Here is a 72,089-nt window from a genome sequence, read left to right as displayed (position 1 = left end):
AGCACGTTCCTACAGTACCCTGGGAGCGCTGACAACGTTGGAGGTGTGAAGACTGATCTGTGGACTATCACAGGGGTCAAACACAGCTGATCTGTGGCTTTCTCCGGGGCAGGACGTTCCTACAGTACCCTGGGAGCGCTGACAACGTTGGAGGTGTGAAGACTGATCTGTGGACTATCACAGGGGTCAAACACAGCTGCTCTGTGGCTTTCTCCGGGGCAGGTCGTTCCTACAGTACCCTGGGAGCGCTGACAACGTTGGAGGTATGAAGACTGATCTGTGGACTATCACAGGGGTCAAACACAGCTGATCTGTGGCTTTCTCCGGGGCAGGACGTTCCTACAGTACCCTGGGAGCGCTGACAACGTTGGAGGTGTGAAGACTGATAAAGATTTATTGACTAAATGACAGGGGTCAAAACACAGCTGTAAATCTGTGGCTTTATGACTCTGTTTTTCGACAGGGATAGTTCAGGAAACATGGTTCTATCTTTAAAGTACCCTGGGAGCGCTGACAACGTTCACCTTCAATTTGTTTCTAAAGGAGAAATTGTTTAGACTTTGAACTTGTTACAATCTCATGTATAATAAAACATGTTTTGGACTTTCACATTGGGTGAATCAAACATAACAGCTGTCCATCTTATATTGTGGCTTTGTCCTCTGGGGTTATTAGGAACAGAAATATGTTCCTTTTTTACAGTACCCTGGGAGCGCTGACAACGTTGGATTCCTGGTGTGAAGACTGATCTGTGGACTATCACAGGGGGAAGTCAAACACAGCTGATCTGTGGCTGTGTCTCATGGGGAGAGTAAAGCGGGAAGGGGTACCCATGGGAGCGCTGACAACGTTGGAGGTGTGAAGACTGATCTGTGGACTATCACAGGGGTCCATGGGAGACAGCTGATCTGTGGCTTTCCATGGGGCAGGAGTTGTCCATGGGACAGTACCCTGGGAGGCTGTGTCCATGGGGGAGTAGCGTGGGAGGGGGTGTGTCCATGGAGAGAGTAACGCGGGAGGGGTTGTGTCCATGGGTAGATTGGAGAAGACCGATAAAGATTTATTGACTAAATGAACATTAGTGTGTCCATGAAACGATGGGAGATTGTACTGTAAATGCTCTGGGTTATTATGACTAGGTTCTGTTTTTCCAGACAGAGGATAGTTCAAAGTGAAACATGGTTCTAGAGAGTCGTGTTCCATGGGAGAATACATTAGGTTAGAAGAGTCGGGGAGTGTTCCATGTCTTGTTTTTACTAGCACAGTTCACCATCAATTTGTTTCCAAAGGACAAAGCAAATTGTTTAGACTTTGAACTTGTTAGCAATCTCATGTATAATTAAACATTTTTTGAAGACACTTTGTCTATTGAGTATGTGTCCATGGAACAGTAACTTCCTAAGAACATTTTTTTGGAATGTCCATGGGGGAGTATATTGTAAGTGCGGGAATGTGTCCTCTGGGAGTGGTTATGGGAGAATAGGAACAGAAATATGAGAGGGTTTTTTTACTGAACAGGTGTGTCCATGAAAAAAGGGGGTGTGCTCACAACTGTATCCATAAATTCCATGGGAGATTCACTGTCCATAGGGACAATTTTGAATAAATAATAGGGGAATTTTCCATGAACAATGTGTCCATGGGAAGTAGCACAAAAATGGGGGAAGTAGCGAGGGGGTGTGTCCATGGGAGAATAGCGCGGGAGAGGGTGTGTCCATGGGGAGAGTAGCCATGGGAGGGGGGGAGGGGGGTGTGTCCATGGGAGGGGGAGTAGCGCGGGAGGGGAGGGTGTGTCCAGGGGGAGTAGCGGGGAGGGGGTGTGTCCATGGGAGAGTAGAAGGGAGGGGGTGTGTCCATGGGAGGAGTAGCGCGGAGGGGGTGTGTCCATGGGGAGAGTAGAAAGGGGGTGTCCATGGAGAGAGTAAATGTGGGAGGGGGTGTGTCCATGGAGAGAGTAACGCGGGAGGGGGTGTGTCCATGGAGAGAGTAACGCGGGAGGGGGTGTGTTCATGGAGAGAGTAGCGCGGGAGGGGGTGTGTCCATGGGGGAGTAGCGTGGGAGGGGGTGTGTCCATGGGAGAATAGCACAGGGAGAGGGTGTGTCCATGGGGGAGTAGCGCGGGAGGGGGTGTGTCCATGGGAGAATAGCACAGGAGGGGGTGTGTCCATGGGAGAATAGCACAGGGAGGGGGTGTGTCCATGGGAGAATAGCACAGGGAAGGGATGTGTCCATGGGAGAATAGCACAGGGAGGCTGTGTGTCCATGGGTGTGTCCATGGGAGAATAGCACAGGGAGGGGGTGTGTCCATGGGAGAATAGCACAGGGAGGGGGTGTGTCCATGGAAGAATAGCACAGGGAGGGGGTGTGTCCATGGAAGAATAGCACAGGGAGGGGGTGTGTCCATGGGAGGGTAGCGTGGAATGGGGTGTGTCCATGGGAGAATCCATGGGATGGGAGAATAGCACAGGGAGGGGGTGTGTCCACGGGAGAATAGCAGAGGAAGGGGGTGTGTCCACGGGAGGGTAGTGCTGGATGGGGTCTGTCCATGGGAGAGGGGATGCAGGTAGCTGATTAGTGGCTATTTATCAGCCTAATGGTAGAAACTTTTTAACAGGTTGATAACATGGAACAACAGTCCCCCCCAACAAATGTAAAGGAAGTTTGTTCTGAGGCATCTGTCTTATGTCTGCGAGATTTCGGAAGGTTCAGAAAAAAAACATATCTATATATTTTACATATTTAATTTTTTTGCGGGGGGCACTAAGGTCTCCAGATATACTTACATACATTTGTTCTCTTGTGAGACTCTTGTGAGACCTGTGTGCGTCCAACAGCAAAACAACCAACATGTTCGTCAGATTCTCACCTTTCCACAGAGGGGTATAAAAAAAGCACAAACTATTTTCTTTCACCTTTCACCCCAGATGCGAAAGTGCAACATCGGCTGATGTGTTGGATTGAGACGCATCCAATGCGAAGGATTTAAAAAATGATAATGATAATTAGATTTCAGCGGGGGTGAGGACATCAACTCCAGTTAACACAGAGGCTTGTAGGGCCTCAGAGATACGGACCAAGAACTGATGTCCTCTAGAGAGGAAACAAATGGATTGATGTATTGCTGAGTCTCAGGAGGATAGACCTGCTGAAATGTATTTTAGTTCCGATATTGAAGTCTGTCTTTTCGGACAGATGTACAGAGCTTACAGAGCTGATGCACAGGAATGATGAAGGCCTATGGAGAATGTGTGTCTGCCTTGTGACACTGAAAATGACCATTGCTGTTGCATGCTGATACTGCTGTCTGATTCCCAGTCTGCTCCAGTCCTTGACGTAAAGCACCTGGCGTTGAGAATCGCCCGGAGGACCTCACCTCACGTACTAAACAGGTGGTATAGTTTGGCTACAGGAATTATACGTACGTTTATGTGTAAGTCCCTCATGCTACACACAGATCTCAGGACGTGACTACCTTTCTGGAACTATTGGCTGCCTTCCACTAATGGCAGGACCGCATCTACAGGTTGAATATAGAAATAGAATGAATAGAGCAAACGCAATCTCCTATACTATTCCAATCTATCTGACAGTCATTTTGGAGCTACACAATACATTTCTACGTGAACATTCTGTGTATGTCCACCCTCCTGAATGTCCATTGCCCAAGGTGTACATAATGAAGTAAAACAAAATGTATCAATTATATTTTGTACAGATAAGTATTAATAAGTTGAATGATCAACTACTGTATGACTTTGTCAACAGGCCACTGAAAAAGTTGAAAGCTGCAATTCATTCTATGATGCCTGGAAATACTGCAGAGTAATTCAAAGCCATTTGCAAACATTGCAAACAGCAGGTTGGTGCTTGGCAAAAATAACTTTGAACTGCCTTCCATCTGAGGGTAAATCTTCTTGTTTCAAACACTATACCCTCTTTAAAGGGATAGTTTACTCAGGAAAAAAACAAATATGATTTTCCACATACCTTGGCTGTAGTTGATTCAAGAAAGCAGTTTTGGGATATTTAGTTACTGTTAGCATTCTCAGTAACTCTTAACATTAAGCTGTTCTCATGCCTGTGTAATGAAATCATAATTACTTTTGGAGCAACATTTTATCACCCTGTTACATAATACTTTGATACTTGTATTTTAAATGCATAGCAATGAGCTGAGTTGTTGTAGGTATTGTACACAAGGACTAGTGACCGTTCCTTATTTCACTAATGTAATAACTCAATGCAAGTCCTACGTAACAACAACGTTAATATTGTAATACTCAGTTACTGCACACATATAATACCTTTATGCTGTGTTACTGTATTTAACTTATGTCTAACTCATTAGGAAAATATACATTAGTAATGTTGAAGCTGCAAAAGTGGTCTTCTCTTCTGTCGAGGTGATTCCATGTCCCTCGTATTTAAATATACTACTTACTACTTACTTACTATATTAAGACTGATATCATAGAGCCCTCCAAACCATGTGCTTATGGTCATACATTTAGTCATTCAACAAAAATCTTCAAATTCCTTGTCCCCCCCCCACATTTTTCTTTGTTTTGTTATTTTTAGATGGGGGGGGGGTTACATTATTCATTTAAAATGATACGTTTATAAAAACATGTACCCACAGGCTGTCCCTCAAAAGGAGAACATGGAGGGTTGGAGAATGACAGAATAGATGGACTGATAGAAGGGTAAGGGTTAGAGAATGACAGAATAGATGGACTGATAGAAGGGTAAGGGTTAGAGAATGACAGAATAGATGGACTGATAGAAGGGTTAGAGAATGACAGAATAGATGGACTGATTAAGGGTTAGAGAATGACAGAATAGATGGACTGATAGAAGGGTAAGGGTTAGAGAATGACAGAATAGATGGACAGAATAGATGGACTGATAGAAGGGTAAGGAATGACAGAATATTAGAGAATGACAGAATAGATGGACTGATAGAAGGGTAAGGGTTAGAGAATGACAGAATAGATGGACTGATAGAAGGGTAAGAATGACAGAATTAGATGAATGACAGAATAGATGGACTGATAGAAGGGTAAGGGTTAGAGAATGACAGAATAGATGGACTGATAGAAGGGTAAGGGTTAGAGAATGACAGAATAGATGGACTGATAGAAGGGTGACAGAATAGATGGACTGATAGAAGGGTAAGGGTTAGAGAATGACAGAATAGATGGACTGATAGAAGGGTAAGGGTTAGAGAATGACAGAATAGATGGACTGATAGAAGGGTAATTAGAGAATGACAGAATAGATGGACTGATAGAAGGGTAAGGGAGAATTATAGAGAATGACAGAATAGATGGACTGATAGAAGGGTAAGGGTTAGAGAATGACAGAATAGATGGACTGATAGAAGGGTAAGGGTTAGAGAATGACAGAATAGATGGACTGATAGAAGGGTAAGGGTTAGAGAATGACAGAATAGATGGACTGATAGAAGGGTAAGGGTTAGAGAATGACAGAATAGATGGACTGATAGAAGGGTAAGGGTTAGAGAATGACAGAATAGATGGACTGATAGAAGGGTAAGGGTTAGAGAATGACAGAATAATGGACTGATAGAAGGGTAGATGGACTGATAGAAGGGTAAGGGTTAGAGAATGACAGAATAGATGTGACTGATGTAAAAGGTGTACTGATAGAAGGGTGGTTTAGAGAATGACAGAATAGATGGACTGATAGAAGGGTCAGAGAATGACTTAGATGTGTCACTGTGATGTCAATGACAGAATGTGGACTGTGTGTCACTGTGTCACTGTGTGTGTGTGTCACTGTGTGTGTGTGTGTCACTGTGTCTGTGTGTGTGTCACTGTGTGTGTGTGTGTCACTGTGTGTGTGTGTGTGTGTCACTGTGTCACACTGTGTGTCACTGTGTGTCACTGTGTGTGTGTCTTTGTGTGTGCTTGTGTGTGTGTTTCACTGTGTTGGTGTGTGTGTGTCACTGTGTGTTTCACTGGGTGCGTCACTGTGTGTGTGTTTTGTGTGTGTGTGTGTTTCACTGTGTGTGTGTGTGTGTCACTTTGTGTGTGTGTGTCACTGTGTGTGTGTGTGTGTCACTGTGTCACTGTGTCTGTGTGTGTCACTGTGTGTGTGTGTTTGTGTGTCTGTGTGTGTCACTGTGTGTGTGTGTGTCACTGTGTGTTTCACTGTGTGTGTCACTGTGTGTGACACTGTGTGTGTCACTGTGTGTGTGTCACTGTGTGTGTGTCACTGTGTCTGTGTCTCTGTGTGTGTTACTGTGTTTGTGTGTGTGTGTGTCACTGTGTTTGTGTGTGTGTGTGTCACTGTGTGTGTGTGTCACTGTGTGAGTGTGTGTGTATGTGTCACTGTGTGTGTGTGCGTGTGCGTGTATGTGTCACTGTGTGTGTGTGTTGATGTGTCACTCTGTGTGTCACTGTGTGTGTGTGTCACTGTTTGTGTGTCACTGTGTCACTGTGTGTGTGTCACTGTGTGTGTCACTGTGTGTGTGTGTCTCACTGTGTGTCATTGTGTGTGTGTGTCTCTGTGTGCCACTGTGTGTGTGTGTGTGTGTGTGTGTGTGTCACTGTGTGTGTGTGTGTCACTGTGTGTGTGTGTGTGTGTCACTGTTTGTGTTTGTGTGTGTGTCACTGTGTGTGTGTCACTGTGTGTGTGTGTGTGTATGTGTCACTGTGTGTGTGTGCGTGTGTGTGTCACTGTGTGTGTGTGTTGATGTGTCACTCTGTGTGTCACTGCGTGTGTGTCACTGTGTGTGTGTGTGTGTCACTGTTTGTGTGTCACTGTGTGTGTGTGTGTCACTGCGTGTGTGTGTGTCACTGTGTGTGTCACTGTGTGTGTGTGTCCCACTGTGTGTCATTGTGTGTGTGTGTCTCTGTGTGCCACTGTGTGTGTGTGTGTGTCACTGTGTGTTTGTGTGTGTGTGTGTCACTGTGTGTGTGTGTGTGTCACTGTTTGTGTTTGTGTGTGTGTCACTGTGTGTGTGTGTCTGTGTTTGTGTTTGTTTGTGTTTGTGTGTGTGTGTGTGTCACTGTGTGTGTGTGTCACTGTGTGTGTCACCGTGTGTGTGTGTGTGTCTGTGTTTTTGTTTGTTTGTGTGTGTGTGTCACGGTGTGTGTCACTGTGTGTGTGTGTGTGTGTGTGTGTCACTGTGCGTGTAAAGGATAGACCTGTTCCTTATTTAGAGAAAACATGACCTGTACTCTACTTGGAGGCAATTACACCCTGCATTTCAAAAACCTTGTTGGCAAACAAACAAATAGATGTAATTCAGTTTGACCCAAAAGGAACAGGCTGTACCTGTATTTGAAATGCTTGATTCCCATTTGCTCTTTTCACTTATTCACTTATTAACTGCAAAATAAAAAGAGTTGTGGTTGCGCAACTCAATATTAGGAAGATGTTCTTGATGTTTTGTACCCTCAGTGTATATCCGTTGTTTAGCTGGAATGCAATATTTATATCCTGTAAAATAGACTGTGATATGTGGCTGTCTCACCTAGCTATATTAACCTCTAGGTCAGGGCTGCCCAACACTCTTCCTGGAGATCTACCTTCCTGTGGGTTTTCAGTCCAACCCTAATTTAACACACCTGATTCTACTAATTAGCTGCTCAACAAGACCTTAACTAGCTGAATCAGAAATGCTAAATTAAGGTTGGACTGAAAACGTTCAGGACAGTAGATCTCCAGGAAGAGGGTTGGGCAGCCCTGCTCTCGGGATTGGTGTCCCTTATACGGGACGGTTGCTGCTCAACATGCGGTATGTGACTAGAATGGTGTTGTTAACAACAGCCAACTTTCCGGGACATAGACATGTCATATGGGCAGAAAGCTTAATTTATTTTTAATCTAACAGCAATGTCCAATTTACAGTAGCTATTACAGATAAGGAAGGCCACCAAAAATTCTGAAATTTCAATCTCCAATTTCACATATTTTCCATCAAGATAGAACTGCCGGAGTTGCAATCTACTGTAGAGAGCCTGTGGAGATCTGTCGTACTATCCAGGTCTGTGCCCAAACAGTTTGAGCTTCTACTTTTAAAAATCCACCTTTCCAGAAATAAGTCTCTCACTGTTGCCGCTCGTTACAGACCCCCCTCAGCCCCCGGCTGTGTCCTGGACACCATATGTAAATTGATTGCCGCCCGGTTAAACTGGAGGGCACGTAATTCAAACAAATTCTAATAGTTTTTAAAGATTTTAAACATTTAGGTACATATTTCTATTGTGTCTTATATTAGCTGAAAGCTTAGATTTTGTTTCAACAAGTCAAAATACATTTGTATTTACTCCTCAGACACCCTAAAATGTAATCAAACTATAATATGTCTTTCAGAAAGAAGTATGTTCAATAGGAAACCTACCAGGTACAACCCCAAATCTGTAAACATGGGCATCCTCATAGATATCATCCTGACCAACCTGCCCTCTAAATATACCTCTGCTGTCTTCAACCAGGATCTCAGCGATCAGTCTCTCATTGCCTGCATCCGTAATGGGTCCGCAGTCAAACGACCACCCCTCATCACTGTCAAACGCTCTCTAAAACACTTCAGCGAGAAGGCCTTTCTAATCGACCTGGCTCGGGTATCCTGGAAGGATGTTGACCTCATCCCATCAGTATAGGACTCCTGGTTGTTCTTTAAAAGTGCTTTCCTCACCATGTTAAATAAGCATGCCTCATTCAAAAAATGTAGAACGAAGAACAGAGCCCTTGGTTCACTCCAGACTTGACTCCCCTTGATCAGAACAAAAACATCATGTGGCGTACTGCATTAACTTCGAATAGCCCCCGTGACATGCAACTTTCAGCGAAGTTGTTGGTTCCACCTTTCTTGGCTCTGTTACAGTGGGAAAAAAAGTATTTAGTCAGCCATCAATTGTGCATGCTCTCCCACCTAAAAAGATAAGAGAGGCCTGTAATTTTCATCATAGGTACACTTCAACTATGACAGACAAAATGCGGAAAAAAATCCAGAAAATCACATTGTAGGATTTTTTATGAATTTATTTGCAAATTATGGTGGAAAATAAGTATTTGGTCAATAACAAAAGTTTATCTCAATACTTTGGTATATACAGTGCCTTGTGAAAGTATTCGGCCCCCTTGAACTTTGCGACATTTTGCCACATTTCAGGCTTCAAACATAAAGATATAAAACTGTATTTTTTTGTGAAGAATCAACAACAAGTGGGACACAATCTTGAAGTGGAATGACATTTATTGGATATTTCAAACTTTTTTAACAAAACAAAAACTGAAAAATTGGGCGTTCCCAACTGGGAACCCCCCCCTCCCCCTTCAGCCCACAACGGTGGCGCAGGGAAAGCAAAATATTCTTAAAAATATTAATACTATTAATACTTAATACTTTGTAGCGCCACCTTTTGCTGCGATTACAGCTGTAAGTTGCTTGGGGTATGTCTCTATCAGTTTTGCACATCGAGAGACTGAAAATATTTCCCATTCCTCCTTGCAAAACAGCTCGAGCTCAGTGAGGTTGGATGGAGAGCATTTGTGAACAGCAGTTTTCAGTTCTTTCCACAGATTCTCGATTGGATTCTGGTCTGGACTTTGACTTGGCCATTCTAACACCTGGATATGTTTATTTTTGAACCATTCCATTGTAGATTTTGCTTTATGTTTTGGATCATTGTCTTGTTGGAAGATAAATCTCCGTCCCAGTCTCAGGTCTTTTGCAGACTCCATCAGGTTTTCTTCCAGAATGGTCCTGTATTTGGCTCCATCTATCTTCCCATCAATTTTAACCATCTTCCCTGTCCCTGCTGAAGAAAAGCAGGCCCAAACCATGATGCTGCCACCGCCATGTTTGACAGTGGAGATGGTGTGTTCAGGGTGATGAGCTGTGCTTTTACGCCAAACATAACATTTTGCATTGTTGCCAAAAAGTTCAATTTTGGTTTCATCTGACCAGAGCACCTTCTTCCACATGTTTGGTGTGTCTCCCAGGTGGCTTGTGGCAAACTTTAAATGACACTTTTTATGGATATCTTTAAGAAATGGCTTTCTTCTTGCCACTCTTCCATAAAGGCCAGATTTGTGCAATATACGACTGATTGTTGTCCTATGGACAGAGTCTCCCACCTCAGCTGTAGATCTCTGCAATTCATCCAGAGTGATCATGGGCCTCTTGGCTGCATCTCTGATCAGTCTTCTCCTTGTATGAGCTGAAAGTTTAGAGGGACGGCCAGGTCTTGGTAGATTTGCAGTGGTCTGATACTCCTTCCATTTCAATATTATCGCTTGCACAGTGCTCCTTGGGATGTTTAAAGCTTGGGAAATCTTTTTGTATCCAAATCCGGCTTTAAACTTCTTCACAACAGTATCTCGGACCTGCCTGGTGTGTTCCTTGTTCTTCATGATGCTCTCTGCGCTTTTAACGGACCTCTGAGACTATCACAGTGCAGGTTCATTTATACGGAGACTTGATTACACACAGGTGGATTGTATTTATCATCATTAGTCATTTAGGTCAACATTGGATCATTCAGAGATCCTCACTGAACTTCTGGAGAGAGTTTGCTGCACTGAAAGTTAAGGGGCTGAATAATTTTGCATGCCCAATTTTTCAGTTTTTGATTTGTTAAAAAAGTTTGAAATATCCAATAAATGTCGTTCCACTTCATGATTGTGTCCCACTTGTTGTTGATTCTTCACAAAAAAAATACAGTTATATATCTTTATGTTTGAAGCCTGAAATGTGGTAAAAGGTCGCAAAGTTCAAGGGGGCCGAATACTTTCGCAAGGCACTGTATATCCTACCCTGCCTTTCTATGGTCTTTGAAAGCCAAGTTAACAAACAGATCACCGACCATTTCGAATCCCACCATACCTTCTCTGCTATGCAATCTGGTTTCCGAGCTGGTCATGGGTGCACCTCAGCCATGCTCAAGGTCCTAAACAATATCATAACTGCCATCGATAAGAGACAATACTGTGCAGCTGTATTCATCGACCTGGCCAAGGCTTTCGACTCTGTCAATCACATTCTTATTGGCAGACTCAACAGCCTTGGTTTCTCAAATGACTGTTTTGCCTGGTTCAAGTACTTCTCAGACAGAGTTCAGTGTGTCAAATCGGAGGGCCTGTTGTCCGGACCTCTGGCAGTCTCTATGGGGGTGCCACAGGGTTCAATTTTCTCTGTCTATATCAATGACGTCGCTCTTGCTGCTGGTGATTATCTGATCCACATCAACGCAGACACCATTCTGTATACATCTGTCCCTTCTTTGGACACTGCATTAACAAACCTCCAAACAAGCTTCAATGGCATACAACACTCCTTCTGTGGCCTCCGACTGCTCTTAAATGCTAGTAAAACTAAATGCATGCTCTTCAACCGATTGCTACCCACCTGCCCGACTAGCATCAATACTCTGGACAGTTCTGACTTAGAATATGTGGACAACTACAAATACCTAGGTGTCTGGTCAAGGTCCTACTGATCCTTTACTTTGGCGATGTCATTTACAAAATATCCTCCAACAATCTACTCAGCAAATTGGATGTAGTCTATCTCAGTACCATCTGTTTTGTCACCACAGCCCCATATACATTCCCACCACTGTGACATGTATGCTCTGATTGGCTGGCCCTCGCTACATATTCGTCGACCAAACCCACTGGCTCCAGGTCATCTATAAGTCTCTGCTTGGTAAAGCCCTACCTTATCTCAGCTCACTTTGTCACCAAAGCAACACCCACCCGTATCACGTGCTCCAGCAGGTATATTTCACTGGTCATCCCCAAAGCCAACACCTCCTTTGGCCGCCTTTCCATCCAGTTCTCTGCTGCCAATGACTGGAACGAATTGTAAAAATCACTGAAGCTGGAGACTTATATCTCCCTCACTAACTTTAAGCATCAGCTGTCAGAGCAGCTTACCGATCACTGTACCTGTACATAGCCCATCTATAATAGCCCACCCAATTCCCTCATCCCCATATTGTTATTTATTTTTCTTGCTCTTTTGCACCCCAGTATCTCCACTTGCAAATCATCATCTGCACATCTATCACTCCAGTATTAATGCTAAATTGTAATTATTTCACCACTATGGCCTATTTATTGCCTTACCTCCCTAATCCAACTACATTTGCACACACTGTACATAGATTTTTCTATTGTTTTATTGACTGTACGTTTGTTTATCCCATGTGTAACTCTGTTGTTGTTTGTGTCGCACTGCTTTGCTTTGTCTTGGTTAGGTTGTAGTTGTAGATGAGAACTTGTTCTCAACTGGCCTACATGGTTGAATAAAAGTGAAAAAAACATGTTTTACTTAGACTGACTCCTCACTGAAACAACAACATTACAAATAGCAAAACTACATATTGTTTTAGGAAAGTTGGTCCAAGAGATCCAAATCTAGTAGCGCATTGGTGTTATAGTTGCCACCTGTAATAGTCTGTGTAGTGATGCTGTAATAGTCTGTATAGCGATGCTGTAATAGACTGTGTAGTGATACTGTAATAGTCTGTATTGCGATACTGCAATAGTCTGTGTAGTGATGCTGTAATAGTCTGTATTGCGATACTGTAATAGTCTGTATAGTGATACTGTAGTAGTCTGTGTAGTAATGCTGTAATAGTCTGTATAGTGACACTGTAATAGTTTGTGTAGCGATGCTGTAATAATCTGTATAGGGACGCTGTAATAGTCTGTATAGCATTACTGTAATAGTCTGTATAGACATGCTGTAATAGTCTGTATAGCTTTACTGTAATAGTCTGTATAGCACTGCTGTAATAGTCTGTATAGCGATGCTGTAATAGTCTGTATAGTGCTACTGTAATAGTCTGTATAGTGATGCTGTAATAGTCTGTATAGCGTTACTGTAATAGTCTGTATATTGATACTGTAATAGTCTGTGTAGTGATACTGTAATAGTCTGAATTGCGATACTGTAATAGTCTCTATTGCGATACTGCAATAGTCTGTGTTGTGATACTGTAATAGTCTGTATTGCGATACTGTAATAGTCTGTGTTGTGTTACTGTAATAGTCTGTATAGCGATACTGTAATAGTCTGTATAGCGTTGCTGTAATAGTCTGTATAGCGTTGCTGTAATAGTCTGTGTTGTGATACTCAACATGCTAAGATTAAAGGTGTGCTCTGTCATTTGATGAGTTGTCCCAGGAAGTTAACGCAGAGATTTAGTTCAACAAAAATGATCTGAAAATGATTATTGGTGATTTATCCAGCATCATGCGTTTAAAATGATTCTCTCTAACATTCAAACTTATTAAGTTATTTAATGAAATGTTACCTAATCATTTTGTCGACATTAATTGGTTGACAAATCGGTGATCTTCACTTGAATGGGTCCTTATTACAGTGTAATTACATGTATAATTACACTGTAACAAGCATTTTAGTTCATTTGAATAACTGAAAGTTACACTGTAATAATAACATGTAATTACTGTCTGTAATTACAGAGGTGTAACGATGAATGTTTGTTAGCATACCTGTTACATATGTGCAAGTCTGTCTTCTCCGCTGCATCCAATTCAGTAACAACCGTCACAAGGCTGTCATCTCTCGTAGACCGATGTCCTGGGTGTCCGAGTGACGAAGGTTGGAGGTCTAATTACCTACCCTTGAATGCACTCTTCAAAATCTACACTCGATGTCGTTGCTAACACTTGCCGGGGTTAACTTGGTTGAGTTGACAGAAACAGATCAGATTATGGTCAACCTCACTGACTGGGGTCTGGCATATGGGTGTCATCCCTGATTAAAATAAAACATGTAGTTTATAACTAATGTCTACGTTACCCATTGTGACAACCAAGTGGGGGGATAAACCCACCAGTACACCACAGAGTACATGTAGTATCTGCATAAGTACAATGTAATTACTAGGTGTAACACAGGGTATAGATAGTTAAAATTAACTGTATCTTGAGGGGAACTTACTTGTACCTAATGGGCACTTATACATTGCAAATAGACTACTCTCAGTGTTGCTATCCTCAGAGGGAGGGTATTGGAGTATTTTTAAATAGACCAGTCTCAGTGTTGCTATCCTCAGAGGGAGGGTGCTGGAGTATTTTTAAACAGACTAGTCTCAGTGTTGTTATCCTCTCAGAGGGAGGGTTCTGGAGTATTTTTTAAATAGACTAGTCTCAGTGTTGTTATCCTCACAGAGGGAGGGTGCTGGAGTATTTTTAAACAGACTAGTCTCAGTGTTGTTATCCTCAGAGGGAGGGTGCTGGAGTATTTTTAAACAGACTAGTCTCAGTGTTGTTATCCTCAGAGGGAGGGTGCTGGAGTATTTTTAAACAAAGGTGACAATAATGTTGACCCTTTTATCTTCTTGCAATTTTTATTTATTTAGAAGTTTTATTTTTTTCAAAGTATATAGTAAAATTTGGACGTGACTGTATATACCTCTTGGTAAAGGTAGGCTCAGAGTGATGATATGGCTCAGACCATGTGGGGGTGAAGTACAGTAATTGTGTCTGTGACTAGACCTACCTTCTGTATGCTTAGTACCAGATCAACACGTTTGAAAGCCTAAATGGTAATTCACTGAGTTCACATGTTAAAAAATACATATTTTTAATCAAAGTATATTTCTTTAAGTATTTTTTTCTATGTTAAAAAACATACAACCACATTTTGTCAATAATTTTACAAATACTTCCTGGAGAGATACCCTCCAGTAAGTTTTAACGCCAACCATGTTCTTGGAGACCTACCCTCCAGTAGGATTTATCTCCAACCCTGTTCCTGGAGAGATACCCCTTTAGGTTTTAACTCCAACCCTGTTCCTGGAGAGATACCCCTTTAGGTTTTAACTCCAACCCTGTTCCTGGAGAGATACCCCTGTAGGTTTTAACTCCAACCCTGTTCCTGGAGAGATACCCCTTTAGGTTTTAACTCCAACCCTGTTCCTGGAGAGATACCCCTTTAGGTTTTAACTCCAACCCTGTTCCTGGAGAGATACCCCTTTAGGTTTTAACTCCAACCCTGTTCCTGGAGAGATACCCCTTTAGGTTTTAACTCCAACCCTGTTCCTGGAGAGATACCCTCCTGTAGGTTTTAACTCCAACCCTGTTCCTGGAGAGATACCCCTTTAGGTTTTAGGTTTTAACTCCAACCCTGTTCCTGGAGAGATACCCCTTTAGGTTTTAACTCCAACCCTGTTCCTGGAGAGATACCCCTGTAGGTTTTAACTCCAACCCTGTTCCTGGAGAGATACCGCTGTAGGTTTTAACTCCAACCCTGTTCCTGGAGAGATACCCCTGTAGGTTTTAACTCCAACCCTGTTCCTGGAGAGATACCCCTTTAGGTTTTAACTCCAACCCTGTTCCTGGAGAGATACCCCTTTAGGTTTTAACTCCAACCCTGTTCCTGGAGAGATACCCTCCTGTAGGTTTTAACTCCAACCCTGTTCCTGGAGAGATACCCTCCTGTAGGGTTTAACTCCAACCCTGTTCCTGGAGAGAACTACCCTTTCCTGGAGGTTTTAACTCCAACCCTGTTCCTGGAGAGATACCCCTTTAGGTTTTAACTCCAACCCTGTTCCTGGAGAGATACCCCTTTAGGTTTTAACTCCAACCCTGTTCCTGGAGAGATACCCTCCTGTAGGTTTTAACTCCAACCCTGTTCCTGGAGAGATACCCCTTTAGGTTTTAACTCCAACCCTGTTCCTGGAGAGATACCCCTTTAGGTTTTAACTCCAACCCTGTTCCTGGAGAGATACCCCTTTAGGTTTTAACTCCAACCCTGTTCCTGGAGAGATACCGCTGTAGGTTTTAACTCCAACCCTGTTCCTGGAGAGATACCCCTGTAGGTTTTAACTCCAACCCTGTTCCTGGAGAGATACCCCTTTAGGTTTTAACTCCAACCCTGTTCCTGGAGAGATACCCCTTTAGGTTTTAACTCCAACCCTGTTCCTGGAGAGATACCCTCCTGTAGGTTTTAACTCCAACCCTGTTCCTGGAGAGATACCCTCCTGTAGGGTTTAACTCCAACCCTGTTCCTGGAGAGATACCCCTTTAGGTTTTAACTCCAACCCTGTTCCTGGAGAGATACCCCTGTAGGTTTTAACTCCAACCCTGTTCCTGGAGAGATACCCCTTTAGGTTTTAACTCCAACCCTGTTCCTGGAGAGATACCCTCCTGTAGGTTTTAACTCCAACCCTGTTCCTGGAGAGATACCCCTTTAGGTTTTAACTCCAACCCTGTTCCTGGAGAGCAACCAGGTCTCCGCTCCAATCTCAGTTTTAATTGACCTGATTCATTTTTTCAACAGCTAATTATTGTAGTCAGGTGCTCTACATTATTAGGATTGGAGCTAAAACCTACAGGACAGTAGCTCTCCAGGAACAGGGTTGGAGTGAGAACCTACAGGACGGTAGCTCTCCAAGAACAGGGTTGGAGTGAGAACCTACAGGACAGTAGCTCTTCAGGAACAGGGTTGGAGTGTGAACCTACAGGATGGTACTTCTACAGGATTAGGGTTGGAGAGCTCTGCTCCACAGCAGGGGTATTCAATTCTTACCCTTACGAGATCTAGAGTCTGCTGGTTTTCTTTTCTACCTGATAATTAATTGCACCCACCTGGTGTGCCAGGTCTAAATCAGTCCCTAATTAGAAGGGAACAATGAAAAATTGCAGTGGAATTGGCTTCGACATCCAGAGTTGAGTTTGGAGGTTCTTCAGGAAAATGATTGGGCAACCCTGGCATAGATGCTGCTATAAAACTGAAACTTTACTGAGGTTTAATTAACAATTAATCTTCTCCTTTCCCCCTTCTGATGACCAGGTGGCGAATCGCATCTCTGCATGTCTGGCAGACATATCAGTGTGGATGACGGATCACCACCTCAAGCTGAATCTCGGCAAGACGGAGCTGCTCTTCCTCCCGGGGAAGGACTGCCCGTTCCATGATCTCGCCATCACGGTTGACAACTCCATTGTGTCCTCCTCCCAGATCGCTAAGAACCTTGGCGTGATCCTGGACAACACCCTGTCGTTCTCAACCAACATCATGGCGGTGGCCCGTTCCTGTAGGTTCATGCTCTACAACATCCGCAGAGTACGACCCTGCCTCACACAGGAAGCGGCGCAGGTCCTAATCCAGGCACTTGTCATCTCCCGTCTGGATTACTGCAACTCGCTGTTGGCTGGGCTCCCTGCCTGTGCCATTAAACCCCTACAACTCATCCAGAACGCCGCAGCCCGTCTGGTGTTCAACCTTCCCAAGTTCTCTCACGTCACCCCGCTCCTCCGCTCTCTCCACTGGCTTCCAGTTGAAGCTCGCATCCGCTACAAGACCATGGTGCTTGCCTACGGAGCTGTGAGGGGAACGGCACCGCAGTACCTCCAGGCTCTGATCAGGCCCTACACCCAAACAAGGGCACTGCGTTCATCCACCTCTGGCCTGCTCGCCTCCCTACCACTGAGGAAGTACAGTTCCCGCTCAGCCCAGTCAAAACTGTTCGCTGCTCTGGCCCCCCAATGGTGGAACAAACTCCCTCACGACGCCAGGGCAGCAGAGTCAATCACCACCTTCCGGAGACACCTGAAACCCCACCTCTTCAAGGAATACCTAGGATAGGATAAGTAATCCTTCTCACCCCCCCCCTATAAATGATTTAGATGCACTATTGTAAGTGGCTGTTCCACTGGATGTCAGAAGGTGAATTCACCAATTTGTAAGTCGCTCTGGATAAGAGCGTCTGCTAAATGACTTAAATGTAAATGTTTAAATGCGTGCGTGTCTGATTGCGTGCATGTGTTTGTCGGGCTGATTCCAGGCATAAGCAACAGAAGCGGTCTAGGGAGCGGTAGATCTGTCTTATGGTCTTTTACTTTCGGTTTTGGACACCAGATTGAAACACATGAAAATATATCTCACAGCGGAGTAGATGGTACAATACCATTTCATAGAAGTAATATGGATAAACTGTTTAGGGGGAAAAGGACAAAGCTGAAAACAATACAGTATTGTGACTGATCCAAAAGGCTGCCAATAATATATTGCCAAAATTGAATTACAGCTGAAAGACAGAAAGATAATACCATGCAAATGCATGTGCTCAGTTAGTTACACAATCTTAGGGAAAATGTTAATGTGCAACAATAAAATAAACACATTTAAACACGATGTGGATTTGACCTATATGTAGCTATTTCTGTAATTTCTCACAGATCCAGCGCAGCATGTGGTTGCAGGGTGCATCGTTCCAGTTGGCCAAAACGCTGTCCCGATGGTTAACCTCGACACAATCCTTGTTGTTGGTACCACCATGGTCCGGCTTACCACGCTTCCAGTACCTAGAAACAACACACACAAGCTGTGTTCGACTACTCATACTAACAGCACTATTATCGGTCATAGTATGGATAGAGTTAGTATGCCAAAAGTTCCCGGAAGTTGTACTAAATTCACCAAAATACGTAGTATACAATCTGTTTCTCTACTTTTAGGGCCCATAATGCAATTCTTTAGAAAATGGTCGTGGCTTCACGTCGTTTTCAGATAAGAAAAAAATGGCAGAAAATATTTAGCCAAAGTCCGAAGAGAGCAGATACTAATTCATTACTTTAACTAATTATGAAAAATGTTAAGCAATGTAATAAAGTAATGACTTTTCAAATAAGTTACGTTACACGTTATGTTGGCTGACAATTTATTTGCTACGCTATCCTTACAAATCGCATAGCAATACAGTAGTATGTACCGGTATGTTAGCTATCTACATAACGTTAGTTTGCCACTAGTACATCGAACGTACAAGTCAGTATATTCACTATCTGACTACCCAACGTTTATTGACTTGATTATTCACATAATTCTTAACTAAGTGGTATAATCGTTGTGCGTTTCAATGGACCTTGTTAATTCTAGCTATCTACTGATGAATTTACGAACGCTCAACACCCTTTGAATATGGCCGGTGTCAGTAAACGTTGGCAAAAAGCGTAATTAAATTGTTGCGATCAGCACAGTTAGTCACCAGCACTCTGGATAACATGAAAACAGCCTAACCAGTTCTGCTAGGGCGAGTAAAACGGTCAACGTGAGGTGTTTCTCATAGCTAGCCAACGTTAGCCAGTTAGCTTGGGTGCTTGACGGCCGTTGAGCGCTCGTATCAACCCTAGTCCTTGGCCAGAGCATCCAGCGTGCGCTTTGAACTCTCCAAGAGCGAAACGCTCTTGATATACAAATGCACAGAGCACACGCTACCATTCCAAATGTAATTTACAAACACACCAAAAATCGTAAAAAGTTTAGCTAGTCATTAGTTATGCTAATAAGCTAGCAAAAGGTTGCATAGCAACAGCCTCAACTTCCGATAAATAGACGACGCTCTGTCTAGTACGATCAACTGAAACGATACTGTTCGTTTACAGTATACTGAAATTAACTTCTAGTATGTAGTGTATACTCATTAAGTATGTAGTATACAGTATGTTAGTAAGGGTATTCGAACACAGTTACAGTGTCCGCTATATTGTTTTTTTCAAATATTCAGATCTGGGTTGTGTTCCAATCACCTCTCCTTTCTCCCGAAGTGTGAGCTCTTCCACAAGTTCCCACAAATCTAAAAGAATTGGGTTGGTGTGGGGATGCGCACAAGAGGGAATTTCCATGTTCCAGGTATACAGGTGTTTCAGCATAGCTCAGGACTTTCTGTGGTAGAGGGGCAGCCAGCGGAATATACCGGGCGTAGTGGTTGGTAGAGTTCTTTAATTGTGCCATGATTGGCTCAGTGTTCTGTCACTCATGGGGACACTACGTCACAGCAGAATCTACAGAGAAAGCTAGGCAGTTCAAGCCCCCTTGGGTGCTGCCGTAGATTTACATTAAAGTACCCATCCAAGAAAGCTCAAGGTCATTGGCCACAGATAAATGACAAATCACGTTATATCTACCGTAGCTTTGATTGGACATCATACATCATACATCAAATCTTATCTAGCAAGCTAGACGAGCAGTCATCATCATGAATCACGTCGACCATCCACTGGCAAATCCTTTTAAATCCTTGTCATATGAAGATAAATTGTAGATAAAATGTATCGGTGATCATCGGCCATTGGACATAAACATTACACAGCAATTCAGAAATCGCAAATTCAACAAGGAGTGGTTTGTAAGGAAACAATGGCTAACTGCAAGCATTGCAAAGCAATCCCTATTTTGCGACCGCTGCTTGCTATTCGGTGGAGAGGGGGTGAAAAAGGTCTTATATGGTGCTGCATAAATGATGTAATATGTCAAGGAGATATGTAGACTGAAGCTAAGAAAGTAATACTAAGTGGGTATTGTGTAGTAAGCTGTTCGTAGTCCATGTGTCTCATCCTAATACTTTGGTCCCTTTCCCCCTCATAATTTAGCCTATGTTTCTGACTTGGTGATGCACATGTAGCCTATAGCTTGTTTTAGAGAAATGTCATCATTGAATATTGTAAGAGCTTTCATTGTCTGCTTAAATGCTTATTTGATTATATGCCCCCGGTTCTGACTTGGTGTACAGGGAGAATACTGTCATAATGTCATTGCTGGCATTCATCCCAAAATAATTGTTGGGTTTTTCCCACCAAGATTTACATGCTAAAATCACCACTGAGAACAGGACACATAAGTGAAATTGTCAGACACTGTCAGATACTGTGGTAGAAACATCATCCTAAATGATATCCAGATGTTAGAGCCCTATTATAAAAGTAGTAATTTCTCTTACGATGTGGTCAGTGGTGTGCTGTCCACCCATATCCAGGTCCCCTCATTAACAGAATCAGTCAGACCAATCCAGACCAGGAGATCTGCATCACCATGCAGCTGGTACAACAACTTCTGTTAGGATTGAATAAAGTTATTCTAAACATCATGACACACACACTCTCTCTCAATCACTCTCTCTCTCTCTCTCTCTCTCTCTCTCTCTCAATCACTCTCTCGCTCTCTCTCTCTCTCTCAATCACTCTCTCTCTCTATCTCTCTCTCTCTCTCTCTCTCTCTCTCTCTCTCTCTCTCTCTCTCTCTCTCCTCTTCTGTCTCTAACTGAGCAAACCAGAAACCTTACAATATATACATTTAAACAATATTTTAAACCATTTAAATATAATACATAGGGTAGTTGTGCTGGACTATGGTAGATGAGGAATCAATCTGTCTTTTTAGACTGTTAGAGTATTTATCTGGTCAATATGTTAGTGTATTATGTCTGTTTGTAACAGCGTGTTATATGTGAAAATGTGATCTTAATATAAATGGTCATTTCATGTTTAAAACCTCTTGAAACTCTAGAGGCGCTATATCATTTTTGGATAAAAAGACGTGCCCGTTTTAAGCTTAATATTTTGTCACAAAAAGATGCTCGACTATGCATATAATTGGTAGCTTTGGAAAGAAAACACTCTGACGTTTCCAGAACTGCAAAGATATTTTCTGTGCGTGCCCTAGAACGTGAGCTACAGGCAAAACCAAGATGAAACAGCATCCAGGAAATGAGCAGGATTTTTGAGGCTCCGTTTTCCATTGTCTCCTTATATGGCTGTGAATGCGAGAGGAATGAGTCTGCCCTTTCTGTCGTTTCCCCAAGATGTCTGCAGCATTGTGACGTATTTGTAGGCATATCATTGGAAGATTGACCATAAGAGACCACATTTACCAGGTGTCCGCCTGGTGTCCTGCGCCGAAATTGGTGCGCAAACCTCAGCTGCAAGTATTTTTCCATGGAATTCAGAGAAGAAAGTAGGCTTCCACGAACGATATATCAATGAAGAGATATGTGAAAAAACACCTTGAGGATTGATTCCAAACAACGTTTGCCATGTTTCGGTCGATATTATGGAGTAAATTCGGAAAAAGTTTGACGTTGTTGGTGACTGAATTTTCGGTTCGTTTCGGTAGCCAAATGTGATGTACAAAACGGAGCGATTTCTCCTACACAAAGATTCTTTCAGGAAAAACTGAACATTTGCTATGTAACTGAGAGTCTCCTCATTGAAAACATCCGAAGCTCTTCAAAGGTAAATGATTTTATTTATTTGGTTATCTGGTTTTTGTGAAAATGTTGCGTGCTAAATGCTACTCAAAATGCTAAGCTAGCTTAGCATACTCTTTCACAAATTAGTGAATAGCAATGGTTCAAAAGCATATTTTGAAAATCTGAGATGACAGTGTTGTTAAGAAAAGGCTAAGCTTTAGAGCAGGCGCATTATTTTCATTTTATTTGCGATTTTCAGAAATCGTTAACGTTGCGTTATGCTAATGAGCCTGAGGCTTTATTCACGATCCCGGATCCGGGATGGGGAGTTTCAAGAGGTTTTAAGGACTCTTGGAAGATTAGTCCAAATGAAGACTAAAAGAAATCCACATCAAATCTCCCCCCTCCCCTCTCTCACCTGTTCCTGTCTGCTGTTTATGATCACCAGGTCTGCTTCTCTGTTCAGACAGTCCAGTCTGCTCTCCTGCCAGGTTTTCCTCTCAGTAGACAGGAAGTAACACCTGGATCCCAACATCTTCCATCCTGTAGGACACTTTAACACAGTCCTCATCATTTGGACTGCCATGCCACTCCCTTCCACCACTCTTTCAGTACCTAGAGACAACACACGCATTGTCCGCACTATTGGTTTTCAAATATTCAGATCTGGGTTGCGTTCCAAAAATCTCTTCTTTCCTTGAAGTGTGCACTCGTTCACTACTTCCCACAAATCTAAAAGCATTGGTGTAGACATGGGTGCTAGAGAGAATTCCCATATACCAGTGTTGGATTTGACATTTTGAACATGGAGATATTAAATACATGATAGATCAGACATATAGTGTAATAAAAGAGACTGGGTCTCTGTAGAAAGACAGATAGCTGTGGAATGTGTTGGATGGAGAAGAGGAGAGCAACATGTTGATAAGGGGGAGACAGATGGACATCTGTGGATTAGATGAAGGAGGGGTTGAGGTTAGGGGGTGAGGACAGATTCTCATAAGGGAGTAATAAAGGTTTGGTATCCTGCTACCCTCTTTACTCTCTTCCTGTTGGACCATAAAATGTAAGGATTGGAGAGAGGGAGTGTCTTAAGTGAGATATAAATATCTGGATGGAACAAATGTTGGGTTGTCTGAATACAGCTGTACAGAATCTTTGGGAAGAATTAAACTTGGTTGAAGCTTCTCTAGCATCCGTGGGTTATTTAATCTGAAAAATAAGAACCTTACACCAGTCATTTTTTTTAAATCCATGAAGGGAAGTGAACAAGTGCACACATCTGGAGAAAGGAGAGATTATTGGGACAGATTTCCTTCAAGTCAGGTTTTCCAGATTTTCTGATAAATGTTTTGCTCTGTCAGAGAAATACTGTACAGTATACTGTATGTAACAAGTATTAAACAACAAATTCTAACATTGTCATTAACTATTTGTAAATCCATAACGAGGGTGCACACAGGGGTTAAATTCATGACTGAACAAGTGTACACTTCAGGAGAAGGAAGGGTAGAGAATGGGACGCAGCCCTAGTGACTGACTTGACAACTTACCACAGATAGAGGGCACCACCTTCTCATTGGTCAGAAGACTGATACACTTTCTCAACCTGTCCCGTTCTGTTGCCAGGGCAGTGTTACGCTCCAGTAACTGTTTTTTGTCCATTTTCTCGTTGTCTCTCTCCCTCTCCAGCTGGTTTCTGTTCATCCGGCACTGGTCTCTTTCTGTACACAGATCCATGATACTACTGGTATCTGGCTGGTCTCCAACCTGCGCCAGGCCAGTGTTGTAACAGCCGTTTAACTGCTCTCTCTCTCTGTTGGAGTGGACTGAAAGACAGGGAATTGGATCCCAAATGACAACCTATTCCTCCCTTAGGGCCCTATGCACCCTGGTCAAAGAGCATAGGATGATATTTGGGACATAATGGTTGTGGTGTTGTCATTTTTTTAGTTTGCGTTTCAACAATACTGTCAAACTACGGGTCCCATAAGCTATGTAATGTCTGTAAGTCTGAATTGTGATCCTTGGTTTGTGACAACAGAACTATGTTGTGACAATGACATTCATATCTGTCCTATCAGCCCTGTTCAAATGTAGTGAATTATAAAAGAGGATAGCCTGACTCACAGAAAGCCAGTCTCAGGGAGATGTTGAGAGTGACTTGTAGAACACACAGCACTCCAAAACACCCAGCAGCCAGCCTGTAGAGTCTTAGTCTTCTATCTGCAGAGGAACACACACACAGCAACAGACACACACGCACACACACACACAAACACCATCATCATTAATGATTCAGATTTAAACAGAACACACATCATCCCACAGATCCCTTACTAATTCTGAGAACCAAACATTTCCAACGTGTCATTGGTTTTCCAGCAGCAGTTTGCTCAAGAGTGTGGTCATCTCACATCAGACAAACAGGAAGCTACTGTATGAAGAAATGACTAAAGTTACACAATATAGACGTAGCAGGATTTAAAGGGTCAATCTGCGATTTTTATATACATTTTTTATACATCAATTTATATGAATGATATTTACCTATTTGATTCTTGAAAAATGTAACATAGAAATACCTCATGATATTAGTTTAACTGTCTAACCCAATCAGAACCCAAATATAAACTTGTTTTACCATGGAATTATAAACTATGGATTTGTAAACAAACACGGTGTATGTAGCCTCATGGTTCAAACTATCATTTTGATCATGAATGGTCACTCCTTGCAGACGTACTGTAGCTCTCTCTATGAATTTGAGAGTGATTACATTTCTCCAGCTTTTCAGGCGTGGTGTCCACTGTGTTGTTGCTAATTTTTTAATATTTTCAATTAATCTTATTTAAATAGTTCCAATACCTGAAGTAAAAAAAATACATTGAATTGATACATTTTCGTGTACGTGACCTCAGCAGGTTTTGAACACCCTGCTCCATTCTCACTGAACCACCCAGAAGACAGAACAATACAAATGTACAAGTGTTTTTCTAGTGTGTGATATTAGTGTGTGAATGCATTCAGTTTGTACATGCAGACCTGCCTGCGTGCCTCAGCTCCTGTGTGAGACACTAAGAAACTTAGAATACTTAGTTCTTACCTGAGAGATGGGTCTCAGTCTTCACGCTCCTCGTTAATCTATTCCGGTTTTCTTCATTAACTTCATTCAATTCAATCACCTGTTTGTTGACGTACTTGGCCATCTTAACTAACCGTACTGACTATCAATGATTACGCCAATCAATCAATGAATGAACTAATTAAGTCTGTCTGACTTCTATTGTAATATCTATGATTCTAAGTTACTTTTACTTACAGTATTTACTTACTAATGATTAACCTTTCTAACTGACTCCTAATGATAATATCTACTGTATGATTACCTTTCTAACTGTCTCCTAATGGTAATATCTACTGTATGATTACCTTTCTAACTGTCTCCTAATGGTAATATCTACTGTATGATTACCTTTCTAACTGTCTCCTAATGGTAATATCTACTGTATGATTACCTTTCTAACTGTCTCCTAATGGTAATATCTACTGTAAATTACCTTTCTAACTGACTGAGCAGTAGTTGGTTTGATGTGTCTAAATCCTGCACTTCTCTGTTCTCTGTCTGTGGCCCAGAGATGGCGACAGGATGTTGCAAGTCTCTATCCACCAATAAGAAGGCCGTAGGTGTTAGAATGTGTCAAGTCTCTATCCACCAATAAGAAGGAGACTCTTGAAATGTGAGACAAATGGAACCACATACTCTTTAAGTGCACTACATAGGGAATAGGATGCCATTTGGGATTCAGCCTTGTGGACCAGACAGTTGTGTTTATCGTCCTCTTCATCCCTTGTTCATTCTGTTCTGTGCTTTATTTCTAACTATCATTCATGTTTTTTTGGCCTAATAATATAAGTGATTTGTCAACCCAAACACAAGTTATTATTGGTCAATAGTAGGTCTAGTAAATGAATAAATTAACTAAGATGATGCTGTTTAATATGTTAATTGATTTGGGTCAAAAACAAGACGTCTAAATACATTTTCAAATAGAAGAATTAAACAAATGAAACTTTTTACAATAAAACATTTTCAAAAATCTCTCCTATTTGTCATCACGTGCATTCTGAGCCATCTCCTGTACTCCCTGTTCACCCACGACTGCGTGGCCATGCACGCCTCCAACTCAATCATCAAGTTTGCGGACGACACTACAGTGGTAGGCTTGATTACCAACAACGACGAGACGGCCTACAGGGAGGAGGTGAGGGCCCTGGGAGTGTGGTGTCAGGAAAATAACCTCTCACTCAATGTCAACAAAACAAAGGAGATGATCGTGGACTTCAGGAAACAGCAGAGGAAGCACCCCCCTGTCCACATCAACGGGACAGTAGTGGAGAGGGTAGTAAGTTTTAAGTTCCTCTGCGTACACATCACGGACAAACTGAATTGGTCCACCCACACAGACAGCGTTGTGAAGAAGGCGCAGCAGCACCTCTTCAACCTCAGGAGGCTGAAGAAATTCGGCTTGTCACCAAAAGCACTCACAAACTTCTACAGATGCACAATCGAGAGCATCCTGTCGGGCTGTATCACCGCCTGGTAGGCAACTGCTCCGCCCACAACTGTAAGGCTTTCCAGAGGGTAAGGGGTGTAAGGAGTTATTCATCAGTGTACGGAGTTATTCAGTTATTCAGAAGTGTGTGACATCAGTGTAAGGAGTTATTCAGAAGTGTGTGACATCAGTGTGAGGAGTTATTCAGAAGTGTGTGACATCAGTGTAAGGAGTTATTCAGAAGTGTGTGACATCAGTGTAAGGAGTTATTCAGAAGTGTGTGACATCAGTGTAAGGAGTTATTCAGAAGTGTGTGACGTCAGTGTAAGGAGTTATTCAGAAGTGTGTGGGGAAATCTACATCGGCATCTTTCTCAGAATTTTCAAAGGGAAGTGTGTGTGTATGTATGTGTGTGTATGTATGTGTGTGTGTGTGTGTGTGTGTGTGTGTGTGTGTGCTCTCAGTACTGTTCTGCCATCTGTGTGTGTCCAACTGCAGGTCACACTGTTTTTTGAAAACATTTATTTTTAACGAAACATAAGCTGATGGCAATGTTGCTAATAAAAATAATGAAGAAGCATTTTACAGAGTACAGTATGACTACACACTCTCCTCTAAATCTAAAAATAACAATTAGTTGCATTTTCTTCCTCCCTCATTCTCTTAATGTGTACGCCGAGGAACTTAAAACTTACTACCCTCTCCACTACAGTTCCATCGATGTGGATAGGGGGGTGTTCCCTCTGCTGTTTCCTGAAGTCCACAATCATCTCCTTTGTTTTGTTGAATTTGAGTGTGAGGTTATTTTCCTGACACCACACTCTGAGGGCCCTCACCTCCTCCCTGTAAGCCGTCTCGTCGTTGTTGGTAATCAAGCCTACCACTGTTGTGTCGTCCGCAAACTTGATGATTGAGTTGGAGGCGTGCATGGCCACGCGGTCGTGGGTGAACAGGGAGTACAGTGTGTGTGTGTGTGTGTGTGTGTGTGTGTGTGTGTGATTTCTTAGTTCTTACCTGAGCGATGGGTCTCACTCTTCACTCTCCTCATTGCTGTATTCTGTTTTTCTTCAAAAACATTGTTTAATGCAATAACCTGTCTGTTGACTCAGTCATCCATCTTAACTAACAGTATGATTACATTTCTAACTGACTCCTAATGGTAATATTGTCACACCCTGGCCTTAGTTATCTTTGTTTTCTTTATGATTTTGGTTAGGCCAGGGTGTGACATGAGTGATTTATGTGTTTTGTCTTGTCTAGGATTTTTTTGTAGATTTATGGGGTTGTGTTCTTTTAGGTGTCTAGGTAAGTCTATGGTTGCCTGGATTGGTTCTCAATCAGAGGCATGTGTTTATCGTTGTCTCTGATTGGGAGCCATATTTAGGCAGCCATATTCTTTGTGTATTTTGGTGGGTGATTGTTTCCTGTGTCAGTGTTTGTGCCACACGGGACTGTTTTCGGTTTTCACGTTTCTTGTTTTGAAGCTGTGTTCATGTTTAGTGTCTCTTATTAAAGAACCATGAACTTCAACCACGCTGCGTTTTAGTCCGCCTCTCCTTCCCAGGAAGAAGGCCGTGACAGAATCACCCAACACAACAGGTCCAAGCGTCGTGGTGACAGACAGCGCCAGCAGGAGCAGCACAACCAGGACTTCTGGACGTGGGAGGAAATCCTCGACCGGAGAGGACCCTGGGCAAAGCCAGGGAGTGTCGCCGTCCCAAGGTGCAGCAGGAGAAGCGACAGCAGGAGCAGCGCAAGGAGGAATGGACATGGGAGGACGAGTTGGACGGTGATGGACCCTGGACACAGCTGGGGGAATATCGCTGCCCCAAGGCAGAGCTGGAGGCAGCCAAAGCGGAGAGGCGGCGGTTTGAAGAGGCAGCACGGAAGCAGGGCTGGAACGAGTGTCAGCCTCAAAAATGTCTTGGGGTGATGAACACAGGAAGTATGGCGAAGCCAGGTAGGACACCTGCGCCAACTTCCTGTGCTTACCGGAGTGCGAGAGAGACCGGGCAGGCACCGTGTTATGCTGTGGTGCGCACGGTGTCCCCAGTGCGTGTGCATAGCCCGGTGAGGTACATACCAGCTCCTCGTATTGGCCGTGCTAGAGTGGGCATCGAGCCAAGTGCCATGAAACCGACTCTGCGCATCTGGTCTCCAGTGCGTCTCCTTAGGCCGGCGTACATGGCACCAGCCTTACGCATGCTGTCCCCGGTTCGCCTGCACAGCCCAGTGCGGGCTATTCCACCTCGCCGCACTGGCAGGGCGACCGGGGGGCATTTAACCAGGTAAGGTTGGGCAGGCTCGGTGCTCAAGAGCTCCAGTGTGCCTGTACGGTCCGGTCTATCCAGTGCCACCTCCAGCCCCCGCACCAGGCCCGTGTCTCGAACCATGAACTGGCAGGTCCCCCTCCTTCCCAGGAAGAACCAGGCTTCCTGTGCGTGTCCAGTGTCTCTTATTAAAGAACCATGAACTTCAACCACGCTGTGTTTTGGTCCGCCTCTCCTTCCCAGGAAGAAAGCCGTGACAAATATCTACTGTATGATTACCTTTCTAACTGACTCCTAATGGTAATATCTACTGTATGATTACCTTTCTATCTGACTTCTAATGGTAATATCTACTGTATGATTACCTTTCTAACTGACTCCTAATGGTAATATCTACTGTATGATTACCTTTCTAACTGACTCCTAATGGTAATATCTACTGTATGATTACCTTTCTAACTGTCTCCTAATGGTAATATCTACTGTATGATTACCTTTCTAACTGACTTGAGCAGTAGTTATTCTAATGTGTCTAAATCCTGTACTTCTCTGCTTTCAGTGCTCTATCCACCAATAAGGAGACTCTTGAGATGTGTCCTTAATGGAACCCTATTATCTATACAGTCACTACATGGGGGGGAAAGGGTACCATTTGGGATGCAGTATTTAGACCAGACAGTGTTTTGTTTTGGTCATCTCCCTTGTTCATTCTGTTCCGTGGTTAATTTTTTATGTTAAGATTTATAATTCATCATGTAACATTGCATGTAGGTCTCTCTTTATTGTCTCTCTCAACCACCTAGTGGTTAGAGATTTTATATTAGAAGAATAGCCTATTTTTTTCTTTTTTTCTTTTATTTTACTAGGCAAGTCAGTTAAGAACAAATTCTTATTTTCAATGATGGCCTAGGAACAGTGAGTTACCTGCCTGTTCAGGGGCAGAACGACAGATTTGTACCTTGTCAGCTCAGAGGTTTGAACTTGCAACCTTTCGGTTACTAGTCAAACGCTCTAACCACTAGGCTACCACTAGGCTACCCTGCTGTTGTTTTCTGTCACACCTACTGCTATATAATAACACTGACCACCCCAAGGTAAGAGACTACTGCTATATAAAATCACTGACCACCCCAAGGTAAGAGACTACTGCTCTAATAACACTGACCACCCCAAGGTAAGAGACTACTGCTCTAATAACACTGACCACCCCAAGGTAAGAGACTACTGCTCTAATAACACTGACCACACTAAGGTCTGAGACTATTGCTCTATAATTTCACTGACCACAGTTTAAGAAGTAGGACCGTTTCTCTGTGTTGTTTCTCTGTGTTGTTGTGCTTTTGCTGTAAATCATTTTTGAAATTGGACACCATGGGTATATTAACAAGATGTTTAACTTACACTTGCTGTATTGGACTTGTTAATGTGTGAAAGTTGCATATTTAAAAAATATATTTTTGAATTTCACACGCTGCCTTTTCAGCGGAATGTGGTCTGTGTTCCGCTAGCGGAACCCCTGCCCCAGAAAGGTTAAAACCTCTTACAGCTCCCCCCTTACTTTGTGCAATTTCTGCCTGAAGATATACCCAAATCTAAGAGCCTGTAGCTCAGGCACAGAACCAATGATTTGCATATTCTTGGAACCATTTGAAAGAACACTCTGAAGTTTGTGTAAATGTGAATTGAATGTAGGAGAATATAACACAATAGATCTGGTTTAGATAAAACAATGAAAAAAAACATACGTTGTTTTATTTTTATTTTTGTATCATCTTTAAAATGAACAAGATAAAACAAACATTCAGATGGGATGATGGGGACAATTTCAGTGAAAAAATATAAGAGGGCAACAGTACTCGTGCAAAGTTTCAGAATGATAACTTCCAAAATGGGTGTGCTACATGACTTTTATCATGAAGTCACCCAGATGTCCAACACAAGTAGCCCAAATGTACCCAAGTGGCCAAATTGGTGACGGTATACATTTTGAAACAAATAACTATAACTGACCTCGCCTTCTGGATGATAGCGGGGTAAACAGGCAGTGGCTCGGGTGGTTGTTGTCCTTGATGATCTTTATGGCCTTCCTGTAACATCGGGTGGTGTAGGTGTCCTGGAGGGCAGGTAGTTTGCAGACCTCACTACCCTCTGGAGAGCCTTGCAGTTGTGGGCGGAGCAGTTGCCGTACCAGGCGGTGATATAGCCCGCCAGGATGCTCTCGATTGTGCATCTGTAGAAGTTTGGGAGTGCTTTTGGTGACAAGCCAAATTTCTTCAGCCTCCTGAGGTTGAAGAGGCGCTGCTGTGCCTTCTTCACGATGCTGTCTGTGTGGGTGGACCAATTCAGTTTGTCTGTGATGTGTATGCCGAGGAACTTAAAACTTACTACCCTCTCCACTACTATCCCATCGATGTGGATAGGGGGGTGTTCCCTCTGCTGTTTCCTGAAGTCCACAATCATCTCCTTAGTTTTGTTGACGTTGAGTGTGAGGTTATTTTCCTGACACCACACTCTGAGGGCCCTCACCTCCTCCCTGTAGGCCGTCTCGTCGCTGTTGGTAATCAAGCCTACCACTGTTGTGTCGTCCGCAAACTTGATGATTGAGTTGGAGGCGTGCGTGGCCATGCAGTCGTGGTTGAACAGGGAGTACAGAAGAGGGCTCAGAACGCACCCTTTTGGGGCCCCAGTGTTGAGGATCAGCGGGGTGGAGATGTTGTTGCCTACCCTCACCACCGGCGGGCGGCCCATCAGGAAGTCCAGTACCCAGTTGCACAGGGCGGGGTCGAGACCCAGGGTCTCGAGCTTGATGACGAGCTTGGAGGGTACTATGGTGTTGAATGCCGAGCTGTAGTCGATGAACAGCATTCTCACATAGGTATTCCTCTTGTCCAGATGGGTTAGGGCAGTGTGCAGTGTGGTTGAGATTGCATCGCCTGTGGACCTATTTGCTGTAAGCAAATTGGAGTGGTCTAGGGTGTCAGGTAGGGTGGAGGTGATATGGTCCTTGACTAGTCTCTCAAAGCACTTCATGATGATGGAAGTGAGTTGTAGTCGTTTAGCTCAGCAGTCCCTGCTGCTGAAAACATCCCCACAGCATGATGCTGCCACCATCATGCATCACCGTGTGGATGGTGCCAGGTTTCCTCCAGACATGGAGCTTGGCACTCAGGCCAAAGCAGTCCATTTTGGTTTCATCAGACCAGCGAATCTTGTTACTCATGGTCTGAGAGTCTTTTGGTGTCTCCAAAATCTGTGCAGCATTCCAAGCGGACTGCCACCTGCCTTTTACTGAGCAGGGACTCCAGTCAAGTTGTAGAATATCTGAAGGATTATTAATGGAAACAGGATGCATCTGAGCTCAATTTCAAGTCTCTTAGATATTCAGACTATTTGCTATGTAAATAAGGTATTTCTGTTTATGATTTTGTTTTATACATTTGCTAAAAATTCTAAAAACTTTGTCATTGTGTTGCATTGTGTGTGGATTGATGAGGGGGACAAATATTCTATAAATTTTTGAATAAGTCTGTAACAAAATGTGAGAAAAGTGTCTGGCATCTGAATACTTTTTGAATGCACTTGGCTTGTGTAGTCAAGTAGAGCTGATGCAGTTTTTTACATTTTTTTGTCACACTTTTTTGAAAAATAAATACACATGATCATTGATGGTTTCATTACTGGCAGTGCTTGACTTTGACCGAAATAGGTTCTGGTACTCATTTTGGGTTCCGGTACTGTTTCATATTTAGGTGTAGGAGCTCCACACTACGTTTGAGCTGATATTCCTGAAGAGGAACAGGAGCTCCAGCAGTAGACCATTTGAGGTGCCGGTACTCTGCTCCGGTGAGATCCTGCCCAAGTCAAGCGCTGGTTACCGGAAGAATATCAGGACCACTTTGAAAGTATCGGAGCGTTGTATTGAGCATTTACAAACAGTGGAGAGTTGGCGCCACCTTGCGGAAATATTGAAAACAGGCTGGTGGATCGCATCCTGACAAAGCCCCTGGGAAGAGGTTCTGGCTTGGTTACTCTTGGTGTTGCCAACTTCGAGAAGGTACTAGAGGGCTGGGGTTCAAGCCCTTATCTCATCTCCTGAAGTTGTTTTCACCTTTCATCTGCCGCCTTGTACTTTCGTGTGTGTGTGTGTGTATAGTGTGTGTGTGTGTGTATAGATAGATGACTCGGTTCAGTCAAAGAAGAACGATAGAGGACTTCCAGCTAGATGGGGTGACGCTCACCCGCTTTGCCATGATTACCCAGGACTATTACCAAGTGGGAATTAACTTATATCCGGGCTGCACAGTAATGACACAGTTCATTTGTATAAAATGTTTCAAATACTTATTGTTCATAAACATATTTTCCAATCGGATATCTCCTCTTCTCCATTGTACTTTTCCTTGCCTTTTTCTCTCTCCGCAGATATTCAGATGCAGGATGATCAGTCAGTATGTTTCTGTTCCTCCCTGATGAGTTCACTGCCAACATGACACTGTTGGAGGAGAGCCTGATGGCCGAGTTTGTCCAGCATGTATCTGGTTTCTCTGTCCTCTTAATGTTGACGGAGCCACAGCACGCATATAGAAGTAGCCTCACTGGCCTGCTGCGCAAATGTAGGGAAGTAACCATTTGGGGATGTCTGATTTCTGATCGTGTTCACTCAACACCACTAATTAGCTGAGCTTCTAAGTCAGTTTTTCTTCACCTTTACATCCATTGTGAATGTTAGTTCCTCACAGTATTTTAAAAATCTTTACAAAACTCTCCCCCTCGATAATCACCAGTCCTCCTGTGAAAAAGCAAAATGTCATGCTCTGAGGATCCCATATATCCAGTGGGAATTTCACAAAATACCTGAGCACATCTCCCTTCCAGTAAAAACAGCTGTGTCTGTCCTGAGCTCACTGGAGCAAAACACTCTGAGGACCAGAATAGCCTAGTTGATAAAATGTTGCAAGCTTTGGGACGGACCTTCCTATATACAGTAACTGGGCTGGATACAATTGATTGATTTAATATAATGTTGCACATCACTAATGATAGATCAAGGTAGAAAGAGGGGCAGACATGAGAAGTAGAGAGATGAATGTGATTGAAAGAATCTACATTTTCATCCGGATGTTTTCTGATTTTATTTGTTATAGTTGACAATGGAAGTTCTTGGCCTACTGCTACATTGCCTTAGGATATCTCTTTGTGCACTCATTTCTTTATAAGCCATTAATGGAATTTCTACTTTAAAATGTTTATTATTTTAATTCCTTTTTGAAGCGGCAGGTTGCATAGCGGTTTAGAGCGTTGGAGCAGTATACTAGTTGAACAATCTGTCAATGTGCCCTTGACTAAGGGACTTACTCCTAGTTGCTCCTGTAATTCGTTCTGGATAAGAACGTCTAATGAATGATGCAATTGTGTTTTGTATTATTAACCATGTGACAATGATTTTGAGAAACAAATACGTGTGGCACCATATTCCCTACATAGTGCACTGTCAAAAGCACTGTACTAATAGGGTGTCATTTGGGCCTCACTCACAGAAAGCCAGTCTCAGGGAGATGTTGAGAGTGACTTGTAGAACACACAGCACTCCTAAACACCCAGCAGCCAGCCTGTAGAGTCTTGTTCTTCCATCTGCAGAGAAACAGGAAGGCACTCCATCCTACATTATGATTCAAATAGAACAAACATCATCCAACATCACTAATGACTAATATTAGATTTCTGAGAACCAAACATTTCCATTGCGGTTGGCAGCAACAATTTTCCAAAAGTACACAATAAAGCAGAAGCATCATATAACAGCACAATCTGTGATTCCTGTAGCACAATTTAAAGGTGCAATCTGTGATTGCCATATCACATCATTCACATATTTTTAATTTATTATATTTCCCCCTTGATTCTTGAAGAATGTAACTTCTACTGTAAATGCCTCATGAGCTTAACTTTCTAACTCCATCAGGACCCAAAATATCAGCTTGTTCTACCATGGAACTGTTAACAAACACTGTGTAACCTCAGATGGGTAAAACTATCATTTTGATCTCATGGATGGTCCGTCCTTGCATACATACTGTAGCTATGAATTACATACAGTACCAGACATACATACTGTAGCTATGAATTACATACAGTACCAATCATACATACTGTAGCTATGAATTACATATAGTACCAGACATACATACTGTAGCTATGAATTACATACAGTACCAATCATACATACTGTAGCTATGAATTACATACAGTACCAGACATACATAACTCTGTCTATGAATTACATACAGTACCAGTCATACATAGTTCTGTCTATCAATTACATATAGAACCAGTCCTACATAGTTATGTCTATGAATTACATACATTACCAGTCATACATACTGTAGCTCTGTCTATGAATTTGAGAGTGGTTATATTTCTGCAGTGTACATTTTTCTGAGAGTGGTTACCTTTCTCTGAGCGGAAAAAACAGGCAGGTCACCAGGTGCACAGAGACTGTTTCAGGTTACCAGCCCCTCAGCTGTTTACCAAAAACAGTGGTGGGGTGTCCAGTGTGTTGCTGTTATAAAGATTATTTTCAATTGATCTTATTAAATAGTTCTACATATTGAATTGATGCATTTTAGTGTACGTGACCCCAGCAGGTTGTAAACCCCAGGCTCTGTACCAACTGAACCACACAGAAGACAGAACAATACAAACACGTATAAGTGTTTTTCTATGATGTGCTATTAATGTGTGTGCACGTGCCAGCATACGTGTGTACGTTCGGTTTGTGCGCTCATACCTGTCTGCATCTGTGTGTGTGTGAGAGAGAGAGAGATTATTCTTTGTACCTTCACGCTCCTCGTTGCTCTATTCCGTTTTTCTTCATTAACATCTTTTAATTCAATCACCTGTTTGTTGTAGTCGGCCATCTTAACTAACCATACCGAATATCAATGATGACCCCAATCAATCAATTAATCAACTAATTCAGACTGTCTGACCTTTTATTGCAATATATATGATTTTAACGTTTACTTATAGTATTAACTTACTTATGATTACCTTTCTAACTGTCTCCTAATGGTAATATCTACTGTATGATTACCTTTATAACTGACTCCAAATGGTAATATCTACTGTATGATTACCTTTCTAACTGACTCCTAATGGTAGTATCTACTGTATGATTACCTTTCTAACTGTCTCCTATTGGTAATATCTACTGTATGATTACCTTTCTAACTGACTCCTAATGGTAATATCTACTGTATGATTACCTTTCTAACTGACTCCAAATGGTAATATCTACTGTATGATTACCTTTCTAACTGACTCCTAATGGTAATATCTACTGTATGATTACCTTTCTAACTGTCTCCTATTGGTAATATCTACTGTATGATTACCTTTCTAACTGACTCCTAATGGTAATATCTACTGTATGATTACCTTTCTAACTGACTCCTAATGGTAGTATCTACTGTATGATTACCTTTCTAACTGACTCCTAATGGTAATATCTACTGTATGATTACCTTTCTAATGGTAATATCTGTACTTCTAATGGTAATATCTACTGTATTACCTTTCTAACTGATTATCTACCTTTCTAACTGACTCCTAATGGTAATATCTACTGTATGATTACCTTTCTAACTGACTCCAAATGGTAATATCTACTGTATGATTACCTTTCTAACTGACTCCTAATGGTAATATCTACTGTATGATTACCTTTCTAACTGACTCCTAATGGTAATATCTACTGTATGATTACCTTTCTAACTGACTCCTAATGGTAATATCTACTGTATGATTACCTTTAACTACTCCTAATGGTAATATCTGTATGATTACTTTCTAACTAATGGTAATATCTACTGTATGATTACCTTTCTAACTGACTCCTAATGGTAATATCTACTGTATGATTACCTTTCTAACTGACTCCTAATGGTAATATCTACTGTATGATTACCTTTCTGACTCCTAATGGTAATATCTGTATGATTCCTAATGGTAATATCTACTGTATGATTACCTTTCTAACTGACTCCTAATGGTAATATCTACTGTATGATTACCTTTCTAACTGACTCCTAATGGTAATATCTACTGTATGATTACCTTTCTAACTGTCTCCTAATGGTAATATCTACTGTATGATTACCTTTCTAACTGACTCCTAATGGTAATATCTACTGTATGATTACCTTTCTAACTGACTAAGCAGTAGTTGGTTTGATGTGTCTAAATCCTGTACTTCTCTGTTCTCTGTCTGTGGCCCAGAGCTGGCGACAGGATGTTTCAAGTCTCTATCCACCAATAAGATGGCTCTATGTGTTAGAATGTTTCAAGTCTCTATCCACCAATAAGAAGTAGACTATTGGGATGTGAAATAAATGGCACCATATTCTCTTTATCTGCACTACATAGGGAATAGGATGCCATTTGGGATTCAGCCCTGTGGACCAGACAGTTGTGTTAATCGTCCTCTTCATTCCTTGTTCATTCTGTTCTGTGCTTTATTTCTAGCTCTCATTCATGTTTTTTTGGCCTAATAATATTAGTGATTTGTCAACCCAAACACAAGTAATAATTGGTCGACAGTAGGTCTAGATATGAATAAATTAACTAAGATGATGCTGTTTACTATGTTTATTGATTTGGGTCAGAAACAAGACGTCTAAATACATTTTCAAACAGAAGAATTAAATAAATGAAACATTTTACAATAAAACATTTTCAAAAATCTCTCCTATTTGTCATCACGTGCGTTCTGAGCCCTCTCCTGTACTCCCTGTTCACCCACGACTGCGTGGCCATGCACGCCTCCAACTCAATCATCAAGTTTGCAGACGACACTACAGTGGTAGGCTTGATTACCAACAACGACGAGACGGCCTAAAGGGAGGAGGTGAGGGCCCTCGGAGTGTGGTGTCAGGAAAATAACCTCACACTCAACGTCAACAAAACAAAGGAGATGATTGTGGACTTCAGGAAACAACAGAGGGAACACCCCCCTATCCACATCGATGGAACAGTAGTGGAGAGGGTAGTAAGTTTTAAGTTCCTCGGCGTACACATTAAGAGAATGAGGGAGGAAGAAAATACAACTAATTGTTCTTTTTGAACTTCACAGCGTGCGTTTGTGCATGTGTGCGTGTCTGCCTGCACACAGTGTGTGTCCTCTAAGTCCTGTTCTGTCGTCTGTGTCCAACTGCAGGTCACACATAAGCGATCCAATCACATTCAATCAGGATTCAATCTGTGCCTTTGTTCTTCTCATTATAAAAGGGATTGATGATAATAATCGATCATGAAAAAAATAGAGAAAAATGATTAATGAACTTAGCGGAAGCATGGCAAATCACATGACATGTTGCTAATAAAAACAATGAATACAAGCATTTTAGAGCAGAGTATGTCTACACACTCATCTAAATCTTAACATAAAATCCTCTCCTCCTCACCCCTATTAGAGGAGAAGGTCCCTCCCCGAGGAATGTATTCTCCAATGTGTTTTGAGAAGGAGGGGAGGAGAGAGACGCGAGGAGTAATCGAGAAAGGATGAATTGAGGAAAAGCCAGTAGGCCAGTCTGTAATACCACTTTTTCAACTCTATGGTGAGTCCATCTCTCACGTTAACAACTAGGTGGAATCATCACGTAACCTTTCAACAGTGTAAACATCCATCAACATGAGAAAGGTAGAGGTAGAGAGAGAATTGTGTACAGCCTACATGCAATGCTACATAATGAACTGGACATTTAAACATTGACAGCAGCTATTGAGTGATATATACCTAATTTGTTTTGTATGTGTTCATGCTTGTGTGTGTGTGTGTGTGTGTGTGTGTGTGTGTGTGTGTGTGTGTGTGTGTGTGTGTGTGTGTGTGCCTTTCTTTCCAACGTCTAGTTCAGAGTGCCATTCTAACAAAATATAGAATCCGTCTTCAGAGTTCCTTAAACAGCAGTACCTACGAGAGGCCTTTTTCACAGATCCAGAACTGTGGATTTGAACACTGATAGTCCGACCATTCTCTGTATCCTGATGACCAGTAACGTACCACCGCACAGTTCTCCACTCCACCACCATAAGGGCCGCCACTCCTCCAATAGCTGCAGTAGAAACAACAGAGTTACACTGATCACTCTCTCAGAACCCAGAGTATGAAAAGCACAGAGTTAGACTGGCCTCTCTCTCAGAACCTAGAGTATGAACACAGAAAATCAGTCCAACTCCTTAAACTGTGGTCAGTGTTATCAGAGAGCCGTAGTCTGTATCACATCCGGCCGAGATTGGGAGTCCCATAGAGCGGCGCATAATCGGCCCAGCGTCGTCCTGGTTTGGCCGGGGTAAGTCATCATTGTAGATAAGAATTTGTTCTTAACTGACTTGCCTGGTAAGTGTTCTTATAGAGTAGTAGTCTCTTACCTTGGAGTGGTCAGTGTTATTATAGAGCAATAGTCTCTTACCTTGGAGTGGTCAGTGTTATTATAGAGCAGTAGTCTCTTACCTTGGGGCGGTCAGTGTTACTATAGAGCAGTAGTCTCTTACCTTGTGGTGGTCAGTGTTATTATAGAGCAGTAGTCTCTTACCTTGGGGCGGTCAGTGTTACTATAGAGCAGTAGTCTCTTACCTTGGGGTGGTCAGTGTTATTATAGAGCAGTAGTCTCTTACCTTGGGGCGGTCAGTGTTACTATAGAGCAATAGTCTCTTACCTTGGAGTGGTCAGTGTTATTATAGAGCAGTAGTCTCTTACCTTGTGGTGGTCAGTGTTATTATAGAGCAGTAGTCTCTTACCTTGGGGCCAGTGTTATTATAGAGCAGTAGTCTCTTACCTTGGGGCGGTCAGTGTTATTATAGAGCAGTAGTCTCTTACCTTGGGGTGGTCAGTGTTATTATAGAGCTGTAGTCTCCTACCTTGGGGTGGTCAGTGTTATTAGAGCAGTAGTCTCTTACCTTGGGGTGGTCAGTGTTATTAGAGCATTAGACTCTTACCTTGGGGTGGTCAGTGTTATTATAGAGCAGTAGTCTCTTACCTTGCCGTGGTCAGTGGTGTGCCATGCATCCATTTCCATGTCCTCCCAGTAACGGAGTCAGTCAGACCAATCCAGACAATCTTGTTGAGGCCACAGAGAAACTTCTGTTGTTGAGAAAGATACTGATATTGTCAACTACTATAGGCTACATGTGTTAAATACTGGAAGATACATTACTGACCAACTACATTTGATTCTCACTCACTCACTCACTCACTCACTCACTCACTCACTCACTCACTCACTCACTCACTCACTCACTCACTCACTCACTCACTCACTCGTTCCTCCTCGCTGTTTATGATCACCAGGTCTGCTCCTCTGTTCAGACAGTCCTGTCTGCTCTCCTGCCAGGTTTTCCTCTGAGTTGACAGGAAGTAACAGCTGGATCCCAACAGCCTCCAACCCTCCTGACAAGAATTGCAGATTTTCTGACAAGTATTTTGCTCTGTTGAAGAAATTTACATAATATGTGAAATATATAACACGTTTTTATTGTACTGGATATTTTCATTCACATTGTCATTTAACTATTGGTGAATCCATGATTGTGTGCACAGCACACAGTGTTGTTCCACCCTGCTCTCAGCAACAAATGTAACATGGTAAACGTTAGTATGATATGTAAAATCTCACATAGTCTGTATTAATTTGTAGATGTCCATCGTCAATTTTGTATGATATGTTATGAATTTCACTTTGTTGTGGCTAATGTTAGCTATGTGGGTCGGTTGCTAACATTATCTAGGCTAGGTTTTTAGGGATTAAGTTTAGGGTTAGGGGTTACGTTAAGGTTATAGGAATGGTTAGCTCACATGTTAAATTTATAGTTACAAAGTAGATAAAAAGTAGTAAGTAGTTGCAAAGTTGCTAGTAAGTTAAAAATACTGATGTCGTCCATGATGTGATTCGAACACACAATCTTTGAGTTGATAGACAGTTCCATCATATGGCCACCCATCTTCCCTTGTCACGTTCTGACCTTTATTTCCTTTGTTTAGTCATTATTTAGTATGGTCAGGGCGTGAGTTGGGGTGGGCAGTCTGTTTGTTTTTTCTATGATTTAGGGATTTCTATGTTTCGGCCTAGTATGGTTTATGGTTTATTGTTTTTTGTATCAGTTGTGTTCATGTTGAGTATTTCTTATTAAAAGAACCATGGATACTTACCACGCCGCATATTGGTCCTCCGATCCTTCTCGCCTTTCCTCTTCAGAGGAAGAGGAGGAAAACCTTTACAGAAACACCCACCAACCAAGGACCAAGCAGCGTGGTAACAGACAGCGGCAGCAGCAGCAGCAGCAACAACAGCGGCTAGCATCACAGGACTCCTGGACATGAGAGGAGATTTTGAACAGAGAAGGACCCTGGGCACAGGCTGGGGAATTTTGCGGCCCCAAAGCAGAGCTGGAGGCAGCGAAAGTTGAGCGTCGGCGATATGAGGAGGCAGCACGGCAGCGCGACAGGTACGAGAGGCAGCCCCCAATTTTTTGGGGGGTGGCACACGAGGTGTGTGGCTAAGCCAGGTAGCAGACCTGAGCTCACTCCTCATGCTTATGTGCACGATAGGGCAGCCCCCCGAAAGTGTCATGCAAGTGTGGGCATCCAGCCAGGGCGTATGGTGCCTGCTCAGCGTGTCTGGTCGCAGGTACGCCGTTTCGGTCCAGGGTTCCTGCGCAGGTCCTACATGCTGTGTCTCCGGGGCACTGGGAGGGTGCAGTGCATCCTATGCCTGCGCTGCGCTCGTGCTGGGCAAATGTGGGAGTGGAGCCTAAGGAGATGTGCGCGTAGTAGGCACTAGATCTCCCGGGCTTACCCACAGCCCGGTTCAACCTGTGCCTGCACTCTGGAGGGTCCGGGCTAGAGTAGTTATCCAGCCTGGGGAGTGGTGCCAAGGCTGCGCACCATAGCTCCAGTGCTCCCCCACAGCCCTGTCCTTCAGGTGCCTCCTCCTAACTCCAAGCCTCCTGGAGGTCTCCCCAGCCTGGTGGGTCCTGTGGCAGCCCCACGCACCAGGCTGTCTCTCTGTCTCCTCCCTACAGGTGTTCCCGTCTGTCCAGAGCTGCTAGAGTCTCCCGTCTGTCCAGAGCAGCTAGAGTCTCCCGTCTGTCCAGAGCGGCTAGAGTCTCCTGTCTGTCCAGAGCGGCTAGAGTCTCCCATCTGTCCAGAGTGGCTAGAGTCTCCCGTCTGTCCAGAGCGGCTAGAGTCTCCCGTCTGTCATGAGCCGCCAGAGCCGCCAGTCAGCATGGAGCCGCCAGAGCCGCCAGTCAGCATGGAGCCGCCAGAGCCGCCAGTCAGCATGGAGCCGCCAGAGCCGCCAGTCAGCATGGAGCCGCCAGAGCCACCAGTCAGCATGGAGCCACCAGAGCCACCAGTCAGCATGGAGCCACCAGAGCCACCAGTCAGCATGGAGCCACCAGAGCCGCCAGTCAGCATGGAGCCGCCAGAGCCACCAGTCAGCCAGGATCTGCCAGAGTCGTCAGCCAGTCCAGAGCTGCCCTTCAGTCCTGAGCTACCCCTCAGTCCGGAGCTACCCCTCAGTACTGAGCTACACCTCAGTCCCGATCTACCCCTCAGTCCTGAGCTGCCCCTCAGTCCGGAGCTACCCTTCAGTCCTGAGCTGCCCCTCAGTCCGGAGCTACCCCTCAGTACTGAGCTACCCCTCAGTCCCCAGCTGCCCCTCAGTCCCCAGCTGCCCCTCAGTCCAGTGGGGCCATTTAGCAGGGTCGCCGCGTTTAGGAGGCCACGGAGGCAGACAATGAGGCGGAGAAAACTGTGGTGAAGTGGGGTCCCCGTCCCGCGCAGGAGCCGCAAACGCGGACAGACGCCCACCCAGACCCTCCCCTATAGGTTAAGGTTTTGCGGGGGGGGGGGGGTACTGTCACGCTCTGACCTTTATTTCCTTTGTTTTGTCATTATTTAGTATGGTCAGGGCGTGAGTTGGGGTGGGCAGTCTATGTTTGTTTTTCTCTATGATTTAGGGATTTCTATGTTTCGGCCTAGTATGGTTCTCAATCAGTGGCAGGTGTCATTAGTTGTCTCTGATTGAGAATCGTACTTAGGTAGCCTGGGTTTCACTGTTTGTGGGTGTTTGTTTCCGTGTCTGTTTTCACCACATGGTACTGTTTTGGTTTTCGTTCGTTTCACGTTTATTGTTCTTTGTATCAGTTGTGTTCATGTTGAGTATTTCTCATTGAAAGAACCATGGACACTTACCACGCTGCATATTGGTCCTCCGATCCTTCTCGTAAAACCTTTACATCCCTTCTTTTTTTGCCTTAAGGAACCTTCTCTCTTTTGTAGCTATACCAAACGTAACATATCACAGTAATTTGAGTGCCACAGATGTACTTTTACTATGTTACGTCTAGTCTTTGAGGTCAGTCTGTAAATTCACCCTTCAGGGGAATGAAGGGTAGAGAAGAGCCCTAGTGTCTGACTTGACTACTTACCACTCACAGAGAGCCTCTTCTCCAGCGCCGCCTTCTCATTGGTCAGAACACTGACCCTGTCTCTCAACATGTCCCTGTCTTTAGTCAGGGCATTATTACGCTCCTGTAACTGTATTTTGTCATCTGTTTTCTCTGACTGGTCTCTCTCACTCTGTAACTGGTCTCTCTCACTCTGTAACTGGTCTCTCTCACTCTGTAACTGGTCTCTCTCACTCCGTAACTGGTCTCTCTCACTCTGTAACTGGTCTCTCTCACTCTGTAACTGGTCTCTCTCCTTAAGTAACTGGTCTCTCTCCTTTAGTAACTGGTCTCTCTCACTCTGTAACTGGTCTCTCTCCTTTAGTAACTGGTCTCTCTCACTCTGTAACTGGTCTCTCTCCCTCAGTAACTGGCCTGTCATCCTCTCTAGCTGGTTCATGTTCTTCCGGCACTGGTCTCTCTCCTTCTGCAGCTGGTCTCTTTCTGTACACTGGTCAATGACACGACTACTGGTATCTGACTGGTCTCTGTCTTGCGGCAGGCTGGTGGTGTTGTAACAAGCCTTTAACTGGTTCCTCTCTTCGTTATAGCCAGCTGAAAAACAAAGAAGTTCCTGCATGGGATGCGTCCCAAATGACACCCTATTCCTTCTGTAGTGCAGTACAATGGACCAAAGCCCTATGTACCCTGGTCAAAAGTAGTGCTTTTTAAAGAGGATAGGGTGCTATTTGGAACACAGTCCTGGTTGTGGTGTTTACATTGTTCACCATTTTCAGTGATGTACACAAGGCCAAGTGTACCAGTTACAGTACATACTACTTTTTTCATGGACCATGTCAACAACAACATTATGTAACATCAAGTCTGAATTGTGATCCTTGCACTGTAAGTACAGAACTATGGTGTGATAATAAAATACATATCTGTCCTATGGGCCTTGGTCAAAAGTAATGCACTACACATGGAATAGTGTCCCAAATGGGAATAGTGTCCCAAATGAGATAGAGTCCCAAATGGCACCCTATACCCTATATAGTGCACTACATTTGACCAGAGCGCTAATAGGGTGTCATTTGGGACACAGCTTCACTCACAGAAAGCCAGTCTCAGGGAGATGTTGAGAGTGACTTGTAGAACACACAGCACTCCGAAACACACAGCAGCCAGCCTGTAGAGTCTAAGTCTTCCATCTGCAGAGGAACACACACTCGCTGACACACACACACACATACACACCCCGACAGACACATACACACCATCATCACTAATGATTCAAATGAAAAGAGAACACACATCCTTAATCAAACATTTCCAATGTGTCATTGGTTTTCCCCCAATTTGAGGGTTGGCAGCAACAGTTTACTCAACCTTGCGGTCATCTCCAATCTGATAAACAGGACGCAAATGCATGAAGAAATTACCAAAGTAACACAATATAGTCATAGCATGATTTAAAGGGTCAATTTGCGATTTCTGTATTTAAAAAAAATTACACATTGAAATTCATAATATTTACTGAATTGATTCTTTAAAAATGTAACTTAGAAAGCTGAGCTTAGTTTAATTGTCTAGCCCCATCAGAACCCAAATATAAACTTGTTTTTACCATGGAATTATAAACAATGTAATTGTAACCAAACACTGCACAGCCTCAAATGGTTCAAACTATCATTTTGATCATGGATGGTCACTCCTTGCAGACACACTGGGGTGGCAAGTTAGCCTAGTGGTTAGAGTGTTGACTAATAACTGAAAGGCTGCAAGTTCAAATCCCTGAGCTGACAAAGTACAAATCTGTTGTTCTGTCCCTGAACAGGCAGTTCCTAAGCCATCATTGAAAATTAGAATTTGTTCTAAACTTGCCTTGCCTAGGTAAATAAAAGTGAAATTCTGTAGCTCTCTTTTGATTTTGAGAGTGATTGCATTTCTCCAGCTCCTCAGTCTGGGTTTCCAATGTGTTGTTGTTTAAAAAGGTTATTTTCAATGAATCATATTTAAATAGTTCCTAATACTTTCAATAGCTGAATAAAAAAAAAAAACATTTTAGTGTACGTGACCTCAGCAAGTTTTCAACACCATGCTCCGTACCAACTGAAACACCCAGAAGACAGAACAATAAATATGTAGATGTGTTTTTCTAGTGTGTGGTATTAGTGTGTGTTTGTGTGCACGCGTGAAATCATTCAGTTTGTACGTGCAGACCTGCCTGCGTGCCTCAGCTACTGTGTGAGACACTAAGATACTTAGAATACTTAGTTCTTACCTGAGAGATGGGTCTCAGTCTTCACGCTCCTCGTTAATCTATTCCGGTTTTCTTCAGTAACTTTGTTCAATTCAATCACCTGTTTGTTGACGTACTCGGCCATCTTAACTAACCGTACCGAATATCAATGATTAAACCAATCAATCAATAAATCAACTAATTAAGTCTGTCTGACATCTTATTGTAATATTTATGATTCTTACTTACTTTTACTTACAGTATTAACTTACTGTATGATTACCTTTCTAACTGACTCCTAATGGTAATATCTACTGTATGATTACCTTTCTAACTGTCTCCTAATGGTAATATCTACTGTATGATTACCTTTCTAACTGAGTCCTAATAGTAATATCTACTGTATGATTACCTTTCTAACTGTCTCCTAATGGTAATATCTACTGTATGATTACCTTTCTAACTGACTCCTAATGGTAATATCTACTGTATGATTACCTTTCTAACTGACTCCTAATGGTAATATCTACTGTATGATTACCTTTCTAACTGACTCCTAATGGTAATATCTACTGTATGATTACCTTTCTAACTGACTCCTAATGGTAATATCTACTGTATGATTACCTTTCTAACTGTCTCCTAATGGTAATATCTACTGTATGATAACCTTTCTAACTGTCTCCTAATGGTAATATCTACTGTATGATTACCTTTCTAACTGACTCCTAATGGTAATATCTACTGTATGATTACCTTTCTAACTGACTCCTAATGGTAATATCTACTGTATGATTACCTTTCTAACTGACTGAGCAGTAGTTGGTCTCATGTGTCTAAATTCTGTACTTTTCTGTTTTCTGGGAAATCACTCTGTCTGTGGCCCACAGCTGATGACAGGATGTTTCAAGGCTCTATCCACCAATAAGAAGGAGACTATTGGGATGTGAAACAAATGGCACCATATTCTCTTTATCTGCACTACATAGGGAATAGGATGCCATTTGGGATTCAGCCCTGTGGACCAGACAGTTGTGTGTAACTTCCTCTTCATTCCTTGTTCATTCTGTTCTGTGCTTTATTTCTTCCTCTTTCTCATGTTTTTTTCCTAATAATATAAGTGATTTGTCATTCCAAACACAAGTTATTATTGGTCAACAGTAGGTCTAGTAAATTAATAAATTAACTAAGATGATGCTGGTTAATATGTTTATTGATTTGGGTCGAAAACAAGACATCTAAATACATTTTCCAGTAGAAGAATTAAACAAAATAAACTTTTCACAATAAACAAATCTTCCCTCTCTCCTATTTATCATCATGTCAATTATCAATCTATTACACACTGCTTCACCATACCATAGTGATTCATTAGTTCTTCATCAACTAGATGTTACTCCATACCATAGTGATTCATTTGTCCTTTATCAACTAGATGTTACTCCATACCATAGTGATTCATTTGTCCTTTATCAACTAGATGTTACTCCATACCATAGTGATTCATTTGTCCTTTATCAACTAGATGTTACTCCATACCATAGTGATTCATTTGTCCTTTATCAACTAGATGTTACTCCATACCATAGTGATTCATTAGTTCTTCATCAACTAGATGTTACTCCATACCATAGTGATTCATTTGTCCTTTATCAACTAGATGTTACTCCATACCATAGTGATTCATCAACTAGATGTTACTTACCATCAATCTAGATGTTACTCCATACCATAGTGATTCATTAGTTCTTCATCAACTAGATGTTACTCCATACCATAGTGATTCATTAGTTCTTCATCAACTAGATGTTACTCCATACTATAGTGATTCATTTGTCCTTTATCAACTAGATGTTACTCCATACCATAGTGATTCATTAGTTCTTCATCAACTAGATGTTACTCCATACCATAGTGATTCATTAGTCCTTTATCAACTAGATGATTCAACTAGATGTTACTCCATCCATAGTGATTCATTAGTCCTTTATCAACTAGATGTTAGTCCATGCCATAGTGATTCATTAGTCCTTTATCAACTAGATGTTAGTCCATACCATAGTGATTCATTAGCCCTTTATCAACTAGATGTTACTCCATACTATTACTGAGGCTTTGACACCCCAGCTTTCAAACTGAGGTCACGTTATGGCTTGTATTCTGTGGCCAGCCACCTATTTCTGTCAGGATTTGGCCAGGGTTGTTCCGGGTTTTGGTCACTAGATGCCCCCATTGTGTTTTTTGACCTTATGTTTTTTCCCTTGTTCCCCATTATTATTTGCACCTGTACCTCGTTTCCCCTGATTGTATTTAAACCCTTAGTTTCCCTCAGTTCTGTGCTCTGTGTTTGTATGTTAGCACCCAGCCCTAGTGTTCTGTGTTTTCTTGTCGATTCCGGTGGATGCTCTTGTGGAATTCTGTTTTTGTTTTTGAGTGTCTCTTGAGGCTTTTTTGTGCTATTCCTACCACCTTTTGGATTTGCCATTTTTGTATTTAAGGACTTCTCCTTTTTTACTTTATTAAATACACTGTCTTAAGTACTGCTGTGTCTGCCTCATCTTCTGGGTTCTGCTGACTATTCGTGGCTCAGTTGGTTAAGTGACTGTTTCTCACTCCGGAGACCCAGGTTCGTAACCGGGTCCTGACAGAAACACAGAGCCAAAAAATGAACCCAGAGGCAGCCAGTTCCCAGGACCTTTTTGCCATGCTGTCCCACCACCAGGAGACTGTCCAACGCCACGAAGCCGCCCTGGTTCAGCAAGAGGCCTTAATGGCTAGACATTCTCATCTTCTGTCGGAGATGCTGACTTCCATTAAGCAAATATCTGATCGTCTTACCCCGGCAACAGTTCCCGTCCCAGTACCTCAGATTCACGTACCCATGGCAGTTAACCCCCTGGCTGAACCTCGTCTTCCACCTCCCCAACGGTTCTCAGGTGATCCAAGTGCTTGTAAAGGGTTTCTCACCCAATGTTCTCTCTCCTTTGAGCTACAACCCTCGTCGTTTCCCACCGACCGGTCTAAGATCGCTTATATCATCACCCTGCTGTCGGAAAAAGCCCTGGCCTGGGCTACTGCTGTGTGGGATGCCCATAGTTCCTGCTGTGCCAGCTACTCTGCCTTTGCTGAGGAATTCAAACGAGTGTTTCAAGGCCCAAGCAGTGGTTCTGACTCAGCCAAACAGCTCCTGACTCTCCACCAAGGTTGGCGCAGCGTGATGGACTATGCCATCCAGTTCCGCACGGTGGCAGCAGCGAGTGGCTGGAACAACGAGGCGCTCACGGTGTGCTTTCTGAAAGGCCTTTCCGACACTATCCAAGATGAACTGGCCACTCGGGAACCACCGGACAACCTCGAGTCCCTGATCAAGTTGGCCTCACGCATTGACCAGCGTCTGAGAGAGAGAGAACTCAACCGTAGACCTCTAGCCCCTATCAGTCCCAGCTCCGAGTCCCCACCTTTATCCTCGCTGGCTCCATCGGAACCCATGCAGATTGGACGCATCTCCCAGGCTGAGAGAGACCGCCGGATGAGGGAGCGACGCTGTCTATATTGCGGCAAACCGGGCCATTTCCGTTCCACGTGTCCCGGGCTCCAGGGAAACGCTCTGTCCCGTACAGACCGGGGGGAACTGTAATGGGAAACATAACCTCCTCCCATCCGTCCAACTCCCGTCTGCTCATTCCAGTCACCCTCTCCTGGGACAACCACAAGCTTCACCTTCAAGCCTTGGTAGACTCTGGAGCCGCAGGTAACTTCATGGATGGTGTCTGGGCGAAGGAGAATGGCGTTCCCTCTGAACTTCTAAGTGAACCCATGAGGGTCACTACATTGGATGGAAGCCCTTTGGGATCTGGACTTGTCACTCATGTCACTACCTCCTTGCGACTTTCAGTTTCACAACACCAGGAATTGATGAACTTTCATTTGATCTCCTGTTCCGAGTTCCCTCTCGTCCTTGGATACCCCTGGCTTCACAGCCATAACCCTCACATCGACTGGTCTGTGGGCACTATCAAGCAGTGGGGTCCTACGTGCCAAGCTACTTGTATTTTCCAGAATTCCCGAGTTCTACTCCCGAGTCTTTAGAATCCATCGACCTGACCCGAGTTCCCGAGTGTTACCATGACCTCAAACTGGTGTTTAGCAAACAGAGGGCCACCATGCTACCACCCCATAGACCTTACGATTGCCCCATCGACCTGTTTCCGGGCACTTGCCCCCCAGGGGTCGGATCTTTTCCCTATCTCCACCCGAACGAGCTGCTATGGATACCTACATCAAGGACGCTCTGGAAGCAGGCCTCATGCGTCCATCCACCTCCCGGCGGGAGCAGGGTTTTTCTTTGTGGCCAAGAAAGACGGTGGATTACGTCCTTGCATCGACTACCGGGGACTCAATGCCATAACCGTCCGTAACCGTTACCCGCTACCCCTTATGGCCACAGCCTTCGAGCTGCTCCAGGAAGCAGTTGTTTTCACTAAGCTTGACCTGCGGAACGCATACCATCTTGTGCGGATCAGACCTGGTGACGAGTGGAAGACCGCTTTCAACACGCCTACTGGTCACTATGAATACTTGGTGATGCCCTTCGGCCTGACCAACGCCCCAGCGGTGTTCCAAGCGCTCATAAACGATGTGCTTAGGGATATGCTTAACATATTTGTGTTCGTTTACTTGGATGACATCCTCATCTTTTCGAGCTCCCTTCAAGAACACACTAAGCATGTCAGACAAGTACTCAAACGCCTCCTGGACAGCCATCTGTACGTTAAGCCGGAAAAATGTGAATTCCATTCATCCCGAGTACAATTCCTGGGATTTGTAGTGGAACCCGGTCGAGTCCAAATGGACCCCAGGAAGGTAGGGGCGGTAGCGGATTGGCCCACCCCCAAATCCGTTAAGGAAGTTCAGCATTTCCTGGGCTTCACAAACTTCTACCGCAAGTTCATCAAGAACTTCAGCTTGGTGGCAGCCCCTCTCTCAGCTTTAACCAAGGGTGGCAATGCAAGGTTTTTGTGGGGAAGAGAAGCTGAGACGGCCTTCCAAGGACTCAAGCAGCGCGTTCTCTCTGCTCCCATCCTGATACTACCGACTACGGATGAACCATTTGTGGTGGAGGTAGACGCATCAGAGGTTGGTGTTGGAGCTGTCCTGTCTCAGAGGGGTGAAGACAAGAAACTTCATCCGTGCGCTTTCTTCTCACACCAGGTTACCCCGACTGAGAGGAACTACGATGTGGGGGATCGTGAACTCCTAGCGGTTAAGATGGCATTGAAGGAATGGAGACACTGGCTCGACGGGGCTTCTCACCCGTTTCAAGTGCTTACGGACCACAAAAATCTGGAGTATATCCAGCAGGCGAAGCGGTTGAACTCTAGACAAGCTAGATGGTCTCTTTTCTTCAATCGATTCCAGTTTATCCTCACCTATCGGCCCGGGTCGAAGAATCTCAAACCGGATGCCCTGTCCCGAGTCTACGCTCCTGCCATTCGAGATGACACGGACATGCCTGTCCTTCCTGCTGCTAAGATTGTGGCTCCGATTTCGTGGCAAGTTGAGGATACCGTGAGACGTGCTCAAGCTAGCGAACCGGACCCGAAAGGAGGTCCTGCCAATCGGTTGTTTGTCCCCAAGGCAGTGAGGACTCAGGTCCTTCTGTGGGGGCACTCCTCTCGCCTCACCTGTCATCCGGGCGTAGGTCGCACCTTGGAGTTCATCCAGCGTAAGTTCTGGTGGCCTACCATAAGAGAAGACGTTGCCACTTTCGTCAATGCCTGTCCCGTGTGCTGCCAGGGCAAATCTTCTCACCTCCGCCCTCAAGGACTCCTTCACCCTTTACCTGTTCCCCACAGACCCTGGTCCCATATCTCATTGGACTTTATTACTGGACTTCCTCCATCCCATGGCAATACTACTATCCTAGTCATAATCGACAGGTTTTCAAAGGCGGCCAGGTTTGTCCCTCTGACTAAGTTACCTTCTGCCAAGGAAACGGCTGAGTTGGTAATTAATCATGTGTTCCGAGTCTTCGGCATTCCTCAAGATATGGTTTCTGACAGAGGTCCCCAGTTCGCCTCAAGGTTTTGGAAGGCCTTCTGCCAACTCATGGGGGCTTCTGCCAGTCTATCTTCAGGGTACCATCCGGAGTCCAACGGCCAAACAGAGAGGATGAATCAAGAGCTGGAAACCACCCTCCGATGTATGACTCGTGACAACCCGTCCACATGGTCATCCTTTATTGTTTGGGCCGAATACGCGCACAACACCTTGCGCTCCTCCTCCACTGGTATGTCCCCGCACGAGTGTCAGTTTGGCTATGCTCCTCCATTGTTCCCGGACCAGGAGGCAGAAGTCAGAGTGCCTTCAGCCTTGAAGTTCGTCAGACGCTGTCGGCTTATGTGGAGGAAGACCCGTCTTAATCTTATGCGTTCCTCACAGAGGTACCAACAACAAGCCAACAGACGTCGCCGTCCCGGGCCTACCCTGCGCCCCGGCCAGAGAGTCTGGCTCTCCACAAGAAACTTACCTCTATGGGTGGAGTCTCGCAAGCTGTCCCAAAAATACATCGGTCCCTTCAAGGTTGCCAGGAGAGTTAACCCAGTTTCTTATCGCCTACACTTACCCAGATCCCTTAAGATTAATCCCACATTTCACATTTCATTGTTAAAACCTGTTGTTTTTTCTCCCCTTGTCCCGGCAGACAGACCTCCCCCTCCGCCTCGTGTCATTGGAGGCCAGCCGGCTTATACCGTCCATCGGATACTGGATTCCCGCCGGGTGCAGCGGTCCTGGCAGTATCTGGTGGACTGGGAAGGCTACGGTCCCGAGGAGCGCTCCTGGGTTCCTGCCAAAGACATCCTGGATCCTGACCTCATTCGTCAGTTCAGGGCCCTCCACCCTGAGAGAGCTGGTAGGAACGTCAGGAGCCGTTCCTAGGGGGGGGATTCTGTCAGGATTTGGCCAGGGTTGTTCCGGGTTTTGGTCACTAGATGCCCCCATTGTGCTTTTTGACCTTATGTTTTTCCCTTGTTCCCCATTATTATTTGCACCGGTACCTCGTTTCACCTGATTGTATTTAAACCCTTAGTTTCCCTCAGTTCTGTGCTCTGTGTTTGTATGTTAGCACCCAGCCCTAGTGTTCTGTGTTTTCTTGTCGATTCCGGTGGATGCTCTTGTGGAATTCTGTTTTTGTTTTTGAGTGTCTCTTGAGGCTTTTTTGTGCTATTCCTACCACCTTTTGGATTTGCCATTTTTGTATTTAAGGACTTCTCCTTTTTTACTTTATTAAATACACCATCTTAAGTACTGCTGTGTCTGCCTCATCTTCTGGGTTCTGCTGACTATTCGTGGCTCAGTTGGTTAAGTGACTGTTTCTCACTCCGGAGACCCAGGTTCGTAACCGGGTCCTGACAATTTCATCACATACATCACCAATGGCCTGATGACATATAGGGGCCTTTTGTCTTTCTATACTGTCTGTGTGTGACATCAGTGTAAGGAGTTATTCAGTAGTGTGTGACATCAGTGTAAGGAGTTATTCAGAAGTGTGTGACGTCAGTGTAAGAAGTTATTCAGAAGTGTGTGGTGGAAATCTATGTCGGCATCTTTCTCAGAATTTTCAAAGGGAAGTGTGTGTGTGTGTGTTGTGTGTGTGTGTGTGCTCTCAGTACTGTTCTGCCATCTGTGTGTGTCCAACAGCAGGTCACACTGTTTTTTGAAAACATTTATTTTTAACTAAGCATAAGCTGATGGCAATGTTGCTAATAAAAATAATGAAGAAGCATTTTACAGAGTACAGTATGGCAACACACTCTCCTCTAAATCTAAAAAGAACAATTAGTTGTATTTTCTTCCTCCCTTCCTCATTTTCTTAATGTTCTTATTCCTCCTCTATTTCTCTCTCTGACACTAAGGCTCTATCTCAATTAGTCTTTCTTAGATTCCTCTCCTCCTATCTCCTCTCTTCCTATCTCCTCTGCAATCTCTTCTACTCCTTCTCCAGCTGATCTCTCTCTTTAGTCAGGTTGTTGTAATTGGTCTGTTGCTGGTCTCTCTCCTTAGTCAGGTTGTTGTAATTGGTCTGTAGCTGGTCTCTCTCCTTAGTCAGATTGTTGTAATTGGTCTGTAGCTGGTCGCCTTCTTCTACTTCTTTTCACCTTTTTATGATTCCTGAGTAACTTCCTGGTCTACTTGGGGAAGTTTGTCATGGAAATTCAGTACTTAGAGACACTTGTTAATTTTTTCAAACAGTTAAAACCACCAAACATCCTGTCACTGGAATGCCAGCTGATGATTTTATTACCAAGTCAATCAGCTCAAGCTATCCCTAGTAAAACCATACGCCCAGATTAGCTGCAGGATGCTAGAGTGGAGGACATGAAACACAACATTAGCAGGACAGAAATATCTTACTCTTTGTTAAGTAAATAATTGTTAAATATCCAACAAATAAGGTAAATATCTAATTTAAGTTCCACTCAAACGATATACACCAGACACATCAACCTTATTATAAATGTCTCTTATAGCTCTATATCACTAATGAACATGTTGAATATATATAGGGGACTTCATTTACCTTCTGTTTATCTTATTGGAAGCCTCTCTAACATAATCCAGGTAGTCTGGGATACCCCACAGCAGCTTTCTAGGCCCTTAACTTTGTTTGTTTTTTACTAATGACCTACCACTGGCACTGAGTAAAGCCTGTGTGTCAATGTATGCCGATGATTCAACATTATATAAGGCAGCTACCACAGCAAGGGAAATCACTGCACCACTTAACAAAGAGCTGCAGCCAGGTTTAGAATGGCTGACAAGTAATACTCTAGTCCTAAATAAATAAAAAACAAGAAGCATCTATTTGCATATTTAAAGTGAAATCAGCAGTTGCTACATGCATTGTTTTTGTCTTAAACATTTATTATATGACCCGATTGATTCTTGAACAATATAATTTTTAAATGCCTCATGAGTTTCTTTAACTGTTGTACCCCATCAGAACCCTACATATATACTTGTTTTCATACATTGTGTGTGTGTGTGTGTGTGTGTGTGTGTGTGTGTGTGTGTGTGTGTGTGTGTGTGTGTGTGTGTGTGTGTGTGTGTGTGTGTGTGTGTGTGTGTGTGTGTGTGTGTGTGTCCAATCAAATCAATCAAATTTTATTTGTCACATACACATGGTTAGCAGATGTTAATGCGAGTGTAGCGAAATGCTTGTGCTTCTAGTTCCGACAATGCAGTAATAACCAACGAGTAATCTAGCTAACAATTCCAAAACTACTACCTTATACACACAAGTGTAAAGGGATAAAGAATATGTACATAAAGATATATGAATGAGTGATGGTACAGAGCGGCATAGGCAAGATGCAGTAGATGGTATTGAGTACAGTATATACATATGAGATGAGTATATAAACAAAGTGGCATAGTTAAAGTGGCTAGTGATACATGTATTACATAAGGATGCAGTAGATGATATAGAGTACAGTATATACGTATACATATGAGATAAATACTGTAGGATATGTAAACATTATATTAAGTAGCATTGTTTAAAGTGGCTAGTGATATATTTTACATCAATTCCCATTATTAAAGTGGCTGGAGTTGAGTCAGTGTGTTGACAGCAGCCCCTCAATGTTAGTGGTGGCTGTTTAACAGTCTGATGGTCTTGAGATAGAAGCTGTTTTTCAGTCTCTCGGTCCCAGCTTTGATGCACCTGTACTGACCTCGCCTTCTGGATGATAACGGGGTGAACAGGCAGTGGCTCAGGTGGTTGTTGTCCTTGATGATCTTTATGGCCTTCCTGTGACATCGGGTGGTGTAGGTGTCCTGGAGGTCAGGTAGTTTGCCCCCGGTGATGCGTTGTGCAGACCTCACTACCCTCTGGAGAGCCTTACGGTTGTGGGCGGAGCAGTTGCCGTACCAGGCGGTGATACAGCTCGACAGGATGCTCTCGATTGTGCATCTGTTGAAGTTTGTGAGTGTTTTTGGTGACAAGCCGAATTTCTTCAGCTTCCTGAGGTTGAAGAGGCGCTGCTGCTGTCTGTGTGGGTGGACCAATTCAGTTTGTCTGTGATGTGTACGCCGAGGAACTTAAAACTTACTACCCTCTCCACTACTGTTCTATCGATGTGGATAGGGGGGTGTTCCCTCTGTTGTTTCCTGAAGTCCACAATCATCTCCTTTGTTTTGTTGACGTTGAGTGTGAGGTTATTTTCCTGACACCACACTCCGAGGGCCCTCACCTCCTCCCTGTAAGCCGTCTCGTCGTTGTTGGTAATCAAGCCTACTACTGTTGTGTCGTCCGCAAACTTGATGATTGAGTTGGAGGCGTGCATGGCCACGCAGTCGTGGGTGAACAGGGAGTACAGTGTGTGTGTGTGTGTGTGTGTGTGTGTGTGATTTCTTAGTTCTTACCTGAGCGATGGGTCTCACTCTTCACTCTCCTCATTGCTGTGTTCTGTTTTTCTTCAAAAACATTGTTTAATGCAATAACCTGTCTGTTGACTCAGTCATCCATCTTAACTAACAGTATGATTACATTTTTAACTGACTCCTAATGGTAATATTGTCACACCCTGGCCTTAGTTATCTTTGTTTTCTTTATGATTTTGGTTAGGCCAGGGTGTGACATGAGTGATTTATGTGTTTTGTCTTGTCTAGGTTTTTTTTGTAGATTTATGAGGTTGTGTTCTTTTAGGTGTCTAGGTAAGTCTATGGTTGCCTGGATTGGTTCTCAATCAGAGGCAGGTGTTTATCGTTGTCTCTGATTGGGAGTCATATTTAGGCAGCCATATTCTTTGGGTATTTTGGTGGGTGATTGTTTCCTGTGTCAGTGTTTGTGCCACACGGGACTGTTTTCGGTTTTCACGTTTCTTGTTTTGAAGTTTTGTTCATGTTTAGTGTCTCTTATTAAAGAACCATGAACTTCAACAACGCTGCGTTTTAGTCCGCCTCTCCTTCCCAGGAAGAAGGCCGTGACAGAATCACCCAACATAACAGGTCCAAGCGTCGTGGTGACAGACAGCGCCAGCAGGAGCAGCACAACCAGGACTTCTGGACGTGGGAGGAAATCCTCGACGGGAGAGGACCCTGGGCAAAGCCAGGGAGTGTCGCCGTCCCAAGGTGCAGTAGGAGAAGCAACAGCAGGAGCAGCGCAAGGAGGAATGGACATGGGAGGACGAGTTGGACGGTGATGGACCCTGGACACAGCTGGGGAATATCGCCGCCCCAAGGCAGAGCTGGAGGCAGCCAAAGCGGAGAGGCGTTGGTTTGAAGAGGCAGCATGGAAGCAGGGCTGGAACGAGTGTCAGCCTCAAAAATGTATTGGGGGGGTGAACACAGGAAGTATGGCGAAGCCAGGTAGGAGACCTGCGCCAACTTCCTGTGCTTACCGGAGAGCGAGAGAGACCGGGCAGATACCGTGTTATGCTGTGGAGCGCACGGTGTCCCTAGTGCGTGTGCAATGCCCAGTGCGGTACATACCAGCTCCTCGTATTGGCCGTGCTAGAGTGGGCATCGAGCCAAGTGCCATGAAACCGGCTCTACGCATCTGGTCTCCAGTGCGTCTCCTTAGGCCGGCGTACATGTTACCAGCCTTACGCATGCTGTCCCCGGTTCGCCTGCACAGCCGAGTGCGGGCTATTCCACCTCGCCGCACTGGCAGGGCGACCGGGGGGGCATTCAACCAGGTAAGGTTGGGCAGGCTCGGTGCTCAAGAGCTCCAGTGTGCCTGTACGGTCCGGTCTATCCAGTGCCACCTCCACGCACCAGCCCTCCGGTGGCAGCCCCCCGCACCAGGCTTCCTGTGCGTGTCCAGATCCCAGTACTCCCTGTTCCTCCTCCCCGCAATTGCCCTGAGGTGCGTGTCCTCGGCCCAGTACCACCAGCACTGGCACCACGCACCAGGTCTACAGTGCGCCTCGGCTATCCAGAGCTGCTAGAGTCTCCCGTCTGTCCAGAGCAGCTAGAGTCTCCCATCTGTCCAGAGCCGCCAGAGTCTCCCGTCTGTCCAGATCCGCCGGTCTCCCGTCTGCCCAGAGCCGCCAGAGTCTCCCATCTGTCCAGAACCGCCAGAGTCTCCCGTCTGTCATGAGCCGCCAGAGTCTCCCGTCTGTCATGAGCCGCCAGAGTCTCCCGTCTGTCATGAGCCGCCAGAGTCTCCCGTCTGTCATGAGCCGCCAGAGTCTCCCGTCTGTCATGAGCCGCCAGAGTCTCCCGTCTGTCATGAGCCGCCAGAGTCTCCCGTCTGTCATGAGCCGCCAGAGTCTCCCGTCTGTCATGAGCCGCGAGAGTCTCCCGTCTGTCCAGATCCGCCGGTCTCCCGTCTGCCCAGAGCCGCCAGAGTCTCCCGTCTGTCCAGAACCGCCAGAGTCTCCCGTCTGTCATGAGCCGCCAGAGTCTCCCGTCTGTCATGAGCCGCCAGAGTCTCCCGTCTGTCATGAGCCGCCAGAGTCTCCCGTCTGTCATGAGCCGCCAGAGTCTCCCGTCTGTCATGAGCCGCCAGAGTCTCCCGTCTGTCATGAGCCGCCAGAGTCTCCCGTCTGTCAGCCAGGATCCTCCAGAGCCGCCAGTCAGCCAGGATCTTCCAGAGCCGCCAGATTACCTTTCTAACGGTCTCCTAATGGTAATATCTGTAGTCAGCCAGGATCTTCCAGAGCCGCCAGTCAGCCAGGATCTTCCAGAGCCGCCAGTCAGCCAGGATCTTCCAGAGCCGCCAGTCAGCCAGGATCTTCCAGAGCCGCCAGTCAGCCAGGATCTTCCAGAGCCGCCAGTCACCCAGGATCTTCCAGAGCCGCCAGTCAGCCAGGATCTTCCAGAGCCGCCAGTCAGCCAGGATCTTCCAGAGCCGCCAGTCACCCAGGATCTTCCAGAGCCGCCAGTCACCCAGGATCCGCCAGTCAGCCAGGATCCGCCAGAGCAGCCATTCAGCCAGGATTTGCCAGAGCCGTCATTCAGCCAGGATTTGCCAGGGCCGCCATTCAGCCAGGATCTGCCAGAGCAGCCATTCAGCCAGGATTTGCCAGAGCCGCCATTAACCCTGAAGCTGCCAGAGCCGTCAACCAGCCTGAGCTACCTCAGTCCGGAGCTGCCCCTCAGTCCAGTGGGGCCATTTAGTAGGGTGGCCAATCCTAGGTCGGCGGCGAGGGTCGCCGTTCCTAGGTTGCTACAAAAACGGACTAAGACTATGGTGGAGTGGGGTCCATGTCCCGCGCCAGAGCCGCCACCGTGGACAGATGCCCACCCAGACCCTCCCCTATGGGTTTAGGTGTGCGGCCGGGAGTCCGCACCTTTGGGGGAGGGGGGGTGCTGTCACGCCCTGGCCTTAGTTATCTTTGCTTTCTTTATTATTTTGGTTAGGCCAGGGTGTGACATGGGTGATTTATGTGTTTGCATTGTCTAGGGTTTATTTGTAGATTTATGGAGCTGTGTTCTTTTAGGTGTCTAGGTAAGTCTATGGTTGCCTGGATTGGTTCTCAATCTGAGGCAGGTGTTTATCGTTGTCTTTGATTGGGAGCCATATTTAGGCAGCCATATTCTTTGGGTATTTTGTGGGTGATTGTTTCCTGTGTCAGTGTTTGTGCCACACGAGACTGTTTTTGGTTTTCACGTTTCTTGTTTTGTAGTTGTGTTCATGTTTAGTGTCTCTTATTAAAGAACCATGAACTTCAACCACGCTGCGTTTTGGTCCGCCTCTCCTTCCCAGGAAGAAAGCCGTGACAAATATCTACTGTATGATTACCTTTCTAACTGTCTCCTAATGGTAATATATACTGTTTGATTACCTTTCTAACTGTCTCCTAATGGTAATATATACTGTTTGATTACCTTTCTAACTGTCTCCTAATGGTAATATCTACTGTATGATTACCTTTCTAACTGACTCCTAATGGTAATATCTACTGTATGATTACCTTTCTAACTGACTCCTAATGGTAATATCTACTGTATGATTACCTTTCTAACTGACTCCTAATGGTAATATCTACTGTATGATTCTAACTTCAGTGACTAGTAGTTGAGTAGTTGCTCTGATATGCGTCTCCATTGGTGTCTCTGTTGTCTGTCTGTGGTCGACTGCAGTTGAAAGAATGTTTTAAGTATCCAATCACTTTCAAGCAGGACGTCATATGTCACAATAACTATATGTGACATGGTTCGTAAGGATGTGACATTATGGCTCGCACTCCGTGACTCACATTCAATCAGGAAGCTGGTGGAACTCAGAGGACATTGTTCCTTTATTTATTAATCTGTGCCTTTGTTCTTCTTATTATAAAAGTTATTTATAATAATTGATAATGAAAAAAATGTCATGTGAAGTCACATGACATGTTGCTAATAAAAAGAGCAAGAGAGAGAGATTTGTGTACAGTTTACACGAAATGATACATAATGAACTGTACATTTTAACATTGACAACAGCTATTGAGTGATACATTCCTAATTTGTTTTGTGTGCGTGCATGATCCTGTGTGTGTGTGTGTGTGTGCACATGCCTTTCTCTCCAACTTCTCGTTTGTACAGCCATTCTACCAACATATATGTTCATTCAGATACAGTAAAGAGTTCAACAGCAACAGCAGTACCTATAAAGAGCATTTTTCACAGATCCAGAACTGTGGAAATGAACACTGATAGTCCCACCATTCTCCTTGGCCTGATGACCAGTAAGGTACCACCACACAGTTCTCACCTTCACCACCATTAGGCTCTACACTCCTCCAATACCTGCAGTAGAAACAACAGAGTTATATTGGCCACTCTCTCAGTATGAACAACACAGTTTGACTGACCACTCTCTCAGAACCTAGAATATGAACAACACAGAGGTAGACTGACCTCTCTCTCAGAACCTAGAGTATGAACAAACTGACAGACTGACCCTGTCACTAAACCGGTCCCTTTCTTTAGTCAGGGTAATGTAACGCTCCTCTAACTGGTCTCTCTCGTTATGCAGCTGGTCACTCTTTCTCTGTAACTGGTCTCTCTCAGCTCAGTAACTGGTTTCGGTTCTTACGGGACTGGTATCTGTCTGTACACAGGTCAATGATACCTCTACTGGTATCTGTCTGTACACAGGTCAATGATACCTCTACTGGTATCTGTCTGTACACAGGTCAATGATACCTCTACTGGTATCTGTCTGTACACAGGTCAATGATACCTCTACTGGTATCTGTCTGTACACAGGTCAATGATACCTCTACTGGTATCTGTCTGTACACAGGTCAATGATACCTCTACTGGTATCTGTCTGTACACAGGTCAATGATACCTCTACTGGTATCTGTCTGTTCACAGGTCAATGATACCTCTACTGGTATCTGTCTGTACACAGGTCAATGATACCTCTACTGGTATCTGTCTGTACACAGGTCAATGATACCTCTACTGGTATCTGTCTGTACACAGGTCAATGATACCTCTACTGGTATCTGTCTGTACACAGGTCAATGATACCTCTACTGGTATCTGTCTGTACACAGGTCAATGATACCTCTACTGGTATCTGTCTGTACACAGGTCAATGATACCTCTACTGATCTGTCTGTACACAGGTCAATGATACCTCTACTGGTATCTGTCTGTACACAGGTCAATGATACCTCTACTGGTATCTGTCTGTACACAGGTCAATGATACCTCTACTGGTATCAGTCTGTACACAGGTCAATGATACCTCTACTGGTATCTGTCTGTACACAGGTCAATGATACCTCTACTGGTATCTGTCTGTACACAGGTCAATGATACCTCTACTGGTATCTGTCTGTACACAGGTCAATGATACCTCTACTGGTATCTGTCTGTACACAGGTCAATGGTATCTGTCTGTACACAGGTCAATGATACCTCTACTGGTATCTGTCTGTACACAGGTCAATGATACCTCTACTGGTATCTGTCTGTACACAGGTCAATGATACCTCTACTGGTATCTGTCTGTACACAGGTCAATGATACCTCTACTGGTATCTGTCTGTACACAGGTCAATGATACCTCTACTGGTATCTGTCTGTACACAGGTCAATGACATCTCTACTGGTATCTGTCTGTACACAGGTCAATGATACCTCTACTGGTATCTGTCTGTACACAGGTCAATGATACCTCTACTGGTATCTGTCTGTACACAGGTCAATGATACCTCTACTGGTATCAGTCTGTACACAGGTCAATGATACCTCTACTGGTATCTGTCTGTACACAGGTCAATGATACCTCTACTGGTATCTGTCTGTACACAGGTCAATGATACCACTACTGGTATCTGTCTGTACACAGGTCAATGATACCTCTACTGGTATCTGTCTGTACACAGGTCAATGATACCTCTACTGGTATCTGTCTGTACACAGGTCAATGATACCACTACTGGTATCTGTCTGTACACAGGTCAATGATACCTCTACTGGTATCTGTCTGTACACAGGTCAATGACACCTGTCTGTACACAGGTCAATGATACCTCTACTGGTATCTGTCTGTACACAGGTCAATGATACCTCTACTGGTATCTGTCTGTACACAGGTCAATGATACCTCTACTGGTATCTCTGTACTCAATGACACCTCTACTGTTTGGTCTCTGTCTTGCTCTGTACACTTGTATCTGTTTGGTCTCTGTCTTGCTCCAGACCAGTGGTGTTGTAACAGGCCTCTAAATGTTTCTCTCTTCATTAGAACGGGACAAAGAAAGAGAAGTTCCTGTGATGTGTTCCAAATGACACTATATTCCTTATATGGTGAGCTGCTTTTGACCAAAGCCTTAGGTGCCCTGGTCAAAAGTAGTGTACTTTAAAGAGGAAAGTACGATATTTGGGACACTGTGGTTGTGGTATTTTCATACATTTTTTGTGTGTCAGCAATTTTGAAACACTGCTGGTCCCACAAATTATGTAACATCTGTAAGTCCGAATTGTGATCCTTGCTTTGTGTGAACAGAACTATAGTGTGATAATAAAATACATATCTATCCTATAGGCCAGGGTTAAAGTAATGCACTATACATGGAATAGAGTCCCAAATGACACCCTATATTCCCAAATGGCACGCTATCCCCTATATTAGTGTACTACGTTTGACCAGTGCACTAATGGATTGTCATTTGGGACACAGCCTCACTCACAGAAAGCCAGTCTCAGGGAGATGTTGAGAGTTACTTGTCGAACACACAGCACTCCTAAACACACAGCAGCCAGCCTGTAGAGTCTTAGTCTTCCTTGCTATATCACATTTAATTTTTTACTTTTAAATGAATAATATTTCCCCATTGATTCTTGTATGTAGCTTATTCTGTAAATGCCTCATGAGATTAGTTTAACTTTCAAACCCCATCAGGACCCAAAATATAAGCTTGTTCTGCCATGGAACTGTTAACAAACACACTGTAGCCTCAAATTGTTGAAACTATCATTTTCAACTCGTGGAGGATCAGTCCTTGCATGCATAGTTCTGTCACACACACACACACACACACACACACACTGAATCATGCACACACACACACACACTGAATCATGCACACACACACACACACACACACACACACACACACACACACACACACACACACACACACAGACTCATGTTCGCACACAAAACAAATTAGGTATATAATACTCAATAACTATTGTCAATCTTAAGATGTACAGTTAATTATGTAATATTTCTTGTAGACTGTACACAAGTCTCTCTCTCTTTCCCTCTTTTTATTAGCAACATGTCATGTGACTTTATTATTATTATTTTTTTCATTATCAATTATTATAAATAACTTTTATAATAAGAAGAACAAAGGCACAGATGAGTAAATAAAGGAACAATCTCTGAGTTTTACCAGCTTCCTGACTGAATGTGAGTTGCGGAGTGCGAGCCATGATGTCACTTCCTGACGAACAATGTCACATAGTTATTGCGGAATATAACATCTTGCTTGAAAGAGATTGCATACTTAAAACGTTCTTTCTACTGCAGTCGACCACAGACAGACAGAGACACCAATGGAGAGGCACATCAGACAACAACTTGTCATTGAAGTTAGAATCATACAGCAGATATTACCATTAGGAGTCTGTTAGAAAGGTATTCATACAGTAGAAGTAAGTTAATACTATAAGTAAAAGTAAAAATCATATATATTACAATAAAAGGTCAGACAGTCTGAATTAGTTGATTAACTGATTGATTGGGGTCATCAGTGATATTCGGTACGGTTAGTTAAGATGGCCGACTACGTCAACAAACAGGTGATTGAATTAAAAGAAGTTAATGAAGAAAACCAGAATAGAGCAACGAGGAGCGTGAAGGCTGAGACCCATCTCTCAGGTAAAAAGAATTATCTTTATCTTTCTCACACACACACACACACACACAGATGCAGACAGGTATGAGCGCACAAACCGAAAGCACACACGTATTCTGGCACGTGCAAACACACTAATAGCACATCATCGAAAAATGCTTGTTCGTTTTTTATTGTTCTGTCTTCTGTGTGACCACAACCTGCTGGGGTCACATACACTAAAATGCATAATTTCAATATTATTTTTTACTTCAGTTGTTGGAACTATGTACAACTATTTAATAAGATCAATTGAAAATAACATTTTTAAACAACAGCACAGTGGATACCCCACCACTGTTTTTGGTAAACAGTTGAGGGGCTGGTAACCTGAAACAGGCTCTGTGCACCTGGTGACCTGCCTGTTTTATCCGCCCAGAGAAACGTAAAAAAGAAAATGTACGTTGCAGAAATGTAACCACTCTCAAATTCATAGACAGAGCTACAGTATGTATGACTGGTACTGTATGTAATTCATAGACAGAGCTACAGTATGTATGAGTGGTACTGTATGTAATTCATAGACAGAGCTACAGTATGTATGACTGGTACTGTATGTAATTCATAGACAGAGCTACAGTATGTATGAGTGGTACTGTATGTAATTCATAGACAGAGCTACAGTATGTATGAGTGGTACTGTATGTAATTCATAGACAGAGCTACAGTATGTATGACTGGTAATGTATGTAATTCATAGACAGAGCTACAGTATGTATGAGTGGTACTGTATGTAATTCATAGACAGAAAGACAGTATGTATGACTGGTACTGTATGTAATTCATAGACAGAACTACAGTATGTATGACTGGTACTGTATGTAATTCATAGACAGAACTACAGTATGTATGAGTGGTACTGTATGTAATTCATAGACAGAGCTACAGTATGTATGAGTGGTACTGTATGTAATTCATAGACAGAGCTACAGTATGTATGACTGGTAATGTATGTAATTCATAGACAGAGCTACAGTATGTATGAGTGGTACTGTATGTAATTCATAGACAGAAAGACAGTATGTATGACTGGTACTGTATGTAATTCATAGACAGAACTACAGTATGTATGACTGGTACTGTATGTAATTCATAGACAGAGCTACAGTATGTATGAGTGGTACTGTATGTAATTCATAGACAGAGCTACAGTATGTATGACTGGTAATGTATGTAATTCATAGACAGAGCTACAGTATGTATGAGTGGTACTGTATGTAATTCATAGACAGAAAGACAGTATGTATGACTGGTACTGTATGTAATTCATAGACAGAGCTACAGTATGTATGAGTGGTACTGTATGTAATTCATAGACAGAGCTACAGTATGTATGACTGGTACTGTATGTAATTCATAGACAGAACTACAGTATGTATGACTGGTACTGTATGTAATTCATAGACAGAACTACAGTATGTATGACTGGAACTGTATGTAATTCATAGACAGAGCTACAGTATGTATGACTGGTACTGTATGTAATTCATAGACAGAGCTACAGTATGTATGAGTGGTACTGTATGTAATTCATAGACATAGTTATGTACGGTACTGTATGTAATTCATAGACAGAACTACAGTATGTTTGACTGGAACTGTATGTAATTCATAGACAGAGCTACAGTATGTATGACTGGTACAGTATGTAATTCATAGACAGAGCTACAGTATGTATGACTGGTACTGTATGTAATACATATACATAGTTATGTATGTTGGACTGGTACTGTATGTAATTCATAGACAGAACTACAGTATGTAAGACTGGTAATGTATGTAATTCATAGACAGAGTTATGTATGTAAGACTGGTACTGTATGAAGTAATTCATAGACAGAACTAATTCATAGACAGAACTACAGTATGTAAGACTGGTACTGTATGTAATTCATAGACAGAGTTATGTTTGTAAGTCGCTCTGGATAATGTATGTAATTCATAGACAGAGTTATGTATGTTGGACTGGTACTGTATGTAATTCATAAAGAACTGACTTAAATGTAAATGTATGTAAGACTGGTACTGTATGTAATTCATAGACAGAACTACAGTATGTATGACTGGTAATGTATGTAATTCATAGACAGAACTACAGTATGTATGACTTGTACTGTATGTAATTCATAGACAAAACTACAGTATGAAAGACTGGTACTGTATGTAATTCATAGACAGAACTACAGTATGTATGACTGGTACTGTATATAATTCATAGACAGAACTATATATGACTGCTACTGTATATAATTCATAGACATAGTGATGTATGTCTGGTACTGTATTTAATTCATCGTTACAGAATGTATGTCTGGTACTGTGTGTAATTCATAGACAGACCTACAATATGTATGACTGGTACTGTATGTAATTCATAGACAGAACTACAGTATGCAAGACTGGTACTGTATGTAATTCATAGACAGAACTATATGACTGGTACTGTATGTAATTCATAGACAGAACTATATATGACTGCTACTGTATGTAATTCATAGACATAGTGATGTATGTCTGGTACTGTATTTAATTCATAGTTACAGAATGTATGTCTGGTACTGTGTGTAATTCATAGACAGGCCTACAATATGTATGACTGGTACTGTATGTAATTCATAGACAGAACTACAGTATGAAAGACTGGTACTGTATGTAATTCATAGACAGAACTACAGTATGTATGACTGGTACTGTATGTAATTCATAGACAGAACTACAATATGTATGACTGGTACTGTATGTAATTCATAGACAGAACTACAGTATTTAAGACTGGTACTGTATGTAATTCATAGACAGAACTATATATGACTGGTACTGTATGTAATTCATAGACAGAACTACAATATGTATGACTGGTACTGTATGTAATTAGACATAGACAGAACTACAGAACTACAGTATTTAAGACTGGTACTGTATGTAATTCATAGACAGAACTATATATGACTGCTACTGTATGTAATTCATAGACAGAACTACAGTATGTAAGACTGGTACTGTATGTAATTCATAGACATATTTATGTATGTCTGGTACTGTATGTAATTCATAGTTACGGTATGTATGTCTGGTACTGTATGTAATTCATAGCTACAGTATGTATGACTGGTACTGTATGTAATTCATAGCTACAGTATGTATTCAAGGACTGTCCATCCATGAGATCAAAATGATAGTTTTACCCATTTGAGTCTACACAGTGTTTGCAGTTCTGTGGTAGAACAAGCTTATATTTTGGGTCCTGATGGGGTTAGAAAGTTAAACTAAGCTCATGAGGCATTTACAGTAGAAGTTACATTCATGAAGAATGAATAGGTAAATATTATACATTTCAAAATCCCAACAATGTAAGCAGCAATCACAGATAGCCTCTTTACGTCATGCTTTAGCTATATTGTGTAATTTTGGCTTGCTGTTTATCAGAATTGAGATGAAAGCACTCTTGAGCAAACGTTCGCTGCCAACCCTAAATCGGGGGGAGGGGGGTTTGGTTCTCAGATTTCTAATCATAGTCAGTAGTGATGTAGGATGTTGTATGTTGTTTATTCTGTTTGTAATCATAATCTAGGATTATGTGTGTGTGTGTGTGTGTGTGTGTGTGTGTCTGCCTGTGTTTCTCTGCAGATAGAAGACTAAGACTCTACAGGCTGGCTGCTGGGTGTTTCGGAGTGCTGTGTGTTCTACAAGTCACTCTCAACATCTCCCTGAGGCTGGCTTTCTGTGAGTGAGGCTTTGTCCCAACTGATACCCCACTATCACAGTACTTTTGACAGTGCACTATATAGGGAATAGGGTGCCATTTGGGTCTGCGTACTGAAACTTTTTTTCAGTCCAAGTCAAGCACTGCCAATAATGTGACAACAAAAACAAAAGAACTGCATCAGCTCTACTTGAGGACACAAACCATGTCTACAGGGCATTCTGGAGGTATTCAGACGTCCTCACATGTTGTTATGTTACAGACTCATTATAAAAATGATGAGAAGAAGAAAACTTTGAATCAATCAACACACAATGACAATAACGCATAATGACAAAGTGAAAACAGGTTAATAGAATATTTTCCAAATGTATAAAAAAACAAAAACATAAATACCTTATTTACATAAAGTATTCAGAGCCTTCACTGTGAGACTCGAAATTGAGCTCAGGTGCATCCTGTTTCCATTGATCTTCCTTGAGATGCTTCTACAACTTGATTGGAGTCCACCTGTGGTAAATTCAATTGATTGGACATGTTTTGGAAAGGCACACACCTGTCTATATGAGGTCATACAGTTGACAGAGCATGTCAGAGCAAAAACCAAGCCATGAGGTCAAAGGAATTGTCCATAGAGCTCTGAGACAGGATTGTGCTGAGATACAGATCTGGGGAAGGGTACAAATACATTTATGCAGCATTGAAGGTCCCTAAGAACACAGTGGCCTCCATCATTCCTAAATGGAAGGAGTTGGGAAACACCAAGGCTCTTGCTATAGCTGGCCTACAGGGACGTGACGGCCAGGTGCTTCAAAAAAAGTACTCTGACAGAACTCCAGAGTTCCTCTGTGGAGATGGGAGAACCTTCCAGATGGACAACTGTCGCGATACGAAACCTTCAGCCCCGCCCCTTGGCCGGCAGCGGGGTGCTAGAGGTGGTTAGCGTCCCGTTCCCTGGATTGGACAGGGCACTATAGATGCTTCAGGCTGTCTCGGTATAACCAGGACCGCTAGCGTAGCCCTGCCTCTCTTTCTGTATCGATACGTTGTCCGCGTAGAGAGGTCTTTTGCCTTGTCACTCTCAACGGTCTACCTCTAGCTGGGATGTGTGAACCCCACGTTTCTCCTCCAGACTCTTTGTTTCACAACTAATTGATCCTTGAGTTGTTATTAAGCACTAGTCCTACCAGTCTCTATATGATCTCCCTGTGGTTGAGTGTTTCCCCTCTGTGATGTATCTAGTTTAAAGTGTGAAGACCTTTAGTCAACTTAGTCTCACTACTCTGCCCGTCGGCTATGTATCGCTTGGAAAATAAAACTTAGATAGATCGATAAGAAAATTAAATGAATCACTACTGGACACACCTTCCTCCTTGTCTTTTAATGGTAACTTATTCTGTCATAGAGCATTGATCCCCGTTTCCAGTGTCCCGGTAGCGGGGAGTGTCAGAGTTGTTATCTCCCGTGCCGTTAACTGTCTTTGAGAGAACCTTTTGCTCGAGACAAAATAAGACTACCGTTTATTTTTGAAAACACTCTGTTTTTTGTCTTTTACAATCAAACACACTTCAAAATACACAATTTGTTACTCGGCGTTAATCAAAAACATGCAAATGACTTAATGCTCTTATAAAATGCCTGGTACAATGATAACACTTATCTCTATATTAAATTCTTTTAATAGTTATTTAATTACCTTTGGGAGATGACGAGGAGACCCACAAGATCAGGAGCAGAGTTTCAATCGGTCAGAGTTCTTTTAGAATTTAGTTAGTAGCGACTCCCCTCTACTGGCTGAGAGGTTGACTTGAAGTCGGTGGTTTACTAAATTTAGAGATTCAAGTTTGGACTGGATGAGAGGACCCGTTGGTGATCCCTTGCCCCAATGGAATATCAAAAAGTCTGTAACACGCATCGAGGCCGAGGTTCTGAGACACACGCACCTGGTCAATATGCTTACAGGGTCAATTCAGACAACCATAGGTATAAACAAGAGATCAACTAAAGGACTAGAGTGACTCTCAGTCCCGTTGAATGACCGCAGCGTCCTTGGCACGCAACGAGGCCGAGGTTCTGAGACACACGCACCTGGTCAATATGCGACAAAACAGCTGTTCAATAGTTAAACGGTATATTGGAAAGTCACTTCTCAGATCCAACAAGTTAGAATCTTTAAGTAATTTGAGTGAGGTGTCAATTTACCCGAAGTCAAATGGTTGTCTAAATGAATTCAATTCAGAATTCAAGAAGTCAGCGCCAAAGTAATGGCAAATGTCTCTTTACATACCTTTTGATTCTCTGCACCCGATCCGCTGCTCCTCCCCTTCCCCTAGAGCAGAGAAGGTGATGACATATCTTACAACAGGAAATACTTTTCTTACAGTGCATATATGGGCCTCTTTTTATGACAGAGCCTATTACTCTAGCAACAATGAGGAAATACTTTTCTTACAGTGCGAATATGGGCCTCTGTTTATGACAGTGCCCTTACTCTATCAGCAATGAGTCTATCAGCTGTTCCCATTCAGAGGTGTCACTTGAGGCAGAGGGTGATTCTTCCTGACATCAGTCAGGTTCAATAGTTGGTTGGCTTGAGTTGTCTTCTGGTGGCTTTGTCCAATCCGGTATTTCAGTAGGCGAGGTCATCTCTGTCTCTACCCTTGGTGGGTGAGACAGAGGAAGAGGACCAGGAGGTAGATCCATTTGGCGTTTTACTACACAACCATCTATGCAGCACTCACCAATCAGGCCTTTATGGTAGAGTAGCCAGACAGAAGCCACTCCTCAGTAAAAGGCACATGACAGACAATGCAGGAATGGCTTCAGGACAAGACTCTGAATGTCCTTCAGTGGCCCAGTCAAAGCCTGGACTTGAACCGAATCGAACACCTCTGGAGAGACTTGAAAAGAGCTGTGCAGCAATGCTCCCCATCCAACCTGACAGAGGTTGAGAGGATCTACAGAGAAACATGGTAGAAACTCCCCAAATACAGGTGTGCCAAGCTTGTAACCAATAATCATACCCAATATGTCTCGAGGCTGTAATCGCTGCCAAAGGTGCTTCAACAAAGTACTGAGTAAAGGGTCTGAATAATAATAGTAAATTTAATATTTCTGTTTTATTATTTTTAATCTTGGAACTACCCATCCCGGATCCGAGAGAATTGTCAGCAACTATACTAATTAGCATAGCGCAATGGTCAAATAATCTTACTAGAAAATATTCATATTCATGAAAATCACAAGTGAAATATATTGGAACACAGCTTAGCCTTTTGTTAATCACCCTGTCATCTCAGATTTTCAAAATATGCTTTACAGCCAAAAAGCATTTACAGACAAGCATTTGTGTAAGTTTATCATAGACTAGCATAGCATTATGCCTTGCTAGCAGCAGGAAACCTTGTCACGAAAATCAGAAAAGCGATCAAATTAAATCGTTTACCTTTGATTAACTTCAGACGTTTTAACTCACGAGACTCCCAGGTAGATAGCCAAAGTTCATTTTTTCCCAAAATATTATTTTTGGAGGCAAAATAGTTCTGTTTGTTCTTCACGTTTGGCTGAGAAATCGCCCGGAAATTGCGGTCACGACAACGGCGAAAAATATTCCAAATTAGCTCCATAATATTGACAGAAACATGCCAGGACCCGGTTACGAACCCGGGTCTCCGGAATGAGAAACAGTCACTTAACCAACTCAGCCACGAATAGTCAGCAGAACCCAGAAGATGAGGCAGACACAGCAGTACTTGAGACGGTGTATTAAATAAAGTAAAAAGTGAAGTCCTTCAGGAAAACATGTAACTCCACAAGCTCAAAAGGAATTCCACAAGAACAAGGTAATCCACAAGGTAATCCTCCAAGGCAAAAGGTAAATCCACAAGGTGGTAGGTATAGCATAAAAAGCCTCAAAAGATACTCAAAAATAAATAAACAAGAACAAAAAAACAGAATTCCACAAGAGCGTCCACCGGGATCAACAAGAGTACACAGAATACTAGGGCTGGGTGCTAACATACAAACACAGAGCAAAGAACTGAGGGAAACAAAGAGTTTAAATACAATCAGGGGAAACGAGGCACAGGTGCAAATAATAATGGGGATCAAGGGAAAGCAAAAGGTCAAAAAGCACAATGGGGGCATCTAGTGACCAAAAACCGGAACAACTCTGGCCAAATCCTGACAAAACGTTGTTTATCGATAGCCTAGCATAGCATTATGTCCAGCTAGCAGCAGGAAGCTTGGTCACGAAAATCAGAAAAGCAATCAAATGAATCGTTTACCTTTGATGATCTTCAGTGTTTTCACTGACGAGACTCCGAGTTAGACAGCAAATGTTCCTTTTGTTCCATAAATATAATTTTTATACCCAAAATACATTTACATTTACATTTAAGTCATTTGGCAGACGCTCTTATCCAGAGCGACTTACAAATTGGTGAATTCACCTTATGACATCCAGTGGAACAGCCACTTTACAATAGTGCATCTAAATCATTTAAGGGGGGGTGAGAAGCATTACTTTATCCTA

General features: G+C 43.3%; 2 protein-coding genes across 2 annotated transcripts in view; one reads left to right on the top strand and one right to left on the bottom strand.

Annotated features, from left to right (window-relative positions):
• Nucleotides 1–17,836: 17,836 nt before the first annotated feature.
• LOC135536925 (uncharacterized) lies at nucleotides 17,837–45,638 on the bottom strand. The gene is made up of 12 exons (XM_064963146.1): nucleotides 45,536–45,638; nucleotides 44,363–44,462; nucleotides 41,769–41,793; nucleotides 40,124–40,288; nucleotides 39,843–39,946; nucleotides 38,780–38,918; nucleotides 25,090–25,210; nucleotides 24,114–24,209; nucleotides 23,537–23,812; nucleotides 22,402–22,598; nucleotides 20,736–20,848; nucleotides 17,837–18,321 (listed from the first exon to the last, which is right to left on the bottom strand). Exons 1-12 carry the CDS (start codon nucleotides 45,636–45,638, stop codon nucleotides 18,174–18,176), a joined length of 1,587 nt encoding a protein of 528 aa, XP_064819218.1. The 3' UTR covers nucleotides 17,837–18,173.
• Nucleotides 45,639–63,454: 17,816 nt separating this feature from the next.
• LOC135536916 (C-type lectin domain family 4 member E-like) overlaps nucleotides 63,455–72,089 on the top strand; it is a 28,523-nt gene continuing 19,888 nt past the window's right edge. Inside the window, exons 1-2 of the mRNA XM_064963135.1 lie at nucleotides 63,455–63,836; nucleotides 67,480–67,575. Of these exons, the coding sequence (XP_064819207.1) occupies nucleotides 63,734–63,836; nucleotides 67,480–67,575 (199 nt within the window). The 5' untranslated portion in view covers nucleotides 63,455–63,733. The remainder of the gene's footprint in view (nucleotides 63,837–67,479; nucleotides 67,576–72,089) is intronic.

Source organism: Oncorhynchus masou, unplaced genomic scaffold (assembly GCF_036934945.1).
Source record: "Oncorhynchus masou masou isolate Uvic2021 unplaced genomic scaffold, UVic_Omas_1.1 unplaced_scaffold_685, whole genome shotgun sequence".
Taxonomy (NCBI): Eukaryota; Metazoa; Chordata; class Actinopteri; order Salmoniformes; family Salmonidae; genus Oncorhynchus; species Oncorhynchus masou.
The sequence above is the reverse complement of the archived record's forward strand: the minus strand, read 5'-3'. Positions and strand labels throughout refer to the sequence as shown.

Coding starts and splice junctions, on each gene's coding strand:
- LOC135536925 (XM_064963146.1), bottom strand. CDS start 45,638: ATGGCCGAGTACGTCAACAAACAGGTGATTGAATTGAACAAAGTTACT. Junction 40,289..41,768: donor GGCACCTGAAGGACAGGGCT/GTGGGGGAGCAC, acceptor TCTTCAACAGAG/CAAAATACTTGTCAGAAAAT. Junction 23,813..24,113: donor CTCCCTGAGACTGGCTTTCT/GTGAGTCAGGCT, acceptor CCTGTCTTTCAG/TCCACTCCAACAGAGAGAGA.